The following is a 72,089-nucleotide window of genomic DNA, read 5'->3' as shown; positions in this document are numbered from 1 at the left end:
ACAACTACATATTAATTTGAAAGTAAACTAGAAGGTAATCTCCCCAAGAGCAGGGATATTTATTCTAATGTATCCCAACATCTGGGGCTTCCCTGGTGGCTCAAGTGGTAAAGAATCTGCCTGCAATGCAGGAGACCCAGGTTCAATCCCTGGGGTAGGAAGATCCACTGGAGGAAGAAATGGCAACCTACTCCAGTATTCTTGCCTGGAGATTCCCAATGGACAGAGAAGCCTGGTGAGCAATCCATGCAATAGCTGCAATATTTTCTGAGGTTTTTACTGCAGACATGATGCATAGTCCATGATGACCAGAGTAGTACTGAAACCAAGCAAGACTCTGTGGAGTTCCTGGGTACAGAATCCCTTATGTGCCCCATCCCCACACCCCCCATTTCTTAGGACTAGGCTTTAGTCTTCATGATCATGACCATCCCTAGTTCCAAAAGGTAGGCTCAAAGAGTCGCTAATCAGGGAAGAGAGAGTAGGCAGAGAGAGATAAGAGAGGAGCAGTCAAGAAGTAGTAGTGCAGTCTTGGGATAGGATCCTGGCTCTGCCTCAAAAAATACACATAACAATATCTTTGAGTTCTTCTACAGAGCTAAAACTCCCAAGAAAGGAAGGATGTTGACTACTTGATGAAGCATTCTTCATTCCAGAGAAATGGTCACAGTTTGAAAACCTGGAGAAGCACAGAATCTCATCAGGAGATCAGATTAAAAGGATGCAAGCCCCGCAACACATCCTGGTCCTTATCAGGATGCTGGCCCTTGAATCATTGCTATAAAATTCCTCATTGTAGTCCCCTGGGTTGGGACACACAGTTTTGAGGGTATGAACCCGCTGTGTCCCCCTTTGCCCAACAAAGTAATAAAGCCATTTTTTGTGTTGTTCAGTCACCCAGTCAGGTCCTACTCTTTGTGACCCCATGGACTGCAGCACTCCACGCCTCCCTGTCCCTCACCATCTCCCGGAGTTTGCCCAAGTTCATTTCCATTGCATTGGTGATGCTATCTAGCCATCTCATCCTCTGATGCCCTCTCCTGTTTCTCCCCTCAATCTTTCCCAGCATCAGGGACTTTTCCAATGAGTCAGCTCTTTGCATTAGGTAGCCAAAATACTGGAGCTTCAGCTTCAGCATCAGTCCTTTCAACAAGTATTCAGGGTAGATTTCACTTAAGATTTACTGGTTTGATTTCCTTTCTGCCCAGTGGACTTTCCAGAGTCTTCTCTAGCACCACAGTTTGAAGGAATCAATTCTCTGGCATTCTGCCTTCTTTATGGCCCAGCACTCACAACCATACGTGACCACTGGGAAGACCATAGCCTTGACTATATGGACCTTTGTCGTCAGAGTAATGTCTCTGCTTTTTAACACACTAAGTTTTCCACAGCTTTCCTGCCAGGAAGCAATCATCTTCTGATTTCATGGCTGCAGTCACCATCTGCAGTGATTCTTTTTTCACCACAAATACTGTCTCCAAGATTCACGGAGGCTGAGTTTTCAGCATCAGTGCCAAGAAGTGTGAAAATGCCTTGAAGCATCAGTAGGTCACAAATGTTTTCATATGACACCTGAAACTTAGCTATTTCTGGATGTTTCTACACAAGTCCTAGAGAAGAGCACTTCTATGAAGATCATGGGATATTCAAAGCTGTTAATTAGATGTCAGATGGTCTATGAATCCTGCAGCAAAACAACTGATTTCCACTTCTTTGCTGTGAAGCAAACTGCTGATATATTTCACCTCATCTTTAGTCATTAGCTTGGAAGAGAGTTCTCTGACTTCAGCTATGTTGTTCTCCAAGAGTATAATGAAGAGTGCCAATTCTCAATTTTCAATAAACTGTTTGCAGACAGATATAAATTCATCTTTAAGTGCTTTCAAAGTAAACAGGGGATCAACATCATCTGAATTCTCAGTATTCTTTTGTTTTCCTACTGCTAGAAGTTCCCTAAGTACCACAAAGGGCTTTTATTTAAGTTGTAAAGTTTTGCTGAGGTGAGAGCTGAGGGGCTAGAATAGAGCTGGGAGTTCAATGCCATGTTTGCAAGCTTTCAAAGCCATCTCATAGCAAATCTGGCAGCATGGAACACGTCAAATGGAATATCCACAGGTATCCTTGTCAAGGCATAATACCAAGGAATTAATTGGTTACTCCCTGAGGGAAACTCTAATATTCCAGAAGACCTAGTATTCCATCACATCTTTCAGAAGACAATTTCTCCAGGGTAACAATCAGAGCATTCAGGAAGACATTTGTCAGAGTAGGGAGATGCCTCCTTTTGCTCCACATAGCAGCCCCAGGCATCCTTTGGAAAGTATAGAGGGACAAGTCTCCTACCAGAAACTCTGGTATAAGAAGTGAACCAGAAAACCATGAAGCACAAGAATGGAATGGGCATCAAGCTGGGCCTGGATAGCTGTGAGACATAGTATGGGCCTACTCTTTGAATAGAGCATACTGAACTACTACTGAGAATGTTTTAGTATCTACCAAACCGAAATGATAGGATACAATTTTCTTGATCTGAAGTAAATTTCAACTTCCTATGATTAACTTAGTAATTAGAATATTATTCTAATTATCATACATATTATCACATAATATTATCACAACAAAGATACATACTAATGAAATTTTTGATATTTAAATATACTGTATCAAATAAATCCTAAAATTATCACCACTGGGGAAGGGACATATAAAATGAAATAGGCAATGGATTAACAACCACAAAATGTAAAGGGAAGAGATTTTGATCAAACAGTAAATGACTCCAAGGCACTGCTTCAAATCAAGGAAATAATCCAAATAAAAGAATTATAAAACAAGTAGAAATGGACTTCCCTGATGGTCTATTGGTTAAGCATCTGCCTGCCAATGCAGGGACATGGGTTCAATTCCCTAGTCCAGGAAGATTCCATATGCTATGAGGCAACAAAGCTGGTGTACCACAATTACTGAACGTATGCCTTAGAGACCATAAGCCACAGTGACTGAGCTCATGTGCCGTAGGTATTGAAGCCCATACACTTTAGAGCTAGTGCTCAGAAACAAGAGAAATCACTGCAGTGAGAAGCCAGTACACTGCAACTAGAGAATAGATGCCACTCACCACAACTAGAGAAACTCCATGCAGAGCAAAAGAGAACCAATACAGTGAAAAAATAATTAAGCAAATAAATATAATTTTTAAAAAAGTAGAGATTTAGAGAAGAGCTAACACCTATCTTACTCAAACTCTTCCAGAAAATTCCAGAAGAAGGTGAACTTCCAAACTCATTCTATGAGGCCATCATCATCCTAATTCCAAAACCAGACAAAGATGCCACAAAAAAAGAAAACTACAGGCCAATATCACTGATGAACATAGATGCGAAAATCCTTAACAAAATTCTAGCAAACAGAATCCAACAACATATTAAAAAAATCATACACCATGACCAAGTGGGCTTTATCCCAGGAATGCAAGGATTCTTTAATATCCGCAAATCAATCAATGTAATATACCACATTAACAAATTGAAAGATAAAAATCATATGATTATCTCAATAGATGCAGAGAAAGCCTTTGACAAAATTCAACACTCATTTATGATTAAAACTCTCCAGAAAGCAGGAATAGAAGGAACATATCTCAACATAATAAAAGCTATATATGACAAACCCACAGCAAGCATTACCCTCAATGGTGAAAAATTGAAAGCATTTCCCCTAAAATTAGGAACAAGACAAGGGTGCCCACTCTCACCACTACTATTCAACATAGGGTTGGAAGTTTTGGCTACAGCAATCAGAGCAGAAAAAGAAGTAAAAGGAATCCAGATAGGAAAAGAAGAAGTGAAACTCTTGCTGTTTGAAGATGACATGATCCTCTACATAGAAAACCCTAAAGACTCTACCAGAAAATTACTAGAGCTAATCAACGAATATAGTAAAGTTGCAGGATATAAAATTAACACACAGAAATCCCTTGCATTCCTATACACTAACGATGAGAAAACAGAAAGAGAAATTAAGGAAACAATACCATTCACCATTGCAACAAAAAGAATAAAATACTTAAGAGTATATCTACCTAAAGAAACAAAAGACCTATACATATAAAACTATAAAACACTGATGAAAGAAATCAAAGAGGACACAAACAGATGGAGAAACATACCGTGTTCATGGATTGGAAGAATCAATATTGTCAAAATGGCTATTCTACCCAAAGCAATCTATAGATTCAATGCAATCCCTATCAAGCTACCAACAGTATTTTTCACAGAACTAGAACAAAGAATTTCACAATTTGTATGGAAATACAAAAGATCTCGAATAGCCAAAGTAATCTTGAGAAAGAATGGAACTGGAGGGATCAACCTGCCTGACTTCGGACTCTACTACAAAGCCACAGTCATCAAGACAGTATGGTACTGGCACAAAGACAGAAATATAGATCAATGGAACAGAATAGAAAGCCCAGAGATAAATCCACGAACTTATGGACACCTTATCTTCGACAAAGGAGGCAAGGATATACAATGGAAAAAAGACAACCTCTTTAACAAGTGGTGCTGGGAAAACTGGTCAACCACTTGTAAAAGAATGAAACTAGAACACTTTCTAACACCATACACAAAAATAAACTCAAAATGGATTAAAGATCTAAATGTAAGACCAAAAACTATAAAACTCCTAGAGGAGAACATAGGCAAAACACTCTCTGACATGAATCACAGCAGGATCCTCTATGACCCCCCTGCCCAGAATATTGGAAAGAAAAGCAAAAATAAACAAATGGGACCTAATGAAACTTAAAAGCTTTGCACAAAAAGGAAACTATAAGTAAGGTGAAAAGACAGCCCTCAGATTGGGAGAAAATAATAGCAAATGAAGCAACAGACAAAGGATTAATCTCAAAAATATACAAGCAACTCTTGAAGCTCAATTCCAGAAAAATAAATGACCCAATCAAAAAATGGGCCAAAGAACTAAACAGACATTTCTCCAAAGAAGACATACAGATGGCTAACAAACACATGAAAAGATGCTCAACATCACTCATTATCAGAGAAATGCAAATCAAAACCACAATGAGGTACCATTACACTCCAGTCAGGATGGCTGCTATCCAAAAGTCTACAAGCAATAAATGCTGGAGAGGGTGTGGAGAAAAGGGAACCCTCTTACACTGTTGGTGGGAATGCAAACTAGTACAGCCAGTTATCGAAAACAGTGTGGAGATTTCTTAAAAAACTGAAAATAGAACTGCCATATGACCCAGCAATACCACTTCTGGGTATACACACTGAGGAAACCAGATCTGAAAGAGACACGTGCACCCCAATGTTCATTGCAGCACTGTTTATAATAGCCAGGACATGGAAGCAACCTAGATGTCCATCAGCAGACAAATGGATAAGGAAGCTGTGGTACATATACACCGTGGAATATTACTCAGCCATTAAAAAGAATTCATTTGAATCAGTTCTAATGAGATGGATGAAACTAGAGCCCATTATACAGAGTGAAGTAAGCCAGAAAGATAAAGAACATTACAGCATACTAACACATATATATGGAATTTAGAAAGATGGTAACGATAACCCTATATGCAAAACAGAAAAAGAGACACAGAAATACAGAACAGATTTTTGGACTCTGTGGGAGAAGGCGAGGGAGGGATGTTTGGAGAGAACAGCATGTATATTATCTAAAGGGAAACAGATCACCAGCCCAGGTGGGATGCATGAGACAAGTGCTCGGGCCTGGTGCACTGGGTGGAGAGGGAGGTGGGAGGGGGGATCGGGATGGGGAATACATGTAACTTCATGGCTGATTCATGTCAATGTATGACAAAACCCACCGCAATGTTGTGAAGTAATTAGCCTCCAACTAATAAAAATAAATGAAAAAAAAAAAAGTAGAGATGATAAAAATAACAAAATTTTCTAAATAATAATCCTTAACATGACTACAAAAGCATGCAAGTCTTACTTCAAAATACTTAAAGAAAATACATTAATATGTAAGAATAATTTGGACAAAAAATGTGATTATATCCACAAAAATTTTAGGTAGTTTAGTTAAGTTCATTTGTTCTTCCCATCTTCCTGTGAATTGTTTTAGTCCCCTTTGAAGTTCCAGACCCCTACCCCTTCTCCTTTACTCAGGATGGCATATAAATCTTAATAGTCTGACTCTCAGAGAGCTTTGGGGTTTCCATAGATACAAAATTAAATTATGTTTTTCTCTTGTTGTTCTCTCTTTTATTACAGAGATATCTTAGCCAAGCACCTAGAAGAGCAGATCAAATATTATTTTTCCTTCTTAACAACATACTACAACTACATAAGATCTCCAGAACTTATTAATTTTGTATAACTAAAAGTCTGTATCCTTTAACCAACATTCCCCCACTTCCCCCTGACCTGAGCTTTGGTAACCTCCATTCTACTCTCAGTATCTATGACTTCAACTATTTTAGATTCCACATGTAAAATATTTTTATATGCAATGAATATAAAAGAGTGTAGATTAAGTTTCAACTTACAGTCTCCGTAAGTATTTAAAATGAGGTCAATTGTTTTCTGATAAAATGTGTTAAATTGAGAACTTAAGAACAAATGGGATAGATCCTTTGCTGGCCAGATTAACATTCTAGGAAATTGTGAAGTAATCTCAATCATTATCAAGGAAGGAAAATAGAATTTTAACTCTAAAGTATTCAGAAATAAATGACAATGAGAATACATCACATTAAAGTTTATAGAATTCAGCAAACATTTCACCAATGGAAGATAAACTTCCTTTAATTTATTATGAGAGTAAATAAAAAGAAAGTACTGCTTGAGATGCTTGAAAATAAACTCACAGGCAATATGGGAATAATTTATAATAAAATCATTAATGAATGTGAAAACAATGGATTTGCAGAATGGCCATTGTTAAAAGGTCCACAGATAACAAATGCTTCAGAAGGTGTGGAGAAAAGGGAACCCTTCTACAATGTTGGTGGGAATGTAAGTTGGTGCAGCCACTGTGGAAGATAGTATGGAGGTTCTTCAGAAAACTGAAAAAAGAATTGCTATGTGATCCAGAAATCCTACTCCTGGGGATATATTCAGAAAAAAATATAATTCAAAAGACATGTGCACCCCTATGTCCACAGCAGAGCTATTCACAATAGCCAACACATGGAACAATGAAAATGTCCATCAGCAGATGAATGGACAAAGAAACTGTGGTATATACGTACAGTGGAATACTACTCAGCCATAAAAAGGATTGAAATAATGCCATTTGCAACAACATGGATGCACCTAGAGATTATCATACTAAAATGAAGTAAGTCAGACAAAGAAAGAGAAATACTATATGATATAATTTATATGTGAAATATAAAATAGGATGCAAATGAACCTAACTGTTTAACAGAAATAGAATCAGGGACATAGAAGATAGATTGGTAGTTGCCAAGGGGGAGGAAGCTGGGAGAAGGCTGGTTTGGGACTTTGGAACTAGCAGATATACACTGGTATATACAGAACGGATAAACAACAATGTCCTACAGAATAGCACAGGGAACTATATTCAGCATGCTGCAATAATCCCTATTGGAAAAGAACAGGAAAAAGAATGTGTGTGTATATATATACATATATATGTATAATTGAGTCACTTTTTTGTTATACAGCAGTAATTCAACAATATTTCAATAAAAATAAGAAAAGAATAAAATGGGCTTGGTATATATACATATATATGCAAGTTCATTTCCATGAAATAGTGAATACATAAGGTGGAAAGCAAAATGAAAACACTTTATGAAGGCTAATTAAAAAACATGTAAAACTTAAAAAAAATTACACTTTAGGGATGAAATGTGTGCTATAACTAACTGTACATGCAGTTTGTGTGTATAAACAAACACACACATACATTCATACATATTCTTACTTTAATTATTTAGAAAATAGAAATTGAACACATGATTAATAATTCTAGAAAATTATAAGAAGAGTCTCTATAAAACTGTGATCTAGGAAGTTTGGGAAGTGTTAGGTTTTGGATTTCTAATGAGATAATGTCAACTAGTAAATTTAATCTTAAAGCAATCAGTAAAGCTAAGTAAACTAGAATGAAAAAAGTGTTTGAGCAATTCATTTCCAAATGTGATATTGGTCTAAAACAATTTTTAAGATGAGTTCTTACACTTATATTTAATACATTTAACTTATTTTAGCTCACAGAATAAAGTTCAGATCTATTAAAAACAACCCATTGTGAATAGAAGCTTGCAAGTGCAGGCAGAGAAACAACCTTACACAATTATGAAAACTGTTTACACAACCACAGTTTATTCACATTCTCATTTTAATATTATATTATTTTAGGAAGAATTAAAATATCAAAATCTTGAAGATGTTTCCCCCTCTGGTATTATGTTTTTCCAACTTTTTTTCGTACATATTATTATCAAGGTAAAGGATTTTTTTTCACATTGGTAAAAAGGCAACATCTTAATTTCAGAGACAATAATATGCCCAGGGCACAGATTGCATATATGGTTCCAGCACAGATTGACTCCAAAAACGAGAAAGTCAAGAACTTCTATAAAAGAGGAAGAACATTGGAAAAGTTAGGAGAGAAAATAAGAACAGGCAGAGAAATAGATGCAAGCTTGACTTGAATAAGAAAGCAAACTTAGACATTCAATTGTCTATGTGGCCAGCTTTCTTACTCAGATCCATGCTCTAGTTTCTGTCTTGTCTCTGACTCTCTCTCTCTGGAATCTTTGAAGATTAGCTAATTACAAATATTTGCACACACTCTATGTGAACTTCATAATGATAAACAATTTTTTTTTCATATGGTGTGGAGAGGAGTGAAGATATTCAATAAATTTTCATTGATTTATACAATAATTATAAAATGGATCTCAATCTATGTGGAAATGGAAAAACAAACAAACCAAAAAACGTTCTGTTTGTCCAGAGTTTCATAGCCTTCTGAGAAATCTGAAGGTTTATATGTGCATAAATTTTATATGTCCTTACTCAAAGAAAAATAAGAATATTCTGGAAAACAAAAAACAAGTCAAGAAGCATGAGTCCGAACGCTGACAAACTATTGCAAAGCATTAAGTTCTTCCCCATATTAATCCACAATGAAAAGTCTTGCACCACGAAAGAACAGCTTGTGATGAGTTAGAAAGACATCTATCTATAAACTTCTAGAGTTCCTTAGTCTGTTAAGATTACAAGTACTACAGTATAGCCCAGCTGAGGTAAGTAGAATGATTCTTTGTTCCTGTCCTTGGTAAATTAACTAATAACAGCAAAAAGAATATATTTTTGAAGTTACAATGGAGTTATAAGCTTAGGGAAACTATGAGGCCTCTGTACAGGCAAAGACTTCAAGTGATAACAATTTATGTGTTAGAAAAAGAGCGATAGCAGGTCCAATATAGAATCATTTGTGCTAAAACCCAGGTCAGCAAACCAAGACTTAATAGCTAACCTAACTGCAGTTTCAAATCCTATTCCCAGGAATGTGACCTTTAACCAGCCAACCTGGAATTTTCTGGTCAGCATTGGGAGGAAATCTTCTAATAGACCCTTTTCATTTCCCCTGGGACTCCTTGCCTAAGACAATGCATTCCCTGTTAATAATTTCCTTTTTTTTTCCTCTCTCCATTTTTACCTTTGAAAATTTACATTTTCTGTAGCTCTGTAACAGAACTGAGCTCCCTTCTGTTGCTACGTGGGATGTTGCCTGATTCATGATTGTTTAATAAATACAATTTTATCACTAAAATTTACTCAGTTGAATTTTTGTTATTTAATATATGGCTCTAGTTATGTTAAAGTAAGGAGATTTCTGTGAATTAATCAACACCTCTTGTTACATCTATGCAAATGAAACTGGTCAAATAAAGCATAAAATTAATGATAATTGCTTTATAAAATCACAAAACAAGCTTATGAGATAAACATGTTTTAGGGACAACCTCTTGATAATTAAGAACTATGGGAACAAAATCAACACATTTTCCTGACAATATTTAGCATGTTCTTTGATGGAAAGTGAGTTGGTGAGCATTTTGCACCCTGAGCTAAACCAAAAGTAGCAAGGTTTTTGTCTTAGTGCCCAAGCTAAGTCAATTCCTGAGATTTTCCTATAAGTTATTGATTCTCTAAGGAAAGCAACTTTATCCTTGATGCTTTCAAAGATGATGCCATTATAAATACGACAACCATAAGGAAAACTTTTTCAGATCTGAATATACTAATTGGTAATATTGCATTTTCTTGTTAAATATCTTGTGTTTTCTATTTCATTATTCAGTCTTTTTAAGTCTTACACTTTGAAATCTCTGGTAAACCAAGTTCTCTTTTCTAAATCATCTCTAAGTCATTCCTTCACACACAGAGGTAATTCAAATCAAAATTTTTCTCTGGGATATCTCGTTGGAGTTGTCAGGTAATTAGAATAGGAAAAACGAGTCCAGAATGGTGGTGGCTAAAAGACACAGAAGGGAGAAGCCTGCAAAAATGAACAAAGGAAAGTCCGAGGATACACGGACCAGAGTGAGAACCTCAGGTAAAACAAACAGCCTTCCTGGCTAGCCCAATTTACATAGGGCAGGGTCAGAGAGAGGAGAAAAAGCATATAAAAAGAGGAGCCAAAATTGAGCCGGGGGAATTCTCTTTTCAGGTCTTTTGGGTCAGCTGCTCTCACGCCTTGAGTATGTATTTTCCTTTGCTTGTCAAATAAAACTAAGCTGTAACACGGAGCTGTAACACTGGTCCATCCATCACTTCAAATTTTTTCTGCAGTGAGACAGAATTGAAGAAACTGCACACTCCCTGGGAAGAGTGATGAGAAGAGAGGTTCTAATGGGATTCAGGACAGGGTACCCCAAAATGTGTCACTTTGTCACGTGGCTTACATAGAACTGAAGACAATCAAGCCCCAGCAGACTCACGAAAAAATTTTACTCCTAACTACCTAAAATATTTTAGATAGGGAGCCTGTATCAGGAGGAGAGTTATTATAAAAGATGACTTTTTTTTTTTAACATCATAAAGACCTAACAGCAGGGCATGGCAAACATTTGTTTGCCAACCATTTGTTCTTCCCATCTTCCTAGAATTGTTTTCCTCCCCTTTAAAGTCCCAGATCCCTACTCTCTTCTCCTTAGCTCAGAATAACATACAAGCCTCAATTTCCTAACTGCCAGACAGCACACATCTTTGACATTCTCATATGTACACAATGATTTTTTAAATTTTCTATTGTTGATCTGCATTGTGTCAATTTAATAATTAGGTCAGCCAAAAAATCTAGAAGGGAAGAAAGAAAAAATTTTTCTTCCTTACAGCTCTTTCATACTGGTGATGAAGTTGAGCTTGCGGGAGCCCAAACATTTTTAATCTCACAGTTGAAAAAAAAAAAATGGATGCAAGAAGGGAGTAGATTTATAGAAAGAAGTCAAGACTTCAGGAAACAGATTAGCCCTGATGGGATTAACACCCTTATATCCAATTATCCCAGACTCCTTACTTCAACCTAGATCATCCTTCAATATGGTCTTATATCCTTTTTGGCCTAAGCTAGTTCAAGCTTGCTTTTATCCCTTATAATAGAGAAAACCTTGACTAATCAAACAATATGGTATACACAGATATATGTGAAATATTCAGGATGAGAGAAGCAGTTGTTGGGTTAGGGAAATATAAAGAAGATAGTTGGAATTTGTGTCATCTGCTGCTGCTGCTGCTAAGTCGCTTCTGTCGTGTCCGACTCTGCGCGACCCCATAGACGGCAGCCCACCAGGCTTCCCCATCCCTGGGATTCTCCAGGTAAGAATACTGGAGTGGGTTGCCATTTCCTTCTTCAATGCATGAAAGTGAAAAGTGAAGTCGCTCAGTCCTGTCTGACTCCTAGCGACCCCATAGACTGCAGCTTACCAGTCTCCTCCGTCCATGGGATTTTCCAGACAAGAGTACTGGAGTGGGTTGCCATTGCCTTCTCCATTTGTGTCATCAGATGAAGCATAAATCCTGCTTATATCAATTTTGTCAAGGGGAACATTTGTTACTAAAGATTCATGTGAATATTATAGAAATAGTGGTTTGATATCTGGCAGGATCAACTTTCATTTTCTTTTGCAAGTTCAATTTCGCAACTGACAATTGGTCATACTATGAGACCCAATGGGAGAACACTTAATTCTGACTCAAATGAGGTTTTTTTTTTTTTTTTTTTTAAGGAGATTTGTATTTTCGGTAACTGTTTGAAAAGACAAGAAGTTTTGCCTGAGTAGGCCACTTGTCAACTGATGGTGGGCCATTAGTATTTTTAACATGGTGATTTATCCCCACTCTTGTGCAGTCTTCTCTTGATGACCTTTTCATATTGTATTTAGGAATCTCAGTTGATTTCCCAGTTTGTGTGTTAATTGCAACATTGTTTTTCCAAGTCTTAACTCTATTCTGTGCTGATTTAAGGTTCATTAATCTCCTCTGCACTTTGTTTTGGTCCTAAATTAGCTCTTGGAAACATAGTGATTGACCTAACTTTTGTCACTATTTATTTGCCTTTCTTATTTTCACTAGATCGATATTCACTATTTTTAATATGGCTAAGTGTTCTCATTAAACTGATTCTTCTAGTTGATGGTTACAGTGAAGCATGTGGGGAACTATTCTAATACACTTTCTTTACCTTAAATCCATTTCAGTCAGACTTTACATGGGAAGGATTTCAAGCCATTGTGTACTGCTTTTAAAAATAGAGCTACTTAGTAGGTCCTTATAGATTATATACTGTATATATAGTAGCGTGAATTATTTAATCCCAAAGGGAACTATACTCAATGTCTTATAATAACCTATAATGGAAAATAATGTACAAAGTACATACTCTTATATATAAATATATATATTCTTTTACATATCATATATATATATATGTAATTCTTTTATACATACATGTTCAGTCACTCAGTCATGTCTGATTCTTTTTGACCCCATGAACTCTCACATTCCAGGCTCCTCTGTACTTGGGATTTCCTAGGCAAAAATACTGGAGTGAGTTGCCATATATTTTCTACTGTATAATTGAAGCACATTGCTTTATACCTGAAACTAACACAACATTGTAAATCAACTATACTTTAATAAAAATATAAAAATGGAGCTATTTATCTAATAGTTCTGTGATTTGGGAAAAATATTAATGATTGACTTGAGTGAAAAGAGAATTCATAATACTTTAAAGTAATTATTAATTACTAAATTATAGTCACGACTGCTTTTTTCATATTAGTGAAAATAAAACAATTTTAGACTAGAAGTATCAATGCAGTTTCTCTTGTCATTTTCATCCTAATAAAGTATTTCTCAACTTCCCAAACTTATTTATATTTTAAATGTTCATGCTGAACTTTCCTGCTAACATTTTATCTTTAGCAATAAGATAGATTAATAAGCCAGTTAATTGGCTAAGGTGTTAGCTCTTGGGTATCTGTGACACTCCAGGATTTTGTCATTTTTTTCCCCTCAGAGAAAAAAAGGATAATAGCTAACACAAAATTGCAGAACAAAGGAAAAGTGATAAAACTGGGAAATCTCTGAGTGTGGGAATGAACTGCTAAATAAGTTTTGCCAAGTTTACTATTTAAACTAGAATTTATTACTTTATGATCTTTGATCCAATACCCTGAGGGTGTGGAATCATTATGCATTTTATGACCCATAAAAGCACAACAGGAAGTTTGTTTTGATGCTTCTTTGACATAAAAATCTAGTCACATTGCAGAAGATTTTCTACTGGAAAAGCTTGATAAATGCTTAATTTTTTTTAATTACTTTTTTTTTCCAAATTAAGGAGTTTTTTTAATAAGCACCTTAAATAGTGACAAAACATTTTTCTTCTTTTTATTTTCTTTACAGTATCATATAGTCACTGATCTTAACCCAATATTCTATGTGTGTTGATCCATTAGCATTATTTTTATTTGTAATCCCTAATTTTCCCAATGTCCTTCAGTGAGAGGGAGTATTTCATTAAGGGACTGCTGTATCCATTTGACACAACTGTGAATTTTTGAAAATGTGTTTTTTCATCTTTGAAGATATCTCAGTCTTGTCTCAACCATATATGTTCCCAGACCTAGAATCAATTAGTGTCTCAAGGAACCTGAGTTCCTTTCAGTGATGAGTGGTTTTAGAGTATATCTTTTGTAGTTTCCATGTCCTGCAGTTTCTGCCTTGTCAACTAACTGCTGGTATTTGCTTTATATTTTTTAAAATGTATATCTTCATGACTAATTAGAGACCTCATCAATATAAAATGTTCTTTTTGAACTTTTAAAAATAATTACCATATGTCCAATTATACCTTAAATAATGTCAATATAAATGCCCTCTTTCCTTTCTTTTAACTTTAGAAAGTTTATTTTAAAATTCTGATTTGAGTATTGATTTTACTTTGTATTTAATATATACTATAGAAATAATAGTGGAATTTAGGGTGGAATGGTTTCTATTATTTCTTTTCAGTTTTATCTTTATCTCAGTACTTCAGCATCACTTAATAGTCATTTTTATGCATTACAGAGAACTGATGAGGCCTCTCTTTATTTTTAATTCACACTTGCCAGATATATCTTTGTTCATACTTTTATGCACCTTATTTTGTTTTCAATGTGTCCCATATTCAGCATATAGTTTTACTTTGTAAGTTAATGAGAAAACTATTTTTTTCCATTTGATATGTTCAACCAACATACATTATATGACTTAAGAGTTTTCTCTAAATTCTGTCATATTATTTTATAAATTCTGTATATGCATATAGAAAGCAAACTTAAAATAATGTATATAAATAAATCAAACACAGCTGAACTTTGTGGGCCATTTACTCCTTGTACTTCTAAATTTAGGATTACTTATATTTCTGTTCTAATGGTTACCTATGCCAACAAAGGTCCCTCTAGTCAAAGCTATGGTTTTTCCAGTGGTCATGTATTGATGTGGGAGTTGGACCATAAAGAAAGCTGAGCACCAAAGAATTGATGCTTTTGAGCTGCTGTGTTGGAGAAGAGTCTTGAGAGTCCCTTAGACTGCCAGGAGATCCAGTCAGTCAATCCTAAAGTAAATCAGTCCTGAATATTCATTGGTAGGACTGATGTTGAAGCTGAAACTCCAATACTTTGGCCACTTGATGTGAACAATGGACTCATTTGAAAAGATACTGACACTGGGACAAATTGAAAGCAAGAGCAGAAGGGGATGACAGAGGATGAGATGGCTGGATGATCAGCAACTCGATGGACATGAGTAAGCTGTGGGGGTTGATCAGGGACAGCAAAGCCTGGCGTGCTGCAGTCCATGGGGTCACAAAGAGTCCAACATGACCGAGTGACTGAACTGAACATGGTTACTTATACAAATATATTAAATATATGTATATAGCTCCACATAGGGCTTCCCTGGTGGCTCAGATGTTAAAGAATCTGCCAGTAATGCAGTAAGCCTTGGTTCAGTACCTGGGTCTGAAAGATCCCCTGGAGAAAAGAATGGCTACCCATTCCAGTATTTCTGCCTGCAGAATTCCATGGATAGAAGAGCCTGGCAGGCTATACAGTCCATGGGGTCACAAAGAGTTGGATGCACCTGAGTAACTAACACTTTTGTTTTTTCACTTTTCATCTCCACATACTAATTTTAGACAGTATCCCTAGGCTCCCTATTATGATTATTAATAAAGTTGCTTTTTACATCTGCTTCTCCTTTTTTGCTTGTTTTGTGCATCATTAAATTTAGAAAATTATAGTTTGTTCTTGCTATTCTTTTAAATTTACGTAAGCATTTACTTGTTAATCTATTGGCTTAAAATGTTACATTACTTGATTTTATAAAATAGTTAGTGAATTTATTTCCTCTTTCTTATTTTCCGCTCTATTTTCTCTCTTACTAGTTACTCCTGTATGCCTTCCTTACTTTGTCTTATGAAATTTTCACTCTTTTAATTGTTTAACTGCAACTGTAGGCTATTTTAGATTTCTACACAATCATGTTTTGTAACAATAGCAACAGGTATATTTCTTCCTTTATAATCCTTATACTTTTTTAATTTATTTTGCTTAATTTAAAGAACTCTTATAATTTTCAAAAAGAAAGGTGGGAGAAAATTGCAGATATCATCTCATCCATGATCCCTAGAGAAAAACTTAATAATGAACTTTTATTAAATCAATCTTTTTATAAATTTAATTTTAGTCATTCAACTTTTCAATTCTAGAAATTTTACCTCATCATCATTTTTTAATAGAGCTTTTTTGAGCTATAAATAACATATTGTGTATGTTCAGTTGCTTCAGCTGTGTTCAACTCTTTGTGACCCTGTGGACTGTAGCTCACCAGGCTCCTCTGTCCATGGAACTCTCCAGGCAAGAATACTGGAGTGGGTTGCTATGACCTCCTCCAGGATATCTTCCCCACCCTAGGATTGAACTGCATCTCCTGAATCTCCTGCATTGCAGGTGGATTCTTTACCACTGAGCCAATGGGAAGGCCCATAATTAATATAATAACATAAAAGTATTCTTTTAAAATATTTGTTTATTGTACATAATCTTCAAAGGTTAGTAATGTTGTAACATATACCAGCAATTCATTTCTATAGATGAATAATATAATATTTTGATATACCACTAAATATTTTTATTCATTTTTCAGCTTATTTATCATTTATCAGTTTATTCATTTATCAGTTGATGGACATTTGGGATAATTCCATTTTTGGCTATTACAAACAATGCTGTTATAAATATTCAAGTACACATTTTTAAATGGACATATATTTTCAATATTCCTGGCTGTGTAGCTAGGAGTGTGATTACTAGGTAGTATGGTAATTCTATCTTTAATATTTTGAAGAATTGCCAAATGTATTTCTAAAGTGATTGCACCATTTTATAATCCTATTAGTTATGCATAATTTTAAAAAATCTACAAATCCTCTCCAAACTTATTACTGTCTATATTTTTAGACGTCTGACCCTGGGAATATTAGAAGGAATTAGTGTCACAAGTCTAAGAGTCCAAATAAGCAAGAAGCCAGGTGAGGGTATGGGCTCTGAATTGATCATTTTGCATAAACAAAGGAGATTCCCAAAAGAGACCTTGCTATCCCTGAAAGAAAGCGAAAGTGAAGTCGCTCAGTCGTGTCCAACTCTTTGCGACCCTGTGGACTGTAGCCTACCAGGCTCCTCCGTCCATGGGATTCTCCAGGCAAGGATACTTGCCTCATTGTAGACAGACGGGTCTCCCTCGTTGCAGACAGACGCTTTACCGTCTGAGCGGCCAGGGAACCCCTAGGAATCCACTAACCCTGGGAGGAGCAGCTCCTCTCTGGTCAAGGTAGTCACTTAATGTCAAAATATAAGATAGAGAAACTAGAAAACCGGCTTAATACATATGTATGTACCATTACAACATAGAAGAGCTTTACTGTCCTTAAATCCCCTGTGCTCCACCTATTTATTCTCTCAGATAATGCATAACAACCACTGATCTTAATGATTTCTATAATTTACCTTTTATATAATGTAGTATAGCAGTGTGTAGCCTTTTCAGACTCAGCTTCTTTCACATAGCAATATGCACTTAAGTTTCTTCCATGTATTTTCATGGCTTGATGTCTTATTTCTTTTATCTTTCAGTAATGTTCTATTGTATGGATGTACCACAATTTGTTTTTCCATTCACCTACTGAAGGACATCATGTTTGCTTCTAATTTTTGGCAATTAAACTGCTATAAACCTTAATATGCAAGTGTCTGGGTATATATTTTCAATTCATTTGGGTAAACAGTGAGCACAATGGTACATGGTAAGAGCAAGTTTAGTTTTGTAAGAAACTGCTAAGCTGCCTTCCAGAAAGATTGTACCATTTTTCTCTCCCACTAGCAATGAATTAAAATTCTTTTTGTTTTGCTCTTCCCCAGTATTTAATGCTATCAGTGTTTTGAGTTTCAGCCACTCTAATAGGTGTGGTTATTGCCTTGTTTTTTAAATTTGCAATTCTATAATGGCATGCAGATGTTATGCATGTTTTAATGTTTGTGTTTATTCAAATATTTTGTCCATTTTTAGTTGAGTTAAAAATCACATCTTTCATGAGCATGCACATAGTCCAGCAAATGTGTGCTGCCTTCTACATTTCCAGGCATTTATGGGGACTTTACAAAGCTGGCTATGGGCGTCTTATTCCACAGGTTTTCCTTAGAAGCATTTTAGAAGCTTCTACTGTAATTACCAATTCAGACAGATTCAATGTTACACAAAAAATGTTGACTTTTTTCTGCAAAAAAACAAGTTGCTTGTTTAGAAATGAGTCAGGTCAAATAAAGACAACCCCTGTGAATGGAGCATTTCTAGACATGTTCCCCACAGATCAAATAGTAACAATAATGGGAGATGCAGTGCTTTTTGTAGTGCTGTGAACATATAATGCCTGCTTCTCCAGTGGGTAGACTCCTATTTCTCCATGGTTGTGAAGTTATTTTTAAGGCTCAGCAGGACTGGGGTGGCGATAGGACAGGTTTTAACCCCACAAAACTGACCGTTCTTACCTAGATTCAGCATTAAAAAAAAAAATGCTACTATTGTGCAAACCTTAATCTCAAAAGTTCTGAAAACATCAATTCTCATTTTATCCTTTTTATTAGTATTCTCATTGTCTTTATGGATGAGCAAAATTTAAGAGATCCTTGCTCTGCTATTCTAGAAGTGCTTCTCCTTTATCCCTTTTCATAGAATCAAGTTTTGTTAAAAATTTCCATATTACTACTTATGTCTTTGTTATTCCATATTTTGAATATATTCATCATGATTGTTTAAAACTCTTGTCTACTAACTCCAATATATATATTACCTATAAATTTCTTTTAATTTTCTCTTGCTTTTCATTCATATGGTCTTGCCTCTTTGTAATACCTAGTAATTTTTATTTGAATTATGTGCTTATAAATATATATATATATATATCTGTGTATATATATATACACACAATATGGAGTATCTAGATGTTATAATCTTCTCCCAGAGATGATTCATTATTTCCTGTTCTGGACAAATAAAGCAGCTCTGAATTACCTTAATTAGATGAAAGTTAGTTTAAGTCTGGGTTTCAAGTTTTGAAAGGTTCTGTTTACCTCTGGGTCATCTCTGTTTCAGAGGCATAGCCCTTGGCAATCTTTAAAGATTGTTCACTGTGAATCTTCCCTACTGTCTTGAACTATAAATATTTGTCCAACAGAGTTTAAATTTTGATTCCAGACATCATCCTTTTTCCCTCTGTCCAAAATTGTAAAATGCTTCCCCAAGCAAAGCAGCTGTACAATTTCAGCTCAGCTTTTTTTCAATGTTTTAATTTTTCCAGAATCTTTGCTTCTCTATTTCTCATTTAAGTAGCTTTCTAATGTTTTAAAATAGACCATTTTTTCAATATTTCATAAATCAAAAATCTTGTTTTTACCAAAATTGTTTTCACCATCTTATGTGAAAGACCAATTATGAATGCAGTGGGTTTTCCATTCATGCTGACATGGGCAAATTTTATTTCCTGAGTTGTAACCCATTTCATTTATATTCTATGTTGATTGTGAGACATATAGTTAATTTTTATAAATAAATAATTACAAACTAAGGAATATTCAAGTCTCAATTATATCAAACTTGTAAATTACAACTTAGTTGACTTTGCAAGTGATGTCATAAATTTAGCATTCTTTAATTTCTTTTTCTGGTCTCAAACTGACTAATTAAAAATTCCTCACTTTGTTCTGATTCAAATATATATATATATATATATTTCTTCAAAGGTTGATGGAATGTTAATGAATTACATCTGTGAATTTACACTTTTTGCAACATTTATCTTCATTACATTTTTTCTTTTGGTATCATGATGTAATAATTCATACAGTTTTAGATTGTGCTACTCAATTTTATCTGATTCCCATTTTTGTTTTCTTTTGTTTTTCTTACAAAAGCTATTAATTGGAGTAAAGTGTAAAATAATGCTAGCAGCATCTTTTATAAGTTGAATAGAAATGAATTCCTGTGAACAAATACCTACATTTGAAATGTTTAGAAATCTAAGTTATCCCTTACTAATTCTATTTGGAATTACACAAACAGGTCGAAATGAAATAAAACATGCAGAAAGTTATAAAATGATAAAATTAAACTTTTCAGGTAATCATATTACTATTTTTGTTTACAGTTATGTTGATTTCAAATAAAATTTTAATATAATGTTACTAGTTTGGGATCAGAAAATATGTGTTCTGACATACAGCACACTAATTTCTGTCAATATAATCTCCTTTTCAACAAGCTACTTAATATTCAGTTCTTGTATCTTTTACTGTAAAATAACAATACAGAACATTTCCTATTTCCATACATGTGCTTAGAGAAATTATTATATACAATTTGCACAGAACTCTAGAAATGAAGACATTGATATTTTCATTTTACACATAAGAATCAGGTATCAAGAATAAATCATTAGTGTACGTGCACGTATGTGTGTATATGATTATTTTTGTGATATAATTTTAGACTTACAGAAAAGTTGGAAAAATAGTACACAGATTCATATATCCTGTATTCAGACTCATCAAATAAAATGTTCCCAATTTGTCTTAATATCATCATTCTCTCCCTCTATCTTCATGTCTCTATTTTTCTCTTTTTTCTTTCTCTTTCTCCAAACATGTCATTGTGAATAATGTACGTATATACATTTTTTCCTAAACAATTTAAGTATAAGTCAGGTATGTAATGTCCTTTTATCCTTCAGTACTTCAGTACATATTTCCTAAGAATGAGAATTCTATTTTACAACCACAATTATCAAAATCAATATATTTAACACTGAATCAATGCCGTCATCTAACTGTTCATTTAACAAAGTCTGTACATAAATTTCTTAAATTGTCCGAATATTGTTCTTTAATGTTATTTTGTTTCTCTAGCCTAGGAGGTAGTCTAGAGTCACTAATTGCATTTGCCTGATGTCTTTCTTAGTTATCCACTATATGCAAAACCTTCAAAATGTTTTTCTCTTACATTTTAAAATGTAACATAATCGAAGAAACACAACAAAAAAACAATGATCTCTGACCTTGTACATGCTAAAATCTTTAAAGCCTCTCACTTTCCTATTGGTAAGATGGGTTGTTGTAAAAATTAAATGAGGTACAACACATTAAGCATTCAGCAAAACAATGGAACAAAAATACTACTTAAACTCATGCTAACAGCAATATCTGTGATATACTCAAAACAAAATTAACTAGAGATATTGGTTTTATTCGGTAAGATAAATATTTTTAAATAGTTGAAATAGGGTTTTATTTTGAAGAATAATTTCTCCCCTTGTGATTATCCTCTATTTTTCCTATTCAAATTTGTGTTTTTAGATTGAAATTTAAATAGATTAATGACCTGATTGACTAGCAAATTAATACATTTTCAATCTGTCTCTGCTGAAAACACTTGATAAGAACCTGTAAGATACTCTAAGATACTCCATTTCTATAGTAAATCTTGGCTAGCTATGAAGTCTTTTTCAATTTTAAAATTTTATGATGCTATGGTTTTATGTCCGATATCTGAGGATTAGGTAGACATCAATTATAGAAACTTTTATTATCCTAAATTAGACTCTTCAAACTTTTTAACACATGTTAATACTAAATTGTGTAAAATCCTAAAATATTACTCAGGGATCTTCTTCATGTTTTTAATTGTTGTACCTTACTCTTCTAGAATGTGTAGAGCATACATTGTGTAAGGACACAAAAACAGTCTTCATAGTTTTGATTAATGCCCTCATCAACTTCATATTTATCTTATATTATCTACCTGTGATAAAGTTATAATAATAGGCAAAAATTGGCTGAGTATGCACCATCTGTCAAGTATGATGGTAAGCTCAATACACATATTATCTTACTTATCCTTAAACAATTTTTATATTAATATGAGGTTTTATTACAATTTTAAAACATAGGAACATGAATTATATATAGATTATATTACTGAAAATTAATTGCAAACTAACCAGAAAGCAGTTAAAGCCAGATCAGTTGATTTATAAATACTCTTTTCCTCCCATGTTAGATTATTCAAATATTTGTTCTATAAATTGGTGTTCTGAACAAAACTATTTAATTGTCAAAAACTCTTTTATATCACAATGTTAGATTTTCTCAGCAGTCAATGTAAATAAAATAGAATTAAATATAACAAAATTTATTATCATGTATAACTAGAAGTCCAAAGTGAAGATAAATTTCAGGGTTGAATTAATTTAAAGAATTTATTTTGGTTCACTTCTCTTTCCCTCGGTTCAGTTCAGTTCAGTTGCTCAGTCGTGTCCAACTCTTTGCAACCGCATGAATCGCAGCACGCCAGGCCTCCCTGTCCATCACCAACTCCTGGAGATTACTCAAACTCGTGTCCATCGAGTTGGTGATGCCATCCAGCCATCTCATCCTCTGTTGTCCCCTTCTCTTCCTGCCCCCAATCCCTCCCAGCATCAGGGTCTTTTCCAATGAGTCAACTATTCTCATGAGGTGGCCAAAGTATTAGAGTTTCAGCTTCAGCATCAGTCCTTCCAATGAACACCCAGGACTGATCTCCTTTAGGATGGACTGATTGGATCTCCTTGCAGTCTAAGGGACTCTCAAGAGTCTTCTCCAACACCACAGTTCACAAGCATCAATTTTTCGGTGCTCAGCTTTCTTCACAGTCCAATTCACATCCATACATGACTCTCCTTCCCTAAACTCCTCTAATTCTCAGCTTCATTCTCAGGTTAGTAGTCAAAGGAACATATCACATATCTGAACAGCAATGTCCAAAAACAAACACAATGCAGTGCTTCTTCCTAGAGATCAGAATGAAAACAAAATCATAAAACACATCAGAAAACTTACTGTTATATTTCTGATTCACAGGCCTGTTGGCAAATGTAATTCTATCTGAAGGCAATGCTATACCCTCCTTAACTTACTGCTATGACCCTGAAACAAGAAAGATGGCCCTGATCAACTTAGACCAGCCAGAACACCCAGAGCCCTGAATCTACTTTAAAACATAATGGAATGAGATAGAATCTTGTGGAAATAAGAACTGCTTTTCCTCAAAGTGTTTTTTATATTTATCACACACATTAATACAATACATTTTTCTGAGAATTTCTAAAGAAAGCTATTTCATTTCAAGTACCTCAGTATTTTCTCAAAATACACGAGAGTGGCTCATTGATGTTGGCATAACTAGAGACCTTGAGTCTACTGCAAAGTTTAGGGGTATATTCTGTTCTATCCTAATAATTCTCAAAATAAATTAGAGGAAATAGTAATTGCCTTCCACAAGACAGATTACCCACCCCCCCAACATATACAAACCCATACTCCACAAATATTAGCAGAACTCTGTAAGATCTGTAGATAGAGGTCTGGAAAAAGCTATTTTATCATTTGGTGATGGTTCATACCTGTCCAGTGACAACTGTATCTGAGCAATGTTTTTAACACTAGATATAATTCTGGCATGCTGCAGTACATGGGTTTGCAGAGTCAGGCACACACAGAAACTGAACTGACCCGAATTAAATCACAAAGACTTAATAATGTCCACTTAGGAACTTGGACACTAATACTGTAAAACTAGTTTAAAACCAATAATTAAATCTCTTCAATTGCACAATCTCAAATAGTATTCTTTGTTTTATTTAATATATGTGTTTGCCATTGTGTTAAAAACTCAATCAGAAGTTATAGAAAAATGTTCCACCCAGGATGCCTTTTACTTGTCATTTAAAATCTGTCAATAAAATACATCTAGGAATGAAAAAAATTTCTGAATCTAGGAATGAAAAAATTTCTGAACTTGTGAGAATGTATATAATGTGTCAGATTCATACAGGGATTTTTAATATATTATCTGGTTTGATATTAACAGTAACCCTATAAAATAGTTATCATTTTGCAGTTAAGGGATATTAACCACTTTATCTCCATTTTCAAAATTTATAATTATAGGTTCCATCATTAGTTTCTATTGCATACCAAGGATTCAGATCAATGCCAATGATGCAGAAAATCTGGGTAATAGTTGTCAACTGAATTGAGGAATAAGGATATAAATGTTGTGCTAACATTCTCAGATGGAAATCTTGTAATTCATGTAAAATAATGCTGAAATGGCTAATTAAATGATTATCTATGATAACCTAATACAAAATGTCTATAGAAGTCAAAGCTTAAGGAAAATATATTTATATTGTAAAAATTTAGGGTAAAGAATATCAATAATTCAAGGATCATGGGGAAGTGTGGGTATCTCTGAGTTAAAGAGAAAATAACTGACCAGATCAAGTACCTAGGGTGAAATTAACAGGCTTTCTATAAATATACGTGGACATTCCTATGATGCTCAGTGGTAAAAAATATCCCTGCAATGCAGGAGATGCAGGTTCAATTCCTGAGTCAGGAAGATCCCCTGGAGAAGGAAATGGCAACACGTTCCTGTATTCTTGCCTGGGAAATCCCATGGACAGAGGAGACCGGCAGGCTGCAGTCTATGGGGTCACAAGAGTCAGACATGACTGAGCAACTCAACAACAACAGTACTTAGAGTCCCTGATCTTCTCCCTACAGGACTAAGATTGTTAAGAATCTTTAAGTTTGATCATAGGCATCGCCAAATTATAATTTCAGAATAATGGAAAAGCTTACCTGTTGCTACAAGAAAAAGTCAGTTGAAGTTACATAATGAGAATTGAAATGAGAATGTCTGATAATATAGGGAAAACCAGAGTTCCCTAATACCCTACCCAATACTGCACCTTGCTTGCTTGTCCACTGAAGTCTCTTTTCTGCATTGAGACTTCCATTCCTTCTTTACAATTCTGCCATTGTTTTGCCTCAGGTAATTTTTTTTTGCAAAAGCAATACAGTTCCACTTATGCTTCCCTACGCTGTCTTCAGAGCTACAGTCAGGTCCAAGTGTGTCCTAACAAGGAAAAAAAAATAGCAAAACAACATAAAGCAGGTCCTCTGGGTGCATCTGAGGTATGAGAATTCTCTAAAAATGTTGGAGAAATATAATTTCAGTTGCATTCATTAGGGTTCAAAGTTCTATTGATAATAGATTGCTTCATTCTAATATTTTGTATATAAACAGAGAGTTGTCTCAAAGGTGACCCATGTTAGAATATGTAAGATCTGCAAAAGCCTTTGCAAAGTGTAGAAAGAGAAATAAAAATATTTGGGAAATTAAAAATACTAAGTGAATTTAGCTTGTGTTCAGTTTATGCAACCTCTACTTAAAATACACAAGAGACAAAGAAATCAATCACTCAGAGCTTGAGTGGGCAACCAGCAACTTTGAAAATTACCTAAGTCATAATATGAAATACTATATTTTAAATGACTGAGTATTTTCATTTCCATGGGATGGTAATAGATATAGGGTGGCAAAAAAAAAAGTCTCTTGGTATTTTGCTATCAGGGACCATGTAACTCTAGTTACTACTTGGGAATAGAGATGATGGAAAAATCATGACCTGACCTAGAGGGAATTTAGCTGGTGGATATTTTGGCATATATTACTGTATTATATTTCAATAATGCACTTTGTTCCTGAATCTGCACATTTTATTTCTTTTCTGATTTACGCTCTTTTTATGGTCATGAAACCATGTATGCCTCTGCAGCTGCTACAGTTACAGACTGAACTATTTATGAGAAACAATCCTGTTCTCTCATACTACCTGCAGGTACAACCTTAGTGATCCTGGCTTCTTAGCTGGCTATTCTGATTCTCTCAACTCCTGCCCCAGTGTTTCTTCTTTGATACAAGACACATACGCCCCTATTTAAAATTAGCCTGGGACAACCAAAAATGGGGAGGAGGTAAAACTTCATGGGCAAATACTTGATCAGTGAGAGACTTGAGTCAGTGGATAAATTCTTTCCCCTCCCACATTCATGAACTGTGGGAAGATGATGATCCTGCATCATCCTGCATCCAATGATGCAGTTTGTATGGCTTCTTGAAAGACATACAATGGATTTAAATAGTCAGTTGGACATCTAGGCAGTCAATTGTAATGCAACTTTGCATGGGCTTTTCTGTCTTTCTCACTTTTCTTTTTTTGTCCTTAACACCTACTCATAGAGTTATACTGTCTAATAAAGTAATAACATGTTTCACACTTTGTTTTCTGAGACTATATTAAGAGGGTTGCATTAAAGTTAAAATAGGATTCTAGGACTATGAACTGGTCTGATGGCATTAAGTATCCCACTGTTGGGGGAAAGCTTGGGGTAACAATGAACAGCAGTTATGACAACAACAGTAACATCAAATTATGAAAGTTGTCCTTTATGTTTTATTTAGAATGAAATGTAGATGGGACATAAGAAATAGGAATATGATGACTATGACATCAAATACTTGGCAAATTATACTAATTATTATACAAATTATTATAATTTGGTACTTGGCAAATTATAATTGATTGCAAAAGTGTTATTTCTTTTAAATCCATTGATAACATTGAAAACGATAATGACATGGCCAGGGAAGACAGCAACCAATGCAATGCAGTAACACTGTCAGACACAAGGAAGGCTAGATGCAGAATTATGGCTAGTTTCTAATTTTAATGGTGCAATATCTGTAAATAGGAGCAATGTTAGAAAATTGTAGGGTCCTGAGAAACAGGATAGGGACATTTGGATAGGTGAACCTGAGCATCTTGTGCCTCCAGACTGCCCTGTGAAAATTCCAGGATGACCATGCGAATAACTTACCTGAGGAAAACACCTCAGGTTGATTACCAAGGACATGTCTCTTTATAGCTAGACTATGAGCCAAAGGAATTGCTAAATCAGGAAAACATATATGAAAGTGTAAATTAAGAGTTTTGGTCTTTGGGGGCAGAAAATAAAATCAGATATGAGCACTCGACTCTCTCTACAAAGGGGTATCTGTTATAGTAGCTTGTAGCAATAGAGCTTTCTAAGGATTACAATATATAAATATAAAATATTTTCCTGGTTCCTTTCCAAAGGGGTCAGAGGTCATTTTGTATATATATCATAGGGGGATGGGGATATTCAGACTTTCTGAGGACTGCTAGCTATATTATCTGAGCTGACACTTGAGTCAAATAATGTGAAATATATTCATCATAATGATGACTGAAATTATTGTCATTTACTGACTAGATAGAATAATAAATAGTACCTTTAATTTTTCAACAAAAGTTATAGTTAGCCCTACCTTGAGGATCAGGAAATTAAATCTCAGAGAAATTAAATAACTTTACTAAAAATATCACATTACTCTAAGCGTTGGAGGCAATTCAGTTTAAGTCCACATTGTGTACTCTTTCACTATCATTATGCAATCCTATCATTATAAAATGTTATTTTATATTTTCATTATTAAAGAAATACATTCTCACAACTAGAAATATAAAGAATAAAGAATAGCAAAAAAACACAGAAATTCACTCTTGACTTCATAACTTATCTATAATACCACTAGCATTATGAAACAAAGAATTTCATATAAACAGCAACAATATCAACAAAGACAATAACAAATGCATTGAGAAATTTGAGAGTACTATAACAGATACACAATAAGATGACTTAATTTCTCATGGGTCATAAGATGCTTCATTGTCCAAAGCTTGCTACTCAATATGCTCTCAAATTCAGAGAAAACATATCAATATGAATGCATATGAAAAAGAAATAGTACCATTTTTTAATTATCTAAATGTCATAATAAAACTGACAAGTTGTTTCATATCAAATTGCATATTATCAACTGGAATGAAGAGACTCCCTCACATCTGCAGGATGATCTCCAACCTTCTGGAAAAATTGTTGAATTATAACTACCTGACAAAAATCAACTTAATTTCCTAATTCATTTCTAATTAGACATGGCAACACAATGTCATGGATGAAGGAGCTTGGTGGGCTATGTCCATAGAGTTGCAAAGAGTCAGACAGGACTGAGCAACTTCACTTTCATATTGGATACATATTGGATACTATATCCAATATGTTTATCAATTTATGTCTTTCAAATTGTTCAGTTAATACATCAGCATATTATTCACATTCCATGCTTTTATTTTTTTTTAAATTTTTTTATTAGTTGGAGGCTAATTACTTCACAACATTTCAGTGGGTTTTGTCATACATTGATATGAATCAGCCATAGATTTACACTTATTCCCCATCCCGATCCCCCCTCCCACCTCCCTCTCCACCCGATTCCTCTGGGTCTTCCCAGTGTACCAGGCCCGAGCACTTGTCTCATGCATCCCACCTGGGCTGGTGATCTGTTTCACCATAGATAGTATACATGCTGTTCTTTTGAAACATCCCACCCTCACCTTCTCCCACAGAGTTCAAAAGTCTGTTCTGTATTTCTGTGTCTCTTTTTCTGTTTTGCATATAGGGTTATTGTTACCATCTTTCTAAATTCCATATATATGTGTTAGTATGCTGTAATGTTCTTTATCTTTCTGGCTTACTTCACTCTGTATAAGGGGCTCCAGTTTCATCCATCTCATTAGGACTGGTTCAAATGAATTCTTTTTGACGGCTGAGTAATATTCCATGGTGTATATGTACCACAGCTTCCTTATCCATTCATCTGCTGATGGGCATCTAGGTTGCTTCCATGTCCTGGCTATTATAAACAGTGCTGCGATGAACATTGGGGTGCACGTGTCTCTTTCAGATCTGGTTTCCTCAGTGTGTATGCCCAGAAGTGGTATTGCTGGGTCATATGGCAGTTCTATTTCCAGTTTTTTAAGGAATCTCCACACTGTTTTCCATAGTGGCTGTACTAGTTTGCATTCCCACCAACAGTGTAAGAGGGTTCCCTTTTCTCCACACCCTCTCCAGCATTTATTGCTTGTAGACTTTTGGATAGCAGCCATCCTGACTGGTGTGTAATGGTACCTCATTGTGGTTTTGATTTGCATTTCTCTAATAATGAGTGATGTTGAGCATCTTTTCATGTGTTTGTTAGCCATCTGTATGTCTTCTTTGGAGAAATGTCTGTTTAGTTCTCTGTCCCATTTTTTGATTGGGTCATTTATTTTTCTGGAATTGAGCTGCAGGAGTTGCTTGTATATTTTTGAGATTAATCCTTTGTCTGTTTCTTCATTTGCTATTATTTTCTCCCAATCTGACGGCTGTCTTTTCACCTTACTTATAGTTTCCTTTGTAGTGCAAAAGCTTTTAAGTTTCATTAGATCCCATTTGTTTAGTTTTGCTTTTATTTCCAATATTCTAGGAGGTGGGTCATAGAGGATCTTGCTGTGATTCATGTCAGAGAGTGTTTTGCCTATGTTCTCCTCTAGGAGTTTTATAGTTTCTGGTCTTACATTTAGATCTTTAATCCATTTTGAGTTTATTTTTGTGTATGGTGTTAGAAAGTGTTCTAGTTTCATTCTTTTGCAAGTGGTTGACCAGTTTTCCCAGCACCACTTGTTAAAGAGGTTGTCTTTTTTCCATTGTATATCCTTGCCTCCTTTGTCAAAGATAAGGTGTCCTCTACACCTAAAGCAATTAGAGAAGGAAGAAATGAAGAACCCCAGGGTTAGCAGAAGGAAAGAAATCTTAAAAATTAAGGCAGAAATAAATGCAATAGAAACTAAAGAGACCATAGCAAAAATCAACAAAGCTAAAAGCTGGTTTTTTGAAAAAATAAACAAAATTGACAAACCATTAGCAAGACTCATTAAGAAACAAAGAGAGAAGAACCAAATTAACAAAATTAGAAATGAAAATGGAGAGATCACAACAGACAACACTGAAATACAAAGGATCGTAAGAGACTACTACCAGCAGCTCTATGCCAATAAAATGGACAACTTGGATGAAATGGACAAATTCTTAGAAAAGTATAACTTTCCAAAACTGAACCAGGAAGAAATAGAAGATCTTAACAGACCCATCACAGGCAAGGAAATCGAAACTGTAATCAAAAATCTTCCAGCAAACAAAAGCCCAGGACCAGATGGCTTCACAGCTGAATTCTACCAAAAATTTAGAGAAGAGCTAACACCTACCTTACTCAAACTCTTCCAGAAAATTGCAGAAGAAGGTAAACTTCCAAACTCATTCTATGAGGCCACCATCACCCTAATTCCAAAACCTGACAAAGATGCCACAAAAAAAGAAAACTACAGGCCAATATCACTGATGAACATAGGTGCAAAAATCCTTAACAAAATTCTAGCAAACAGAATCCAACAACATATTAAAAAAATCATACATCATGACCAAGTGGGCTTTATCCCAGGAATGCAAGGATTCTTCAATATCCGCAAATCAATCAATGTAATACACCACATTAACAAATTGAAAGATAAAAACCATTCCATGCTTTTAAATCATAAAGTATCTTCCTATGTATTTGAGATTGTTTTGCTTAAATATTTATTTAGAAATTCTGTAAAAAGCAATTAACTTCCAGTTTTATGGCCAACATGCAAAAACATGGAAATAATAGATAAAATGAATATAAATTATTCTAACCCGAAGCTATCATGAATAAACTTAGAAAACTCAATTTTTCTCTGTGCTAAAAATAAGATGTCATGATAGTAGATCACAAGGGGAAAAAAGGTGATATTTTAGGACTCATAAAATCTACTTCTAATGAGCTTGTGAGATTGAAATTTCAAAGGTGAAATTTTCAGATAAAGGGAAAATACAGTTGAATCAAGTTACATCTTTTTGGGCTATTTAACAAATATTCTACATACAATAAATTGTCAGCATTATTTTAGCCAAATTACTTTCTGTATTTTTTTTTCTTTTACTTCATAGGGCTATGGAGATACTTTCTGGCTTTTTAAATTCAGTGGTTACCTAATCAATCTTTATGAAACATTTCAGCACATTACTGGAAGATTCTCTTTTCTTAAGTTAAAATAATTTCTGTCATATGTTGGGTTTCCCTGCTTATTCTTTGACAATGTATAAAAACAATGAAGAAAAATTTTTCAAAAGATTTAAGCATTGCACTTAAGTATAGAGAGCAAAATTAAAGAGCAACTATTTCCATGAATTTCATATCCTGATTTGTTTCCCCAGAATTCAATGATTTAGTTATTTTTTTCTTTTAAGTTAATATTATTGGAATGTAAAGAAGATATATACTCCCTGGAGTCAGATTGTATGGACTTGTGTACCAGACTTTCTACCAAATGCTTTTGTGATATTGAGTGAATTTCCTCACTTCTCTGTGTCTCTTTCTTCATCAGTAAAACATTGATAGTAATAGGACCAATATGTTAGGATTGCTGTGTGGATTAAATAACTGAATACATTTAAAACATTTAGGATGATGATAGGCAATTAGTAAATGTTCAGTATCATTACCATTATCATTATACAACTAAATATATATGTTTGTTGTTTGTTTTTAATGTCTAAATGAAGTAATGGCATTAAACATTTACATTTGTTTTTCAAAAATATTATTGCCTTGAGGATCTTTCCTTGACAGTACGTACATTTGCTTACTCCCTTCCTTCAAAGGCTCCTTATGTTTCATGTTATTTAAGTATTCTGATTGATTTAAATCAGGGTTTCTCATTCTTGGCACCATTGACATACTGGGCTGCATAATTCCTTGTTTTGGGAGTTGTACTATGCATTAGCAGCATCACTGATCTCTCCCTATTAATCACCCATAGCTGTTCCCAACATAGATATGACAATCAAAATAAAAAATGTTTCCAAAATTTTCCAATTTTTTTGAGGGGTGGGGTGTCCCACAGCGCATGGGATCTTAGTCCCGCGACCAGGAATTGAACTTTTTCCCCCTGCAGTGTAAGTGCAGAATCTTAACCACTGGACCTCCAGGTAAGTTCCCTGCCAACTGTTTTTTGAGAGACAAAATTATCACTAGATGAAACCAGTGATTTAGCCAATCATCAATTAAGGGAAAGTTAGATGTTTTTTAAATTTTGCTGTTTTCAACAATGTCTTGAGCTTCATTGTAAAGAAGTCCTTTTTTTTTTCTTCTTTTTTTTATACATTAGTTGGTTTCTTTCTTCCCTTTGCTCCTAGAATACTGAAAGTTTTAGTTACAGTTTCTCTCAAACAATCTGAATCTCCAGTAAAACACAATTCTATTTGTTTCTAGAAATGCTTCTTTTACTTTCCTCCTTTTGAAATCATGACTGTCTTCTCTTCCCTTTTTAAGTTTAAAAAATCCAATCAATTTTCATTCCTGAACTCCAAGAAATATTGTTTGGGCTTGTCCCATTTTATGGAACAAGAATGAGTCCTGAATAACCTCAATATCTTGGTGAGAATAGAAAATCTGGCCAGTATCAGAAGGTTAACATAGCACAAAAGTCCAAGATCACTGGATGAGACAGAAGATTAAGTTAGCAGAGGTTTCAAGATGCAAACAAACAAACAAACAAAAAATTATCTAGGAGATTCAAACTGTCAGGCAATGCTATCTGGTCTCTAAGTCTTTATGTCCGTTATGCAAAAGTCCCATCAATTGCTTTGAGAAGGCCTCAACAGGGCACTAGTTTTTAAAAACAGGACAGTGAGGTAAAGAAATATTTAGCAGGCATAGCTGAAAAATCAGACAGATGTAAGCACATAGTCTGGATTTTACTCTTACTAGATGTATATGACCTTTCACTTTTTAAAATCCTATGAGCCTCAATTCCCTTATGTAACAAAAAGAATAAAACAATCTCAAAGTATCTCAAAGTCTTTGTGCAATATATGCTAATACAGGTATAGTATATGCAGAGTGTCCGGGGTATATTAAGCATGAAGTAAATGTCTGTTTCCAGATCTCTAGGAAATCTTTCTAGATATCCTTGTGACATGATTTGTCTCTAAAAATCTTTCTAAAATTTACTTGGCAGTGATGTTCAGAGGTGTTGATAATGTCCTACAGCGTCTGAAGCATCCTAGCTAGACTCTGACTGGTAAAACATAGTTAAACTTTCTTTTTAGTTTTCACTTCACTAATTTGATGATTAATATTTTATCCTAAACTAAGTATTCAACCTTTTTTTCAAATAAATCTATTTTTTAAAATCAATGTTTTCAGCATCACTTTCTGTTGTATACAACCAAAGACTCAAACCAATACTGATGATGCAATTCACTGAAATAGTACACTGAAATTCTTGACATGTATCATTTTTTATTCATTAGTGAACCTTGGTGCTGAATAAAAGCTGTATCTCATGCAAATCTGTTTGGCAACCATATCAACAATGTATAAATGAAATATCCCCCAGTTACCAGATACAAATCTTAAAAACTATGATTTGAAATACATATGTAAATCAAATCCTGAATATGTCAGCCATAAGTCCTCCAGTGAACTTGAAAAACATATTAATTACACATGTATATGTGTATATATATACATATATATGCATATATATTATACTCTATGGATGTGTAACTAGAAACATGGATAAGGCTGAAAAGAAAGTAAATAACATGAGAGACAGAAATAAAGATATTGATATACAATTGAGAAAAAATATAAAATCATTAGGAATATAAACACTTGGAGAATGAGATGGCAATATTTTACATATATTTTATAAGAATCTGTGTATAAAGGAATAGGGCAAATTGAAGTTTAACTTTTTAAACTGATTTATTAAAAGAGTGGACTGAAAGAGTTTTCTTTAGAAGAAATAAAACAATCTCAGACTAAATATCTGAACCACAAGGTAGATGTGTACACAATGAAACCGGTGAAGTTGACTAGAGTCAAAACATGGTCTGTGTGAAACCTTAAAATTCTGTAATAAGATCTAATTTGTGTGATTAAAAATAATTAAACCACAGAAGAAAAATAACACATTATGTCAGGAGAGAATAGGAGACTATGTGTTTTAGAGCTCTTGCATTTTTCCAGAGACAAAATAAGTTCCTATTTATTTTAGACTTCATTAAGAATTAGAGATCAATTTTAAGAGCAACTATTGGGGAAAAAATAAACTGGATTAGAACATTTATTATATTTCTAACGAGTATAAAGAAACAAATGAGAAAACAAACAAAAATGGAATTAAAAAAAGATAAAATGGATCTAACTGCATTCACAAAAATAAGCTTAAAATGGATCAAAGAGCTAAATGTAAGGCCAAACACTATAAAATCTTAGCAGGAAACATAGACAGAACACCCTTTGACATAAACTGCAGCAATATCTTTTTGTTTCCACTTCCTAGAGTAATGGAAATAAAAACAAAAATAAATAAATGGGAGCTAATTAAATTTTTACACAGCAAAGGAAATAATAAACAAAAGGAAAAGATAATCCACTGAAAATATTTGCAACTGACAAGGGATTAATATTCAAAATATACAAAGAGCACAGGCAGGTCTATGTAAAAAAATAAATAAATAAAACCCAATCAGAAAATGGGCAGAAGACCTAAGTAGACATTTCTCCAAAGAAGACATAGAGATGGCCCGAAAGCACATAAAAAAATGCCCAGCATCACTAATTATCAGAGAAATGCAAATCAAAATTATAATGATGCATCACCTTAGACCGGTCAGAATGGCCATCATCACAAAGTCTACAAACTATAAATGCAGGAGAAGTTGTGGAGAAAAGGGAACCCTCCTACACTGTTGGTAGGAATGTATTTTGACACAACAATAATGGAGAGCAGTATGGAGGTTCCTTAAAAAAAACTAAAAACTAGGGTTACCACATGATCCAGTAATCTCACTCCTGGGCATATATCCAGAGAAAACCATAATCTGAAGAGATACATGCACCCTAATATTCACTGAAGGACTATTTACAGTAGCCCAGACCAAGAATCAACCTAAATATCCACCACAGTGGAATGGATAAAGAAGATGTGATACATATATATAATGGAATATTATTCAGCTGCAAAAAAGAACAAAATAGCCATTTGTAATAACATGGGGGGTTGACATATAGATTACCACACTAAGTGAAGTAAATCATACAAAGAAAGGCAATATAATGATATCACTTATATGTGGAATCTAGTTTGTTTGTTTTTTTTTTAAAGAAAATAAACAAACTTATTTATAAAACAGAAATAGACTTACAGATATTGAAAAACAAACATGGTTACCAAAAGCGAAATGTAGTGGGAAGGATAAATCAGAAGCTTGGAATGAACACACATACACTACTATACATAAGATAGCTAGCCAACAAGGACATACTGTATAACATAAAGAACTCCACTCAATATTCTGTGATAAACTATGTGAATTTATCTTAAAAGAATCTAAGAAAGCATGAATACATGTATACCTGTAACTGAATCACTTTCCTGTACACCCAAAACTAACACAATATTATAAATCAATAATACTCCAATATAAAAAGGGAAATAAAAATATGTTGGACAATTGAAAAACAATTCAACCTAGAAAAAAAAACTCAAAGTATGTCATAAATATTTCAAACTGAATGATAATAAAAATACTAAACTTTAAATTCATGGAAAGCATCTAAAGTAATACTTAAAGTATACCATTAAATGCTTATATTAAAAGACAGGGAATGTTGAAAAGCATAAAACTAAACCTTTGTCTTAAAGTTGTTAAAATCATACTTATCCAGGCAATATATTGATAGAAGGAAAGTATTAGCAAAGACTAGACTATTCACTAATAAACAAATATAAGGTTAATCCCTGGAGACAAATGTAAATCCTGTAAAAAAGACTAATAAATAATTCTCTATTAGGAATCAAAAGGAAATTTACAAACTCATTGTGTTTCCCTGATGGCTCAGTGGGTAAAGAATCTCCCTGCAATGCAGGAGACACAGGAGATGAGGTATGATCCCTGGTTGGGAAAATCCCCTGGAGAAGGAAGCGGCAACACAGTCCAGTATTCTTGCCTGAAAAATCCCATGGACAGAGGAGCCTGGTGGGCTATAGTATAAAGGGTCTCAAAGAGTGGGACATGACTGAACAAATAAGCATGCATGCACAAACAAATTATGTTACGAATTAAACTTATAAAACAAGAAACTTTAAAAATTTTATCAAGGCATATATAAATTTAGGTAAAATGAAAACACTTTTAAAAAATACAATTTAACAAAACTGTCTCAAAAAAATAGAAAGTATGAATAATATTATAAGTTAAATTTTAGATATAAATCTTCTATCAAAAGAAACCCTACACTCTGTTTTACAAACTCCACACTTTCATAAAATAGATAGCACCAAACATATTTACTTTTTCAACAACTACAGAAAAGAAGAAATGCTCCAAAAGCACTGATTTGAGACTAGCAAAACTTAAGTGTACCATAAGTTTCCATAAGTGCACGTACGTGTGTGTCTAAAATGCCTACAATCTATGAGAAAGATAACTTTCAGGTGCATTTCACATACTAACAGAAATATAAATATCCTAAGTGAAATAATTGCAAGCTATATCCCCAAATGAACAAATTATAGATTATTTTCAAAATGGAAAATAAGTGTCAATACAATAAGTGATGAAAATGGTTAATCATGAGCTTAAATAATGCTCAACTCAAACATTACTCTTATTTGCGCATATTAACTAACCTAATTCCTTCAATGACCTTTTTAGGCCTTTTTATTACCATAAAAATTTCTTAAAAAGGAAACAGAGCACTGTATGCTCATACAGGAACGGGCAGAGCTTGCTTATATTTGTTTTCAAGAAATCAGGTCAGAAAAAAAAAAAAAAAAAAGAAATCAGGTCAGGTTTAAGTATACATGGATATTCAAACCCAAGGAAAAAAATGCTTAAAAATAAGTGCATATGTGATAAAACTGCATATCATTACATCCTTTGTATATATAATAAAAATTTCAAATAAATACTTTGTCTGAAAGGGATGATCTCTGAGATGTATTCACAGATATCTAAAAATTATTGGTATGAAAATGAGATTTTGCTTTAATTATTTTACCACATAGCTACGTCATACATAAAACATGCATACATAATGTATGTAGCAAATATATATGCATGCAACCATACACATACGAAGACATATATGTAGATATGTGCATGTGTTTTGCATACAAGAGGTATTCTTATGCACATTATATCTATGCCAATATCCATCTATCTATGTATCTATCTATGTGTCTCTCCATATACTTACCTATCCTTCTATCTAGGTATTTATTTATATTAGAGAGATGTTAAAAATTTGATCTATTTTTAAGTTATTTGATAAGGGAGAAAGTGTTTTTGGAGCATTGACTGACATCTTTAATTAGATGTATACAAGTATGAATTCCACAAATTAAAAAAAAATAACTATGATAATAAAAGACAAGAAACTTTAAAATTATGTTCCAACAGCAAGTTTTATAGCCAAGGAGTGAAGTCTCTTTAATGATATGAAATAATGATAAAGGATAATAATTTAAAGGTGAAAAGGCAGTATGCAAAGTAATATGTAACAGAATATGTGATAGTAAATAATTGCAAACAATTGAAACATCACATTTTAAATTTAAATTTATGTTCGGAAATTGTGAAGAAATCATGAACACACTTGATGTGTTTTCTCGGAACACAAAGGAACAGTAAATTTTATAATTATGATAGATTTAATGGAAAGAAAATAATATCTATTTAGTTTGACTCCTGCTGTTGCAACTGACAGATAATCTATCTAAAATAAATTTATGCAAACAAATATACCTATTTTTTCACATAACTGAAAAATATAAGATCCTCCACCAGACCTCCATATTATATGTTATATTGACATTACTGAAGAAATATTAAAAGCAATCCTATTAAATTGAAGTACTATGGATTGACATTAACTTTATATTTCTTCTTTGTCCTTGGCCAAAGAAATAGAACAAGATATTTTTAAAAGATCAAAATATTGAGAAGAAAAATAGTCATTTTTATAGATAAATTTATGTCTTAAAAGCCCAACTGAAGCAAATGAGAAGTTTATGAAAGTTAGTAAGAAATTTAGGTAGGGAAACAAACAAAAGAAAAAAAAATTTTTTTAAATCAATATCTTACCTACAGGCCAGCATTCAATGATGTATGTTCAAGTATAACTTTGGTGAATTTTTTCTAAGCTCTCTACATACACAAGTTACAATTTTATTTGAGATACTTTTCATTTTTCTTTACTCCTCAGATATTTATTTTGATGTTTGTTAACTTCTCTTATGATGCTTATTTTCATCAAATATTTGGAGATTCTTTGATGTTGCTTTATCTCTCTTTTGGTAATCCTATTACCAGAGGCACTCTGAGTCAAAGATACTCAGGCAACTGAAACATAGAGGCAGGATCTGCCATTGATTGTTATATACGCCTTTCCTAAGTCTTGAACTACCTTACCCTTTTCGGAATTTCTATTATTTTGACCCGAGAATGAATGCCATTGCAATTTGCTCTTCATCCCAAGTAGGACAGGTGAAAGAGTGTCATCTTCTCAGCTGTTCTAAATGAACTAATTATCTTTTAAATCTCCTCTTAGTAGATTCCAATCTTGAAACAGTCAAAATCCTCAGTAGTCCTTTTCTATTTGTGTTTCTGGCTGTGATTTCCTCTGGTCTTATTTCTTCATCAAATAATTAACATCCGCTTCCTTGTTTTCATGAATATTTGGAAAAAAAAATTGTCCTAATGCTATTCTTTCTTATTTTTCAGCTCTATTGCAGTTATATTTCAAATTAAATTTGTTTCTCTTTTCAAAAGATTGAGTGAGACAGCTGATCAATACCATCAATACCAGTATCATTACCTTTTTATGTCCCCAGCTTAGAAAAGGGATTATATGTCCATAAATTATTTGGCAAAATTTGCAGTCTTTCAGTGACAAAATGATCTACAAAATATTTTTAAAGTAAGCTATATGTAAGCATACATGTATATATGAATGTTTGTGACATAGTTAGAAAGCATATACAAACATATCTACTTACTTATAGACAACATGCATGTATACATGAATATACATATACACATGAATTTGTATACATATATACATACATGGGTACACAGATATGCATTCAGATCTGCACATGCATGTGTACATTTGCATATGTCTCCATGTAGGTATATAATTACATTGAAACATACACAAAGATATCAGGAGAAACATCTCCATGCACATGCATAAATGTGTGTGTGTATTTATAAATATGTATAAAAACAGGTATATATATGCTTGCTTATGTATGCATGCATATGAATGTACATATAAACTATGATATACACATACTTCAGGATTCAGTTCAGTTCAGTCACTCAATTGTGTCTGACTCTGCAACCCCATGGACTGCAGCATGCCAGGTCTCCCTGTCGATCACCAACTCCCATAGTTTACTCAAACTCATGTCCATCGAGTCGGTGATGCCATCCAAATATCTCATCCTCTGTCATCTCCTCCTCGTGCCTTCAATCTTTCCCAGCATCAGGGTCTTTTCCAATGAGTCAGTTCTTCACATCAGGTGGCCAAAGTATTGGTGTTTTAGTTTCAGCCTCAGTCAGTCCTTCCAATGAATATTCAGGACTGATTTCCTTTAGGATGGACTCGCTGGATCTCCTTACAGTCCAAGGGACTTTCAAGAGTATTCTGCAAAACCACAGTTCAAAAGCATCAATTCTTTGGCACTCAGCCTTAATAGTCTAACTCTCACATCCACACATGACTACTACAATAACCATAGCTGTGACTAGATGGATCTTTGTTGGCATAGTAATGTCTCTGATTTTTAATATGCTGTCTAGGTTGGTCATAACTTCTCTTCCAAGGAGGAAACGTCTTTTAATTTCATGGCTGCAATCACCACCTGCAGTGATTTTGGAGCCCAAGAAAATAAAGTCTCTCACTGTTTCCATTATTTCCCCATCTGTTTGCCATGAAGTGATGGGACCGGATGACATGATCTTAGTTTTCTGAATATTGAGTTTTAAGCCAACTTTTTCACTCCCTTCTTTCACTTTCATCAAGAGGCTCTTTAGTTTTTCTTCACTCTCTGCCATTAAGGGTGGTGTCATCTGCATATCTTAGGTTATTGATGTTTCTCCTGGCAATCTTCATTCCAGCTTGTCCTTCATCCAGCCCAATGTTTCTCATGATGTGCTCTGCATATAAGTTAAATAAGCAAGGTAACAATATACAGCCTTGACATACTCCTTTCCTGATTTGGAATCAGTCTGTTGTTCCATGTCCAGTTCTAACTATTGCTTCCTGACCCGCATACAGGTTTCTCAAGAGGCAGGTCAGGTGGTCTGGTATTCCCATCTTTCAGAATGTTCCACAGTTTGTTGTGATTCACACAGTCAAAGTCTTTGACCTAGTAAATAGAGCAGAAGTAGGTGTTTTTCTGGATTGTTTTTTCAATGATCCAACGGATGGTGGCAATTTGATGTCTGGTTCCTCTGCCTTTCCTAAATCCAACTTGAAGATCTGGAAGTTCATGGTTCATGTACTGTTGAAGCCTGGCTTGGAGAATTTTGAGAATAACTTTAGTAGTGTGTGAGATGAATGCAATTGTGCGGCAGTTTGAGAATTTTTTGGCATTGCCTTTCTTTTGGATTAGAATGAAAACTGACCTTTTCCAGTCCTGTGGCCACTGCTGAGTTTTCCAAATTTGCTGGCATATTGAGTGCAGCACTTTCACAGCATCATCTTTTAGGATATGAAATAGCTCAATTGGAATTTCATCATCTCCACTAGCTTTGTTCGTAGTGACTCTTCCTAAGGCCCACTTGACTTCACATTCCAGGATATCTGGCTCTAGGTGAGGGGTCACACCATCGTGATTATCTGGGTCATGAAGATCATTTTTGCATAGTATACTTCAGGCGTTTTCATATACTTGCCTAAAATACATATATGATTATGTATATTTTGAACATTTTTGTAGGCCTATGAATATCCCCTTGATATCATTTAAGTGGTGATTTCTATTACATTGCATACTTGTCTAATAATTCTATTTATTAAAGTTAAATTTCTATCTTTTAAACTCTGTTCCTTCCAGTTTCTACTACAATATGTGGTTTCTTTAACGGTTGGGTCCTGCAGTCACATTACATGGAATGTCAGTAGTAGTGAATGTTGTTCTTCTAATAATAGTGTTCTCAGGACTTAATGAATAGGATAAGCAAAGCCCAATGGTGACTTGTGTTTAGTAGATAGTATTTTATGAATTATAACTGTTTCTGTTGTATAAGAATACATATGTATAAAACATTACTACATATAAACATATGGCATATTAATCTAAATGCATATTTTTGCCCTTGGGATTTATCATTACTCTACAATATATTCTAAAAGTAGAGTTTGAAGGTCTAGAAAGATTTAACAGATCTTGCAAATTTTCTTCCAGAAAAATCGTACCCATTTAGAGTTGTAGTCACAATTAACTACCCATTCATTTATAATCATCCTCATCATTTTTCTTTCTTTTTTCCTTAATAATTCTTTCTCTTTAGCATAAATTAAAAGATATACCATCTTTGTTTAGAAAGACTTAAGAATAGAGATACTTTATGCAAATGCAAAATGATTCCAATCAAAATGTCATGAAGCCAACAGGCAAGATGAAGTCTTAAATGGTAACTGGGTAAGAACTTGTAGTCTCTTTGTGGTGTTCTTTGTTTACTTGGCTTTATTTTTCCTCAACATTTCCTTAAACTAATGGCACTAAATATCACATTTCTGAACTTCTATGAAACCAAATAAATATTTGTTTTTTCCTAATTCATCCTAACTTCAGCATGCTCAATTCAAAGTCTCAATGCAAGAAGTACCAATCTGCTGAATATGGTTGCTTCCCTGCTGGTTCTGTTTTGTTTCCTTTGCCTCCAAAGAAGAATGACAATGAGGTTTCTTTATGCTGCATTAGGGTACCCATACACAAGAAATTAAAGTCTCTATGAGAAATCTGTACATTATGACTATGGCATGTTATAGAAGAGAGAAATGAGAAGCTGTCTATCCTCAACTAAGTAAATAAACAACAGCAACACAGTTAAAGGGGAAGCATAGTCAGACTTTGGTTAAGATTTCAGCAAGAACAGGAGTTACTAAATTCAGGGCCTGGAAAATGTTGGTCTTCTATCATAAAAAATCAAAAGGTGATTTGTCACGTCAAAACAAAGGATCTTGTATGCTGATTATAGATATAAACTGAGCAAAGCATGTGAATAAAGCTTTCTGGAGTCAAAATTAAGATGTGTAAATAAAATAATTTTATAGAAAGTGCTAACCTATTTTAATTGATAAATTATTTTGGTGAGACAAACTTTCTCACCTAAGAGACTTACGATAGCTAACCTTCAGAGATTAAAAAGGTTAAATGAAATAAACTATGTAAAAGGTCTAGCACAGAAGAACAAATGATGCTTTCTTTTTAAATATTTTCTTTTCTTACTCAATTTTCCAAATAAACAGGTAAAATCTTGACAATGTATAGTTATTTTACTCTGAGCAAATGAGGAATTGAAAAATTTGATGGGTTTTTTACGGTCTTATTCAGTGAATCATTTTTGAAAAAAAATGTTTTCTACTAGGTGACATCCATGTAACTCAAGTATCGCCTTTAGGCTTAAACTGATTAGAATTGAGGCAATACTATGAATAATGACTTAGTAACTTTCAATATGTAAAATATAAAGAAGTCTATTGCTTTTCCAATCCTCACATTTTTTTTCCTCTACACAGAAACTAGAATTCATTTTCAAAAAGCTCAGCTCTCTATTAAATATTCTAATAGTCCTCATTTGACAAATAGGACACCTAAGTCACAGAAAATTTATATGTTAATAATATTCAATAGATAGGGTTACATAGAACAAGTAAGAGGAATAATTAATTTTATCAATAAGTCTGTCTGACTTCAGAGCCCAAGTCCCTATACAATAATATATTTCTCATACATGAACACTTGAAGACTTGCATGATCTTCAGACCCTGCCAAATTCAGTCTTCAGCTCATACAACTCAGAACAGCTCCCTTAGTACATCCATTATCTTTTTTCATTGGGTTCCTCTTACAATATTTTTAAACAAGTCATAGCTTAGATTATAAACTTCCTTGTCTATGACCTGTTTATAAAGTAAAAGTTTAACTTTTCAGTTTTTAAATAGCATTCAGATTTTCACTTTGTTACTTGAAAGAGAAGTGACAATAATGGAGAGCCATCTTGATTAGTTGATGGACTCTTTTCACATTCAAATACAACATTTTACATACAGCTTGCATAGTAATAAAAGTTTTTACTGAGCATTCTAAATTGTAGACTGTGTCTCAATTAAAATAAGGTTGAGTTATGGTTCCCTGATCAGTTCAGTTCAGTTGCTCAGTTGTGTCCAACTCTTTGCGACCCCCTGAATCGCAACACACCAGGCCTCCCTGTCCATCACAAACTCCCGGAGTTTACCCAAACCCATGTCCATCGAGTTGGTGATGTCATCCAGCCATCTCATCCTCTGTCACCCCCTTCTCTTCCTGCCTTCAATGTTTCCCAGCATCAGAGTCTTTTCCAATGAGTCAACTCTTCGCATGAGGTGGCCAAAGTATTGGAGTTTCAGCTTCAGCATCAGTCTTTCCAATGAACACCCAGGACTGATCTCCTTTAGGATGGACTGGTTGGATCTCCTTGCAGTCCAAGGGACTCTCAAGAGTCTTCTCCAACACCACAGTTCAAAAGCATCAATTCTTCAGCACTCAGCTTTCTTCACAGTCCAACTCTCAGATCCATACATGACCACTGGAAAAATCATAGCCTTGACCAGACGGACCTTTGTTGGTAGAGTCTTTAGGGTTTTCTATATAGAGGATCATGTCATCTGCAAACAGTGAGAGTTTCATTTCTTTTTTTCCTACCTGGATTCCTTTTATTTCTTTTTCTGCTCTGATTGCTGTGACCAAAACTTCCAAAGCTATGTTGATAGTAGTAGTGATAGTGGGTACCCTGGTCTTGTTTCTGACTTTAGGGGAAATGCTTTCAATTTTTCACCATTGAGGATAATGTTTGCTGTGGGTTTGTCATATATAGCTTTTATTATGTTGAGGTATGTTCCTTCTATTCCTGCTTTCTGGAGAGTTTTTATCATAAATGGATGTTGACTTTTGTCAAAGGCTTTTCCTGCATCTATTGAGATAATCATATGGTTTTTCTCTTTCAATTTGTTAATGTGATGTATTGCATTGCTTGATTTGCTGATATTAAAGAATCCTTACATTCCTGGGAAAAGCCCACTTGGTCATAATGTATGATCTTTTCAATATATTGTTGGATTCTATTTGCTAGAATTTACCAGAAAATTACTAGAGCTAATCAATGAATATAGTAAAGTTGCAGGATATAAAATTAACACACAGAAATCCCTTGCCTTCCATTACACTAACAATGAGAAACAGAAAGAGAAATTAAGGAAATAATTCCATTCACCATTGTAATGAAAAGAATTAAATACTTTGGAATATATTAACATAAAGAAACAAAAGATCTATGTATAGAAAACTATAAAACACCAATGAAAGAAATCAAAGAGGACACAAATAGATGGAGAAATATACTGTGTTCATGGATTGGAAGAATTAATATTGTGAAAATGACTATGCTACCCAAAGAAATCTGTAGATTCAATGCAACCCCTATCAAGCTACCAACAGTATTCTTCACAGAACTAGAACAAATAATTTCACAATTTGTATGGAAATACAAAAAAATCTCAAATAGCCAAAGTAATCTTGAGAAAGAAGAATGGAACTAGAGGAATCAACCTGCCTGACTTCAGACTCTACTACAAAGCCACAGTCATCAAGACAGTATGGTACTGGCACAAAGACAGAAATATAGATCAATGGAACAAAATGGAAAGCCCAGAGATAAATCCACGTACCTATGGACACCTTATTTTTGACAAAGGAGGCAAGGATATACAATGGAAAAAAGACAACCTCTTTAACAAGTGGTGCTGGGAAAACTGGTCAACCACTTGTAAAAGAATGAAACTAGAACACTTTCTAACACCATACACAAAAATAAACTGAAAATGGATCAAAGATCTAAATGTAAGACAAGAAACTATAAAACTCCTAGAGGAGAACATAGGCAAAACACTCTCTGACATAAATCACAGCAAGATCTTCTATGACCCACCTCCCAGAATATTGGAAATAAAAGCAAAAACAAACAAATGGGACCTAATGAAACTTAAAAGCTTTTGCACTACAAAGGAAACTATAAGTAAGGTGAAAAGACAGCCCTCAGATTGGGAGAAAATAATAGCAAACAAAGCAACAGACAAAGGATTAATCTCAAAAATATACAAGCAACTCCTGCAGCTCAATTCCAGAAAAGTAAATGACCCAATCAAAAACTGGGCCAAAGATCTAAACAGACATTTCTCCAAAGAAGACATACAGGTGGCTAACAAACACATGAAAAGATGCTCAACATCACTCATTATCAAAGAAATGCAAATCAAAACCACAATAAGGTACCATCTCACGCGGTCAGAATGGCTACTATCAAAAAGTCTACAAGCAGTAAATGCTGGAGAGGGTGTGGAGAAAAGGGAACCCTCTTACACTGTTGGTGGGAATGCAAACTAGTATAGCCACCATGGAGAACAGTGTGGAGATTCCTTAAAAAACTGGAAATAGAACTGCCATATGACCCAGCAATCCCACTCCTGGGCATACACACCAAGGAAACCAGATCTGAAAGAGACACATGTACCCCAATGTTCATCACAGCACTATTTATAATAGCCAGGACATGGAAGCAACCTAGATGTCCATCAGCAGACGGATGGATAAGGAAGCTATGGTACATATTACTCAGCCATTAAAAAGAATTCATTTGAATCTGTTCTAATGAGATGGATGAACCTGGAGCCCATTATACAGAGTGAAGTAAGCCAGAAATATAAACACCAATACAGTATACTAACACATATATATGGAATTTAGAAGGATGGTAACGATAACCCTATATGCAAGACAGAAAAAAAGACACAGATGTATAGAGCAGACTTTTGGACTGTATGGGAGAAGGTGAGGGTGGGATGATCTGTGATAATAGCATTGAAATATATATATTATCAAGTGTGAAACAGATTGCCAGTCCAGGTTGGATGCATGAGACAAGTGATCAGGGCTGGTACACTGGGATGACCCAGAGGGATGGGATAGGGAGGGAGGTGGGAGGGGGGGTTCAGGATCAGGAACACATGTAAGTCCATTGCTGATTCATGCAATGTATGGCAAAAACCACTACAATATTGTAAAGTAATTAGCCTCCAACTAATAAAAATAAATGAAAAAAAAAAAAAGAATCCTACGTGCAATGCAGAAGACTTGCAGGAAACACAGGTTTGGTCCCTGGGTTGTGAAGACCCTCTGGAGAAGGAATTGGCAACCCACTCCAGTATTCCTGCATGAAAAATCCCATGAACAGAGGAGTCTGGCAGACTATAGTTAATGGAATACAAACAGCTGGACCTGAAAGAGAGACTAAACAATAACAGACATAGCAATCAAAGAAAAAGAAATATAAGCAATTAAGATTGGAAAAGAAACACAACTCTCACTGTTTGCAGATGACGTGATACTATAGATAGAAAACCCTAAAGATGCCACCAGAAAATTACAAGATTCTGCTCCTTAAGCTCTGTTTCAACCTTTACTTTATCCCGGGCAGCCCTGCTTAATTTGAATTCTAATCTCTGCAGTTTCACCCTTTAGATTCATCTTCATTTTCTGGAAGAAAAATCTCTCTTAAAGGTTATTTTTATTTCTCACATCCTGATGGTTTTAGGCTGTATTGCCTCATAACTCTCTAATATAGTGGTTTCCACTGGTCATTTTGATGTCAGAGACAAATTGGAGCTTCTTAGCCCTCTACAAGTCTCATAGGCTTCCTTTGCCTCCTAATAGAGGTTTCCATTCTCCTTCCAGGCAAATACTTATTTCTATTTATGTCTTCTTACCTTCTTTCACTATTCCAGCACAGTCAGTACTAAAAGTGTTGCAGATTCTGTAGGCAGTGAATATTCTTGATACTGCATTCTCTAGTTTACTAGAAGTCACTGTATTTATTCTGTTATTTTTGCTTTACCAGCTTCTAGTCTTCCAGGCTTCAGCAGTACATGAACTGTGAGCTTCCAGATGTTCAAGATGTATTTAGAAAAGGCAGAGGAACCAGAGGTCAAATAGTCCACACCTGTTGTGTCATCAAAAAAGCATGAGAGTTCCAGAAAAAATATCTATTTCTGCTTTATTGACTATGCCAAAGCCTTTGGCTGTGTGGATTACATGTGAAAAATTCTTTAAGAGGTGGAAATACCAGACCACATGACCTGCCTCCTAAGAAATATGTAGGCAGGTCAAGAAGCAACATTTAGAACTGGACATGGAACAACAGACTGGTTCCAAATTGGGAAAGGAATATGTCAAGGCTGTATTTTGTCACCCTGCTTATTTAACTTATATGCAGAGTACATCATGCAAAATGTCAGACTGGATAAAGTACAAGCTGGAATCAAGATTGCTGGAAGAAATATCAATAACCTCAGATATTCAGATGACACCACCCTTATGGCAGAAAGTGAAGAAGAACAAAAGAGCCTCTTGATGAAAGTGAAAGAGGAGAGTGAAAAAGTTGGCTTAACACTCAACATTCAGAAAACTAAGATCATGGTATCTGGTCCCATCACTTCATGGCAAATAGATGGGGAAACAGTGAGAGACTTTATTTTCCTGGACTCCAAAATCACTGCAGATGATGATTGCAGCTAAGAAATTAAAAGACGCTTGTTCCTTGGAAGAGAAGTTATGACCAACCTAGACAGTATATTAAAAAGCAGAGACATTACTTTGCCAACAAAAGACCATCTAGTCAAAGCTATCGTTTTTCCAGTGGTCATGTATGGATGTGAGAGTTGGACTGTAAAGAAGGCTAAGCGCCGAAGAATTGATACTTTTGAACTGTGGTGTTGGAGAAGACTCTTGAGAGTCCCTTGGGCTGCAAGGAGATCCAACCAGTTTATCCTAAAGGAAATCAGTTCTGAATATTCATTGGAAGGACTGATGATGAAACTGAAACTCAAATACTTTGGCCACCTGATTCGAAGAACTGACTCACTGGAATAGACCCTGATGCTGGGAAAGATTGAAAGTAGGAAGAGAAGGGAACAGAGGATGAGATAGTTTGATGGCATCACTGACTCAATGGACATGAGTTTGAGTAGGGTCCGGGAGTTGGTGATGGACAGGGAGGCCTGGCATGCTGCAGTTCATAGGGTCGCAAAGAGTCGAACGCAATTGAACTGAACTGAACTAGATACTAAATTATGGACAAGATGGTATCTCAGCAGCAAATCCTTAATTTCGTAAGTTTCAAAGTTTAATAAAGGCATTATAGTAATGTAAGAAGCATGGAAATTAACGAAGGTGAACAGTGAATGCCTAAAAGTATATACATAAGACAATCTAAAGAGATTATAACTCTCGGGTTGTGCATGGTTGCAGTGCTCCCAACTGAATACTAGTTGGATTTCTGGGCAGATGAACTGATAGTGTAAAATTCTAAAAGTTAACAGTTATTAATAGAGATTTTTTAGTAGTGTTAGGTAGTTAGAATAGGAAACAGGAGTCCAGAATGGTAGTGGCTAAAAGACAAGAAAGGGAAAAGCCTGGGAAAATAGAACAAAGGAAGGTCCAAAAATAGAACAAAGGAAGGTCCAAGGGCCAGAGTGAGGGCCTCAGGTAGAACAAACAGCATTCCTGGCTAGCCCAATTTACATAGGGCAGGCCTGGGGGTGGGGGTGGGGGACATATAAAAAGAGCCAAAGGCCTAGGGCTCTCTTCTCTTCATGTCTTTGGGTCAGCATGCTCTCATGCCTCGAGGATGTATTTTCCTGCTATTTTCTAAATAAAATTGAGCTGTAACACAGAGCTGTAATACTGATCTCTCTAAGAGCTATAACACGGTCTGTTTGAGACCCAAGAGCTATAACATGGTCTGTCCAAGACCTGAGAGCCATAACACTGTCTGTTTGAGAGCTGTGACACGCCGAGGGCTTTAACATCCATCGCTTCAAATTTTTGTTAAGACGAGGCAGAACCGAGGAGATTACATTCCCCTGACAATAGCATGCATTTACAGAGTTCAGTGGATTTTAAAGATTGAATACATTAAATTTTCATCATTTATTGCACAATATTTAACCTAAAATTATAATTTGAAAACAAAAATTAAGTTTATGCACAGATTAAAGAAAGCAGGAAATGCCATCATATATTTTTACAAAACATAAGATATATATATCATTTATAATTTATGAACCTATTACTAAAATATAAGTATTTATTTTTCAATATATGTGCTCATAATAGTATCTCCCTAATGAGAGTCAATTCCTAGGCAGGTTGATAAGAAGTTCAGGGTCTCTGAAGAGGAGAGAGGGAGCTGGGGTTTTCAAGGACGAGATAGGGGTCTAGAATTCTCAAGGTGGAGGAAAGGACAAACATCTTTTTTTTTTTTCTCTCTCTACATTCCTTAGTCTTAGTCACATAAAATCTTTTTTTTTTTTCTCCCTTAAGCCTGGAATGGAAGATTACACAACAGTTTAGTTTAAACTCTGTACTAAGGATTATATAACAACAATGTATTCTGCTTGAAGACAGTTTCTCTTTCTTGAAAACCTTCTGACTAATCCTGGTATCTTAGAATGTATATTATGGGATTGGGTCTGGTAAGACATTTCCATTGTTAAGTTTTGATGTTGTTACTTTAAAATGTAAATTGTGGGAGTGGGTCTGGTAAAATTTCTACAACTTTGAGACATTCTTTTGATTTATTGTAATAGCTAATTAAAAAAGTATATAACTCCCTTGCTTAGACTAGCAGGGAGGGCACTCTCTGTCCTCCTTCTGATGTCTTTGTCAGAAGCTTTCTCTGTCCCTTTTTCATACTTTAATAAAACTCTGCTACACAGAAGCTCTTAAACAATCAATCCTGGTCCCAGTTCCTGAAGTTAAATTTTCTTCTTCAGAGATCATGAATCCAACATTGTTCACAGTAAGCTATCACTAACCAAGTAAATGAAATGTATGTTTCATTTGAACCCCAGGTTCCTTTCTGTTAAACAATCATTATTAATATTTATTATGTACATCCTCCCATTTTTATGTAACACAAGTATCAGTTTATTACATATATCAGAATAATCTATGCATTCTTGTGAATATCACATTTCCTTTTTAACAATATCTTAAGTACTTTTTTACATTAGCACATAGCTCATTCTTCCACTATATGCATAATAGTCCTCTAAATTGAGTCCTCCTAATTTATTTATACCAGCCCTATTGAAGGCCTTATTCACTGCTTAAAGTAATTTGCTATTGCAAACAATGCTCTAACAAACATCCATAATGCAAAAAGCATAGTCTGATGGTTAAAAAAAAAATTATCATACAATTCAAATGCTTAATCAGTTTTACATTCTTAAAAAAAAAAAAAAAAACCAAAAACATAAACTCTGTAAAACAGGTATCAAGAGCTAAGAAAACAAGACAGATAAACCAGGAAGAAAAAAGTAAGAGAAAGTAAAGAGAAACTCCATTTTGGAATTCAATACTAGAAGTGTACCTATTAAATCTCCCTGGGGGAACTAAAAAGACTAACTATAGAACCCCTGCATCTGACATGGTAATAGATTTCCATATTAAATAGTTAAGATATTTAAGTCATAAGTAAAAACCTACAGAAAAATTCTGTAGAAAACAAGCCTTAACTCAATAACTCAGAAGGTTTTACTATGAAGGAGTTGATAGATATAATTAAATTCAATGTAACATTTCAAATAGGAATAAGTAGCAGTACAATTCAAGAAAAAGGAATACACAAAAGAAATAAGGGCACTTTGATAAAATATCTAAAGTATACTGGACATCAATCGAACATAAATCTTCTTTAAACAATAAGAGCACAGAATAAATGTAGTGAATATATTCACTACATAGGAATATAACTGTGCCAGTCTTTAATAAACATTACTTCAATCAGAACAAATTAAGGAGTAAAAAAAAATATATATATATATATATCTAGAACAAATGTGATAAATACTTATGCACTCTGTGACTAAACAGGAAAAGTAGATGTGTGAAATGATCTTGTGTAAGGAAACAGAAACTTCAAGGACCGTGATGAAGGCAGAATAGATAGATGAAGGCAGGATAGATGAAGGCCTTTAAATGGTATGCAAATTTTTTTTAAATGTAAGGAAACATTGTACTGAAAAGACAAAATGCTCTGTCCAGGTGATTATTTGATTTATATAGCCTTATAACATTTCTCAGCTCCTTCTGAAATAAAATTCACTAAACTCATAAAGGTACAAATATAACTACTCATATCTATGGTCATAATACCATAAAGCTGGCAATTCCTATTATACATACACATGTCATTGACATAAGTGAAAAAAAAATCACTATGCTAAGTAATGCTTAAGCCAAATAAAAGCTTAGAAACTGCAGTTTCAGAATATCTTCATTTTTTCCCCTGTTTAGAATTAGTAAGAAATATGTGACTGCTAGGAAAAAATAGGTGTAATGAGTGATGCAAACAAAGGCCAGTTAGTATTTCAGAAGTCTAAGCCCCTTGATTACATAAATAATTAGGCGTGCACAATATGACACTTCATGGGGTCACAAAGATTTGGACACGGCTGAGTGACTGAACTGACTGGCTGAATATGACACTCAGGCACATTCACCAATCTGAAGTAGAAATATACCCCTCTGGGAGATATAAATATATAAGCTATTTATTTAAAATAGGAGAGCATAGCTGTGGTTCTTCACAAGGGTTACCCTTAAGTACCTCCTCTCATGCTATTCTGTCTCTATCTCATCTCATGGCCTCAGACAACTAATCTCTTAAACCTAAGCTATGAGTTTCAGAAGAGCAGGATGAAACAGAATTTTCAGAAAATATGATATTATAGTGAAGAGGAATTCATCACCATTCATTAAAACAGATAAGAGCCATTAAAAGGAATACCTATTCAGTTCAGTTCAGTTCAGTTCAGTTCAGTTCAGTCCCTCAGTCGTGTCCGACTCATTGTGACCCCATGAATCGCAGCACGCCAGGCCTCCCTGTCCATCACCAACTCCTGGAGTTTACTCAAACTCATGTCCATTGAGTCAGTGATACCATCCAACCATCTCGTCCTCTGTCGTCCCCTTCTCCTGCCTTCAATCCCTCCCAGCATCAGGGTATTTTCCAATGAGTGAACTCTTCGCATCTGGTGGCCAAAGTATTGCAGTTTCAGCTTCAGCATCAGTCCTTCCAATGAACACCCAGGACTGATCTCCTTTAGGATGGACTGGTTGGATCTCCTTGCAGTCCAAGGGACTCTCAAGAGTCTTTAACATCACAGTTCAAAAGCATCAATTTTTCGGCGCTCAGCTTTCTTTGTAGTCCAACTGTCACATCCATGCAAGACTGCTGGAAAAACCATAGCCTGACTAGACAAACCTTGTTGGCAAAGTAATGTCTCTGCTTTTTAATATGCTATCTAGGTTGGTCATAAGTTTCCTTCCAATGAGTAAGCGTCTTTTAATTTCATGGCTGCAATCACCATCTGCAGTGATTTTGGAGCCCCCCAAAATAAAATCTGACACTGCTTCCACTGTTTCCCCACCTATCTGCCATAAAGTGATGGGACCAGATGCCATGATCTTAGTTTTCTGAATGTTGAGCCTTAAGCCAACTTATTATAGAACATTAATAAAATACATACTAAGTTAAGTGAAGCAAATACTTATAGTTAATAAATAATTTTAGCCATCTAGTCTTGATTTTATGTATATTCATAAGTGCATAAAAATTCTTGTACTTAGTAAAAAGAAGACTACATAGTAGCAGATAAATTTACATTAAATTTAGGAAAAATTAATTTTTACCCCTCCACATAATATTACTTTTCAATACTTAATTATAGACATTGGTAGTTATAGCTTATGTACTCTTTAAATTACATTACCTAGGAAATGTAAGAAGATCAGCTGGGAATAAAAGTTATTTAAGGCATAAGAGAGGCATGAGAGATCATTTAATCATTCAATAAATAAAGAAAAATTTATCAGCTTCTTGTATATTTGCAGTATCCCCTTAGAGACTGATATAGAAAAATAAGATTCCATTCATAATGACAATTATAAAATATTTACATATATATTATAGTATAGATATTGATAAGTGAATGATGCAGTAAAGAGAGAAAAAACCTTAAATAAACAAAGAAGCCTGTTCTTAAGAAGGGTAAATATAGCAAAATATCAGTTAAAATTATACATATAAATATACAAAAATGTAATTCCAAAAGAAATTTAAAAAAAATCAGAATTTGATATTAAGAAGATAGATACACAAAAAATGTCAAAACATTTTTAAAAGGTATTGAAGGATAAGGTTCATATGATAAGCAATTAAATACAACACAAATTTCTAAAAGTTTAAAATGTGAAACCTGGACTATACAGGTCAGAGATAGAAATGAAACTGAATGAAATAGAAAATTATGCATATGTGTATATTAAGGAGTGTGCTTTTAATTTGCTTATATATATGTGTAGGCTTCTAGAACATTATGTTATATAGTAAATATGCAATTATGAAAGTAAGGGCAAATTATGTTTGATTTGTTAACTCTGGAAAATGATTTTAGATTGTGTCTAACCATGATAAAATTAGCAAAAATACATAAAAAAGAAATATGGTGTTTAGATTATGTGGTACTTTTGCACTTACATAATGAAGACAACAAATACATAATAATATAAAGTAAGATTGGATTTGTTGAGGAAAAATAGGTAAAGAATTATTTGTCCTTAGGTTTTCCTCTATGAGATCAGGAACATGAACACATCTATTACTTTTAAAATTGCAATAGGTATTTTGCTGTTCGCTTAAGCAGATGCCAAAGCATAATGCTTTTTCATTTTACCTATACATTGCTAGATGGGATTAGATAGCATGCTATTCCCAGTCCCAGTGATGTCACCCACTCCAGTTCGGCTTTGCCGTTTCTGTACCCTCTCCATCATTGTATCAAGGGAAGTAAGTTGTTTTCTCCGACATCCTTCAGAATCACGTGGGCAGGCTTCTGGCAACAGAGCAGCAGTGACTGACATTATCCATAATTCAACTTGCTGACAAGGGTTGGCTAATCAATAAAAGCAGTCTTTTGACACACATGGCAATTTATTCTTCATTGATTGTCAGGTGATGAGTGATATCCTGCGTCTATCATTTTTACTTCTTAGACATTATCCTGTGACTCCATTTCTGGTCTTGACTGATTGTTGAGTCTGATAATAGATTTATTGCTTTATTCAAAGTGGGGAGGACAGTGTTTTTATTCTCACTTTATCCACACATTAACACTTGAAGTTTGATTCGTATCACCAGACTCAATTTGTTTTTCAAAGATCTTCCAGAATTTGCTTGCTTGCAATGAAATCTACTGATTACAAAAATAGACTCATCTAGTTGATCCCTGTCTCAAGGAAATTAACCTGTGGCTCCATCAAATGCATTGCAGTTAATGCTGTAATTGTTCCTTGGAGTCCTCAAAAGTTATTGCAGGTGTGTTCACTATACATATTTCATTTTCTATTTTGCCTTTTCTTTGAATTATTTTCTAAGTAGCTCACAGTGTCTGTGAAGGGGTACTTTGCCACTCTCTCTGTTGAATGCCTATGCAGGTATCTCCAGATAGTCACACTTGAGGACTGAACTGTCTTCCCCAAACTGACATCTAAGTTATTAGGGTGATAGATTAGTGTGATAGATTAACTTTCCTCCTGGATGACTGCTGCATCTAGTACTCGGTAACACACACAAGCACAGGTGCAGACTCACTAGTTTTGTATATCTCCTTCATTCTCTTCTTACAGTCCTTTTTATTCCCCCAGGGTGCATGAGTTTCTCAGGTGCCAAATCTTATTAGGTACACAGCTTTGTCAGAATTACCTCTCTCTACAGAGGACTGAGGCTTTGCTATGAAACCATGCTTACCAGTGTCAAGGCATCTTTTTTTAGTCCTCTCCAAGAATAAACTGGTGAGCCCATACAGAAATGGACCATTACAGGGATCTCTGCATCAGCTACTTAAATATACTTGGGTATATTTGACAGGACTTACATGTAAATTGGAACTTCTTCTATTGGGACTAATCTATTTAAAATAATATTTTCTTTATATTAGATAATTAATAGTTGCTGCAGGAAAATAAAATATTTATAACAAAAACAAGGCATGCAACTATGTATTATATACATAGTGTTGTAAGTAAATTAATATATGGAATCATATATATTGTGCTATACTTTTATTTTTAAATTATTGTAACACAACAGCTATTCTATATTAATATCATTCTGTCAATATTAGCAATAATATTCAATAAAATAGCTACAAAAATAATCATAGTTTATGTTTGATGTACATTTATTATATGCCAGCCTATGCTATCTACTTTCTATACAAAGCTCATTCATTTGCCTCAACTTCCTTATCAGTCACACACTATTACATACCATCTTAGAAATAGAGTTCGAATTTTGAATTTTCTAGGTATAGCACAATAGTTTTTAGATGGCAAGTATACATTCACAGAATAAAATATAGAAATGTTCAATAAAACAAAACACCCAGGCCTATTAATGTTGAAAATGCAAATTAAAATAAGAATAATCTATCTTCAATTTACTCATAATCCTTTCAAATTAAAAATGATTTTTTTCATTTTGGTTGAGTGTGGGACAGGGTTATCCTCACATAATGTAGTTAGACATGTAAATGATAACAACAATTAAGGGCAGTAAGTCAAGACTTAATGTGTAATATTTTATTCCTATTAACCAAATATTATGCAACAGAACATATATTGAATCACTTCATAATGTGCTAAAGTTAGAAATAAGTTAAATGTTCATGAACTGCATAAAGTTTATATAATTTATGCTTTCAATTGAATACTGTAAAGTGAAAGTGAAAGTCACTCAATCATGTCCCATTCTTTGCGAACCCATAAACTATACAGTCCATGGAATTTCTCAGGCCAGAAGCCTTTCCCTTCTCCAGGAGATTTTCCCAACCCAGGGATCTAACCCAAGCCACTCACACTGGAGGCGGATTCTTTACCAGCTGAGACACCAGGGAAGCCACAATTGTCAAGAATATTTTTGGACATGAAATTGTGATGCATGCAAAAAACAAGATTAAAAACAACTAGGCTTGATATTATTTATGTTTAAATAAGTATATATGTATTGCAAGAACTCTGGAAAACATATTTACCAGAAGTAAAACAGCAATGTCTGTTGGTGGTGTTGGCATTCTCATACAATTCTACATTTTCACACTTTTGTATCTAACTTTTAAACAAGAGAATAAAATGTTAAAAAATAGAGGAAGACATTTAATTTTGTAAAACATGTCATTTCTACTTCCCCAAATTTTATATTCAATGATTACTTTTAGTGTTCCTGCATTTTAAATGTAATAAATATATTGTAAATGATTTGGAAATTTGATTTGGAGGTTTGGTATATTTAAGTTTATATAAATAAATAGCTTTAAATTCATTTAAATTTATTCTTTAAAAATAGATAAACAGTTTATCTGAGTACTTCCAGATATTTTTTCCATCATAATTGAATGATGCCTCTTTGATCATATATTACATATTTCATGTTCTCCTTCTGGGGAGTATTCTGTATTCTACTGAATTGCCTATTACACTGCCTCAGCTTTACACTGCTTTCATTAATTCCTTGAATGACACTTTCAAGAGGTTTCTAGCTGGTAAAATGTCATGTTCCCATATTCATTAAATTTTTATTTCTAATTCTGATAATCTTATCTTATGCTTTAATTACAGGAAATAATTCATTACACCCACCCAGTAACTTGACATTTACAATGCATATTCCTGTACATCATTCCACAAACTCTTACAAGAATACTGTCAATGAAATGCTATTTTTTTCTTTTTTAGCAGATGAAAAACTGAAGGTCAGAGAGGTTATAGGCCCAAGAGGAAATTATTATACTCTACACATAAATTTATATCTAATTTTCTATCCCATTGAATTTAATATGTCATAAATTATAATATTTACCTATACTTTATATGTCAAAAGTAAAAGCATTGTTAATTAACCTGTGAAAGAAAGTACCCATATTACTTCAACTTTCTATTTTATTTCTATTGTAAAAACACTCTGTGTATTATTTTACATAATGATTTTTATCATATACTGTGCTGTTCTAGTTTTATGCTTTATACATGCAAATTACTTTGTTTAAATGCTGAATGCTTATAATGTTTTTGAAGATGTTTTAAGCAATAAATCTCTCTCTTCCTCTCCTGTATGTATGACACACACACACACACACATATATACATACATATATAAACACACATATAAAGAGATGGAGAAAAAAGATATGACATATGTTAGACATATACAGCTCAACATATTCATGGTTTAAATGATAAAAACTCTTGACCACATGCACAGAAAATGAAAAGTACATCATTTTGCTGATGGAAAAACTACAAGTTTAAGTTGGTATTGATTATAGGGCAAATTTCCAGTTGGGATAATAAAATGTTAGAATAAATGTTCACCTTTGAATAAATGAGATAAAAGTATTTCATTTCCAGGTCAAAGATATTTACCATCTATCAAGTATCATCAAAATCCTCATAAAATAATTTGAAAAAAGGATAAAAGGCATAGCAACATAAGATAACCTTAGCATCTCTGGCTTTCATTCTCCTATAGCATTAAAAAACATTTAAGTATCTAACATACAATGAAGACTCTACAATGAATTCCTAGTTCCCAAAAATATGTACTTTTTTCTGAAAAGGCACGTCATATTCTTCTTCAAAAACAGTAGGTGGATTCTGAAACTTACATTAAAAAGTCATTTTTAAATCTGTTACTTATTTCCATAATATTATGTAACTTAATGTTTTGGTTTAATCTCAAGCTATTTTTCTGTCCAATTTCTATACTGTGGCTCTTTCAACTCAGTTCTCCTGAGCATGTTTTCTTGTTATAATAATGGGTATGATTACTTCCAAATTCTTTACATGTGAAAGCTGAAACCACTAATCTCAGTTTTGAATGGTAAAGTAGAATATCGCTGATAAAAAATTCAATGAATGTAAGGCAAGATATCGAAGTGTCCATTAAAGATGGCTTTACTTGTGTTCACAGAAAAACCACACAAATAAGAAAAACAACCTGAACTAAAGCGAAGTACTAACAGTAGTGATATACTGGCTTCATTTTCCTTTCATGTGCATTTCTTATTTTTTACAATAAACTTGTATCAAATAAAATCAGAAAAATGCACATTAAAATGTTTCTGTATGGTTTTGAGCAAAACTAGGGAAAAAATAAAAGTGGAATAAAACTTTCATTATACCACATATTGAAAAGCATAGTCTCACTTTCACAAACTCTTGAAGGTGAGAACATAGGTAGTAACAAGGTTTCCTAGTGTACCATCAAAAATCATTTTTAGTTGATACCAATTTGTCATGTGCTTCTAGAACTTCTTAATGTTTTTACTGTCTGTTTACTCCATTCAATTTTTTTGATTTCCTGCTTGTCAGAGGACTTCACTGTCAGAGGACCTCAGATGACAGTGTTAACAAAGGTGCAATAAAAGTATTATAAATCTAATTATGCCTTATCATCTTGTAAACTTTGTGTCTTTCTACAGAATAATACTGAATTTTAGAAAAGTGACTTCCATTACTTCAGTATCATCATCTTCTTCGTTTACATGTTATGCCTTCATCCACCTCTCCCAAATGAAAATAAATGCAGTGCCAAATATATAGCAGAATTTTCATATTTGTGTCCTCATGAATGTTGAAATGAGTCCCTTCATTTTCTTTTACATTTTTAGTGAAGTTAATTTACAATGTTGTGTTAGTTTTAAGTGTAGCAAAGTTACTCAATACACATATATATGTATACATATATATACTCTTTTAAAAATTATTTTCCACTATAAGTTATGATAAGATGTTGAGAATAATTCCCTGTGCTATGCAGTAGGTCTATGTATATCATAGAAACCCCTCTTATTAACATGGGAACTATTTTATATATAATTATAATGTTTCTTAAAGAGAATTAATAATGTATATATGCTTCAATACTCAAGTCAGAGACACAGTGACCTGCTCAGTGCTACCAGAAAACATTGAATATAATCCTAGATTGACCCTTTGTATGTGGCGTTGTTATTTTTTGATGATTTACTTGTAACTTGTCCCTTGTCCTCTCACCTGCTACAGTTCTTTACTCAAAGCAACATTTTAGTGAAACCCTAATGCATTTTAAAATTCAATGCATTAGCAATTGCTATAGCTATCATCCAAAGTTCCTTTTCCTTATTCTTTGCTTTTGTAAAACCTTCCTATCATTTATTCTCTATTTTTGCCAAGTATACATTAGTTTTTTTACCACCTTTCTCTCACAGAAATTGTGAATCGTACAGTGTATAGCTCTTTGAGTCTGACTTCTTTAACTTAGCACACTCCATTTAAAATTCATTTGTGTTGTGAAGAAAGAAAAAAAAATTCATCTGTGTCATGTGAATCAGTAGTGTTTTTTTTTTATTTTGCTTTATGTTTTATTAATTAATAGTATTCTGTTATATGAATATGTTCTATAATTTATCCACTTACTAGTTGAAGCATTTTATGGTTATTTGCAGATTTGGGCATTCACATAAAAAGCCATCATAAATATTTGTAAATAGCTATTTGCATTAAGATACATTTTCATTTTGAGGGCAAAGCTTAGGCTTTGTGTTGCTGGGACATATGAAGAATATATGTTAAATTCAAAAACTGATGCTTGGTTGGCCAAATTGCCTGTGTCATTATGCATTCTCTACTAATTTATGAGCTTTCTAGCTGCTCTGCTTTCTAGAATTTTGAATTGTTAGTTTTATAATGATAAGATGGTAATATCTTTGTTCAGCAACTCTAATTTATGTGTAGTACTATTTCATTGTGGTCTTAGATTGCAGTTCCCTAATGACTAATAATGTTGAACAACTTTACCAGAACTCATTTTCTGTATCTATCTATCTGTCTGTTGTTACTGAGGATATTGGCAGATTCTATGTCTGATGGCTAAGAAATAGTCATTCTTGTAGTATTTGACTTGGTGATCATTCTTTGGCTGCAAACCTGCAAGTCACCCTCCTACTAAGTTCCAGGGGGAATGGGATACTTGGGTTGAGCAATTAGAGTTTGGCCAACATTCACATAAGCAGAAGATATTAAGAAGAGGTGGCAAGAATACACAGAAGAACTGTACAAAAAAAAATCTTCACGACCCAGATAATCACGATGGTGTGATCACTCACCTAGAGCCAGACATCCTGGAATGTGAAGTCAAATGGGCCTTAGGAAGCATCACTACGAACAAAGCCAGTGGAGGTGATGGAATTCCAGTTGAGCTATTTCAAAACCTGAAAGAAGATGCTGTGAAAGTGCTGCACTCAATATTCCAGCAAATTTGGAAAACTCAGCAATGGCCACAGGACTGGAAAAGGTCAGTTTTCATTCCAGTACCAAAAAAAGAAAGGCCAAAGAATGCTCAGACTACCACACAATTGCACTCATCTCACGCACTAGTAAAGTGATACTTAAAATTCTCCAAGCCAGGCTTCAGTAATACGTGAACCGTGAAATTCCAGATGCTCAAGCTGGTTTTAGAAAAGGTAGAGGAACCAGAAATCAAATGGACAACATCCGCTGGATCATCGAAAAAGCAAGAAAGTTCCAGAAAAATATCTATTTCAACTTTATTGACTATGCCAAAGCCTTTGACTGTGTGGCTCACAATAAACTGTGGAAAATTCTGAAGGAGATGGGAATACCAGACCACCTGACCTGCCTCTTAAGAATCCTACATTCAGGTCAGAAAGCAACAGTTGGAACGAGACATGGAACAACAGACTGGTTCCAAATAGGAAAAGGAGTACGTCAAAGGCTATATATTGTCACCCTGTTTATTTAACTTATATGCAGAGTACACCATGAGAAATGCTGATCTGGAAGAAGCACAAGCTGGAATCAAGATTGCCGGGAGAAATATCAATAACCTCAGATATGCAGATGACACCACCCTGATGGCAGAAAGTGAAGAAGAACTAAAGAGCCTCTTGATGAAAGTGAAAGAGGAGAGTGAAAAAGTTGGTTTAAAGTTCAACATTCAGAAAACTAAGATCATGGCATCTGGTCCCATCACTTCATGTAAATAGATGGGGAAACTGTGGAAACAGTGGCTGACTTTATTTTTCTGGGCTCCAAAATCACTGCAGATGGTGATTGCAGCCATGAAATTAAAAGAAGCTTGTTCCTTGGAAGGAAAGCTATGGCCAACCTAGACAGCATATTAAAAAGCAGAGACATTACTTTGCCAACAAAGGTCCATCTAGTCAAGGCTCTGGTTTTTCCAGTGGTCATGTATGGATGTGAGAGTCAGACTATTAAGAAAGCTGAGCACTGAAGAATTGATGCTTTTGAACTGTGGTGTTGGAGAAGACTGTTGAGAGTCCCTTGGGCCACAAGGATATCCAACCAGTCCATCCTAAAGGAGATCAGTCCAGGGTGTTCATTGGAAGGACTGATGCTGAAGCTGAAACCCCAATACTTTGGCCACCTGATGCAAAGCGTTGACTCATTGGAAAAGACACTGATGCTGGAAAGATTGAGGGAAGGAGGAGAAGGGGATGACAGAGGATGAGATGGTTGGATGGCATCACCGACTCAATGGACATGGATTTGTGTGGAGTCTGGGAGCTGGTGATGAACAGGGAGGCCTGGCATGCTGCGGTTCATAGTGTTGCAAAGAGTTGGACATGATTTAGTGACTGAACTGAATTGAACATTCACAGAAGTTGAAATTATCTTATGGAGGCGCCCTTTCAGTTAATTCAATGTACTGTTGTCATTTTCACATCCGTATAGGTGGTAGGGATTGGCATGTTTTATACTTATGCCTCCTTGTCCCATAAATTCCAGAATTTGACTAATTGGAAAGAGTACATAAAGGCAAGTGGTAGTGGGATACGAGTAACTAAACTCCATGTGATTTGCCATCAGAGAGTCTGCCAATATTTAGCATAAGAATATATTTTACTCTCTGACATGCAAATTGTTCACTGTGTGAATTCAATCCTTTTTTCTTTTTTGGCAAGTCAGAAACCTCAGTCTCATTGGAGACAGCTATAATATTATCATTCCTGTACCAACAAGGATGGTTGATACACCCTAGTAAAATTGAGAAGACTGTCAGGTAAGTAAAATATCTTGGGATTATGTGTACTTTTACTTAATGTTCAATCTCTTCAGTAGTCAAAGAAAAAAATGTCATGTGTTTTTTTCCCACCACTAAAAAGAACATCCAGCTCATACTAGTCTCTGTCTTTAAAGATAGTATGTAACTTACATGAAATTTCTACTTGTTCATTTGTATTGGATAACCCAGTAATCAGAGTTTTTGAGTGGGATTCAAACCAACTGGCAATGATGGAAGCTGACAGACAAGCTGTGGCATACTTTCTATGTTTTAAGCCTACAATTCTAATAACTCTTCTAAGTTACAATCCCTGTAACTGAAGATTTTATGGATTGGATCCTCTGGCAAAGGAAGACAAGCTTCAACCAAAGATGCTCTTTACTCAAGGAGATTTTAAGTACTCATTCTTAGTAGGTCAATGCCAGTAGTTCGGTTCAGTTCAGTCACTCAGTCGTGTCTGACTCTTTGCGACCTCATGAACCACAGCACACCAGGCCTCCCTGTCCATCACCAACACCCAGAGTCCACCCAAATCCATGTTCATCGAGTCGATGATGCAATCCAACCATCTCATCCTCTGTCGTCCCCTTCTCCTCCTTCCCTCAATCTTTCCAGCATCAGTGTCTTTTCCAATGAGTCAACGCTTTGCATCAGGTGGCCAAAGTATTGGGGTTTCAGCTTCAGCATCAGTCCTTCCAACGAACACCCTGGACTGATCTCTTTTAGGATGGACTGGTTGGATCTCCTCGTGGCCCAAGGGACTCTCAACAGTCTTCTCCAACACCACAGTTCAAAAGCATCAATTCTTCAGTGCTCAGCTTTCTTAATAGTCTGACTCTCACATCCATACATGACCATTGGACAAACCATAGCCTTGACTAGACTGACCTTTTTTGGCAAAGTAATGTCTATGCTTTTCAATATGCTGTCTAGGTTGGTCATAACTTCCCTTCCAAGGAGTATGAGTCTTTTAATTTCATGACTGCAATCACAATCTGCAATGATTTTGGAGCCCAGAAAAATAAAATCAGCCACTGTTTCCACCGTTTCCCCATCTATCTTCCAAGAAGTGATGAGTAAGAGTGAAAAGCACAGATGACAGAATATAACCAAATTGGTTATTGCTTCAGCACAGACATAACCATTCACTTATCCATGTGAGATACCACTGTGCCTTATACACACCAATAGAAAAAGGGGTAGAAGTGATTTACCTGGACCACCCTCCCATTTTCTCTCCTTCACTGGTTAAACTTCACCCCTCTCAAATTCTAGGTTATATCACCTTGTTACTTATGTTCTTCCTGGGGAAGTCATATCCCATGACCTGTGACCAGATGCTTCACACATCTCTGAAAGAGAGGAGAAGCCAGCCACCCCCACCTCGATGCTGATAAACTACAAACATTAACAACTCTCAGTTTCTACAGAGGTGACTAAGAACAGGAAAGAAACCAAGTGAGGCTGAGAGATCTGAGGCAGCACATTAGGGGCATCTGATGCATATTCCATTACTATTCTTGTCTTATTTCCTTTATGAGCTATAAACATAAATTAAAGATAATAAACACTATAAAGGGCTATATAAAAGTCAACATTCATTTGAAGTTCCTTTTATCACTTAAATTACAGGTCTAAATGAATCATTACTTTTTCCATCTACTGAAGTCACTTAATAGTCTCCTGAAGTAATATTTCTCAATACATCAGGGAAATAGAATAAGGGAATATATTTCTTAGGAAAGGAAATTATATATGAAATAATTTATTTCCTTTTTCTCAGTTCAGTTCAGTTCAGTCTCTCAGTCATGTCCGACTCTTTGTGATCCCATGAATCGCAGCATGTCAGGCCTCCCTGTTCATCACTAACTCCCAGGGTTTACTCGAATTCATGTCCATTGAGTCGGTGATGCCATCCAACCATCTCATCCTCTGTTGTCCCCTTCTCCTCCTGCCCTCAATCCCTCCCAGCATCAGGGTCTTTTCCAATGAGTCAACTCTTTGCATCAGGTGGACAAAGTATTGGGGTTTCACCTTCAGCATCAGTCCTTCCAATGAACACCCAGGACTGATCTCCTTTAGGATTTACTGGTTGGATCTCCTTGCAGTCCAGGGACACTCAAGAGTCTTCTCCAATACCACAGTTCAAAAGCATCAATTCTTTGGCGCTCAGTTTTCTTCACAGTCCAACTCTCACATCCATAAATGACCACTGGAAAAACCATAGCCTTGACTAGATGGACCTTTGTTGGCAAAGTAATGTCTCTGCTTTTTAATATGCTGTCTAGGTTGGCCATAAGCTTCCTTCCAAGGAACAAGCTTCTTTTAATTTCATGGCTGCAATCACCATCTGCAGTGATTTGGAGCCCAGAAAAATAAAGTCTGACACTGTTTCCACTATTTCCCCATCTATTGCCCTTGAAGTGATGGGACCAGATGCCATGATCTTAGCTTTCTGAATGTTGAGCTTTAAGCCAACTTTTTCACTCTCCTCTTTCACTTTCATCAAGAGGCTTTTTAGTTCCTCTTCACTTTCTGCCATAAGGGTGGTGTCATCTGCATATTTGAGGTTATTGATATTTCTCCCGGCAATCTTGATTCCAGCTTGTGCTTCTTCCAGCCCAGCGTTTCTCATGGTGTACTCTGCATATAAGTTAAATAAGCAGGGTGACGATGTATAGCCTTGATGAACTCCTTTTCCTATTTGGAACCAGTCTGTTGTTCCACGTCCCGTTCCAACTGTTGCTTCCTGACCTACATATAGGATTCTTTAGAGGCAGGTCAGGTGGTCTGGTATTCCCATCTCCTTCAGAATTTTCCACAGTTTATTGTGAGCCACACAGTCAAAGGCTTTGGCATAGTCAATAAAGTTGAAATAGATATTTTTCTGGAACTTTCTTGCTTTTTCGATGATCCAGCGGATGTTGTCAGTTTGATCTCTGGTTCCTCTGCCTTTTCTAAAACCAGCTTGAACATCTGGGAGTTCACGGTTCACATGTTGCTGAAGCCTGGCTTGGAGAACTTTGAGCATTACTTTACTAGCGTGTGAGATGAGTGCAATTGTGCTGTAGTTTGAGCATTCTTTGGCATTGCCTTTCTTTGGTACTGGAATGAAAACTGACCTTTTCCAGTCCTGTGGCCATTGCTGAGTTTTCCAAATTTGCTGGCATATTGATTTTAGCACTTTCAGAGCATCATTTTAGGGGATATCTATTGCCTACTATTATTTTTATCCTGGTGAGTGATGGGGGTATTAGGCCAGTATTAAATAGTGGAAGGAAATTTCTGTAGTTCATTTTTTTCTTTCCTCGAGATATGACAAACATGATTTGATAAACTTGTCAGAATTATATCGGCATGAACTGGTAATATTTTACATACTCTTAACATCTTTAGGACTTCCTTGGTGGCTCAGATGGTAAAGAGTCTGTCTGCAACGTGGAAGACCTGGGTTCAGTCCCTGTGTCAGAAGATCCCTTGGAGAAGCAAATGGCAACCCACTCCAATATTCTTGCCTGGAAAATCCCATGGATGGAGGAGCCTGACAGGCTACAGTCCATGGGGTCGCAAAGAGTCGGACACAACTGAGTGACTTTACTTTCTTTCCTTTAACATCTATACTTACAGGCTGTTGCTATGACACCTTTTTCCCAAGAACTGTTACAACATCGAAATGAACTGATGATCCATGTCATTTGATGTGACATTTTTTTAACCAAGTTTTATCAGTGTGGCGTATGTATTTATAGGGCTTCTCATCACAGCTGGGACTATATGTGGCCCAGAACACAGTAAATATACTTCTGCTTCTAATGCAAGAATTTGCACTTAGAATATATAAGGAATGAAATTTATGAATATATGTGTTTATCTGTGTGAGGAAGCGAAAGAAGTCAGGTATTTTACATGTCAAACTGTTTCCTCCTGCAGTAAAAATTTAACATTCAAGTAAAATTCAGTAGAAATGGCCATCTACTTTAAAAAAATTCAAAATTAACTTTTAAATACCATCACTTTGTTAATAACTTTAAGTTGAGTATTGCATCCTGAGTATCAAGCCATGATCACCAAGTCAAATATTATAGAAGGTCTGCTTCTTGATTATCAGACAGAGTCAGTAGATTTTCTCAGTAACAAGATAGTCAAAATAGCAGTCAAACTCACAGAAGCAGAGAACAGAATGGTCATTCCTAAGGGCCACGGAGAGAGAAATGGGGAGATGTTGGTCAAAAGGAATAAAGTTTCTTTTATGCAAGATGAATAAGTTCTGGAGGTCTAATAAACAGCACATATGACTATAGTTAACAATACTGCATTAGATACCTAAAATTTGCTAAAAAGGTAAATCATAAGCATTGTTATCATGAAAATAAAGTAATAAAACAAAAGAAGAAAAATACAAAGATCATTTTTTTCAGTGATGGATGGATTAATTCACTTGATTGTGGTGATTATTTCACAATGTATACATATATCAAAACATCAAGTTGTACATCTTTATATACAATTCTTATTTGTCTATTATCCCTCAGTAAAGATAAGGAGAAAAGGAGACTAACAGAGGGGAAAAAAAACAAATTAAAAAAATAAAAGGAAACTTGAATTTTTATTCCTATTTGAGGACAACTGCCTTTTGAGAGCAAGGTCATTCAATACTTCAGTGCTACAACTGATGCGCTATAAAGCAACTATTCCCTCCTTCTTTCTGTATTCTCCTCTTTTCCACCAAAGCCTCTCAAATACTTTTTTTAGTCTGCATATCAGCCAGGACCAGTTCCCAGCGCCTTATTATATCTGACACTCCATTACATTCAGTAGAGCATCCATAGGTTCATTTGTAAGACAGATAGGAGAACCTGCACAACCTGCCATCTGGGGTAAATGCATCGGCTTTGACAACACTTTCTGAGTCAGACAAGCCACACTCTTAAGCCTCTCTACAGTAACCCTCATACTTATCACCGATTTCCTATACTGAGAGAGAGATTTTTTTCAGTATAACAGAAATTTGTATCCACACTCTATAGACAGCTATAAATTTAATACAGATGAGAGAACATTTATAGTTTTCAACAGTTCAACATTTATGATTAACTGAACCCTTTCTAGCTTCAGTCATCCTACTTACACTGTCCTCAGTTTCCTAATATTGCTAGGAACAAATTTGTATGATTTCCTTTTTACCACACGACAGTGATGTCCTTCTGTATTGCTAATACGCAGATAATCATCCATATATACAGCTCAAGCTTAACACTAGAATCTCACTTTTTATTTTTTTTTCTTTTTTTTTTTCTTTTTTTTATTATTATTATTTTTTTTCTAGTGGGTTTTGTCATACATTGATATGAATCAGCCATGGATTTACATGTATTCCCAATCCCGATCCCCCCTCCCACCTCCCTCTCCACCCGATTCCTCTGGGTCTTCCCAGTGCACCAGGCCGGAGCACTTGTCTCATGCATCCCACCTGGGCTGGTGATCTGTTTCACCATAGATAGTATACATGCTGTTCTTTTGAAATATCCCACCCTCACATTCTCCCACAAAGTTCAAAAGTCTGTTCTGTATTTCTGTGTCTCTTTTTCTGTTTTGCATATAGGGTTATCGTTATCACCTTTCTAAATTCCATATATATATGTGTTAGTATGCTGTAATGTTCTTTATCTTTCTGGCTTACTTCACTCTGTATAATGGGCTCCACTTTTTAGAGCAGTGCCAGCAATAGAACTTTCTGCAATGACAGAATTGTCCAGGGGTGACTATTAACCACATGCGGTTATTAAAGACAGGAAATATGACTGGTGTGACCCAGTTTTAAAATTAATAATTTAAATGTAAATAGTTAAAGGTTCTATAATATGGGCAGTATGTTTGAGACAGTAAACTTGATTTTCAAAACCATAACCTAAAAATTATACCCAACACATCAGGACACATTGGCGTCTACAATTTTGACCAATTATTTGCAATATACAAATTCTATTCCTTGTAATGTAAGAATTTTGGATGAGTTATTGCTTTCAAAGTATCAGTAAATTAGGATATTTTACCATAAAAGGGGTGAACATTTTTTATCTCCTTACTCTCTGAAATGAGAGTTCCTATGAACAAAACCTTTCACATATTAAGAGAAAATAAAAGAACAAGGAAACATTTGAAAACAACTATTCTCATTTTGTATAGCTCAACATTCCCCACTCTTTTCAAATAAGCAAAATAAGGATTGGACAAGGTCACATGACTACTGAGTAATGGTCTGAGTTATAGACTCAGGCATACTGGCTTCTACTTCGTGCTCTTTAGGCTAAACATATCTAATGTAAAATAGTCAGCATAAGCAGCTGCTTTTGGCTTTTTTTTTTTTTTAAAGAGAAAAAAAACCTACAAAATTTAAGACTTGATATTTTAGAAATGAGTTAAAATTAAACATTTCCAAAAGCACTATCTTGAATAGCAGAGACAGGTTTTCATGAGTGTTTTCAACTAAGAGCTTAATATATGATACGTAAATGGTCTTTGTAGCACTGAGCTTTGGGTCTTACTTGCAAACATTATTCCATGTCAGAGTAATCTAAGAGTCATCACAAACTCAAAGCAGGTTTATGGACTCAGTTTGTTTACAATTTCACATTGAAGCATTTTTCTTCATACAAACATTTATACTGTAGTACATAGATCATTTTTATGGCTTAACATGTTTTAAAATGAAAAAAAAAAAAGACAATAATAAAAAACACCTGTGTTCCCACAACCAATAATTAACAAGTATAAGATTTGGCACTTTGTTTTAGAAATTTTAGTTATAAAACATACTGCAGAAAAATTTGAAGTTCCTTTTGTTTCCTACATCATATTTTCAATATTTTCCAGTTTTACTGTTTAAAAGGATGTACTGACTCCGCATATCCTAGACAGAGTTGGCAGAAATAATTCTGTTGATTAATCAGGATACAATTTAAAAAAAAAAAACTGAATCTGCTCTTGCTTGGATAAGTCAAAGATGTCTATCACAAAGTCTAAAACTACTTAAAGATCCATTGGATAGAATGAAGAAATAAATGCTTGGCTAAAAGGCTATATAACACTTTCTAGCTACTCCATTCATTCTCCACTGCAATCATTCCAGAGATTGCCCTAGCTATCCTTCCAAGGTTTACTTTACACACGAAAACAGACTAACGTTGAGAATATTTTGAGAGTTCTGCCTGTTTCTTGTTCTCAATTCTTAGTATTTTTATTTGATTTGACTTTCTGCAGAATTTAGGCTAGTCCCTTAATTGATTTTGGCATATGGATATGATAACAAACTAGCTGAAGTTTCGGTGAATCAAAGCAAACGGTATTTCTATTCCTATAAACTGCTTTACTATTAATAATTAACTGGTGGTGAACAAATTGTCTTTAGAATTGTCATTACTGGAGAAAAGAAATCTGGTCTTGGTATCAGAATCATGGAAATTTGATTTTAACTCCAAATTTTATTTCTGGCTTATCTAATTGTGATCTTATCTGAGATGTACAAGTTTCCTCTGAGGTAACTTTCTTTCTTTCCAATAATTTGGCCAAATTAAATGAGACTAAAAAGGTGAAAGAGCAAAAGAGAATATTAGTAATATAGGAAGCTATCAATAATTGTTAAATACCCAATAAATGATTTTTGGTGACTCCAAACTCTTAATGCTTGCACAATACTTAGATATTTGAAATGAATATTCTTATGACAGTAATTCTATGGAAGAACTACAAAGAAAAACAGATTGCTTACATGGAATCATATTTAAAAAATATATTGATTATTTTTAGGACAATAAGAGTAACCCTTAAAATATACTGGAGAATGTTATACTCAAAGACCTTTAGCAAATACACTTTGGGGCTACAAAAGTTAAACAATGCTTTGTTGTTGTTGTTCTGTGTGCAACAGAAAAAGAAAACTAACCAATATTTTTCTATTTTCAGTTTACCATTTCCTAGATTGGAAAACATTATACCTATTAACTAACATCCATAAAATGCTTTAAGTTCCAACTGGTTCCTCAATTAGAATTTTACAAAGGGACACGAAATTCATTCACTGTTTTTGGACTCAGTAACTTAATTAATAAAATCATTTATTATCACTAATTTACATGCCAGAAAGTCAGCCCAAAATAGCTAAATTTCATTATGTTTATTAAACAAGATTTGTTTAGTATGTATACCATGCCTTATGTTATTTAAATATTCATTACTAACTTTAAGAGCAAGCTGCTTTGTATATAAAATTCTTTAATTCTCACAAACAATAAAAATGATTAATTCTTTTTAATGGTAACTAATTGTTAAGTTACTACTTTCTCTAAATACATTAGGAAATAGGTATGGTCATTATCAATTTAATAGGTAAAGACCTTGAAGTTTAGAGAGGTTAAATAAGTTTTAAATGTCAAAGAGCCAGTAAATGATGTCTGGCAGTGTCTAATTCTGCAACTTCTTCCCTAATATACTATACTATATTAACATTTTTATGATGCATATTTAATCTACTTTATATAATTGTTTTAAAGTTAAATACCTGCACATCATTCTACATTACTATTAATTATATATTTTAGGTTGTGTGCATGATACATTGCTTCAGTCCAACTCTTTGAGACCCTACGGGACATTGCACATCAAGTCATCTCTATGCAGATTCTCCAGGCGAGAATACTGGAGTGGGTTGCCATGGTCTCCTCCAGGGGATCTTCCCAATCAAGGGGTCAAACACACATCTCTTATGTCTCCTGCATTGGCAGGCAGGTTCTTAACCTCTAGCGCTACCTGGGAAGCCCATATTTTAGGTTATGGCTAGTATAATAAGAAAAGAACATATAATCAGGAAAATTTTAAATCTGACTTGCAAAGTAAACAGCTGCTTACATAGAAAAAAAGATTTATATGATATGAATTATACATTAAAATAGAAAATAGTTTGTTAAACTAGTAAAAAAGTATATATGGTGCATAAAAATATTTCATAGGAAAGGATAGTACTTACATAGTTCAAACTAGGAGGTGTTATTGAAAGACATCAAATGATATATCAAGAGCAAATGTTTTTAGAATATCAGATCTACTATTGTAAAAGTCTATTAATGTAATGTAATTAATGGAACTCTAATCAGGGTCCAGAGTTTAAGAAAAAAAAAAAAAAAAACTAGAAAGAATGATTTTAAATTCCAAAATAAGAAAAACAGTTAAATAAAAGCCAAATCCATTTTGAAAAAGTGAAATTTTAGGAAGGGCTATGACATCATAAATCATCTGCCTGCAATGTAGAAGACCTGGGCTCGATTCCTGTGTCGGGAAGATACCTTGGAGAAGGAAGTGGCAACCCACTCTAGTATTCTTGCCTGGAGAATCCCATGGACAGAGGAGCTTGAGGGGCTACAGTCCATGGGGTCACAATAGTCAGATACGATTGGGCGACTAAACCACCAACCATAAGATCATAAAATTTACCAAAAGTCCACTTCATTCAAACTAGTATAATACTGGA

The sequence above is a fragment of the Cervus elaphus genome, chromosome 16, assembly GCF_910594005.1.
Source record: "Cervus elaphus chromosome 16, mCerEla1.1, whole genome shotgun sequence".
NCBI classification, from domain to species: domain Eukaryota; kingdom Metazoa; phylum Chordata; class Mammalia; order Artiodactyla; family Cervidae; genus Cervus; species Cervus elaphus.
Note: the sequence above shows the minus strand (reverse complement) of the source record.